The sequence below is a fragment of the Sciurus carolinensis genome, chromosome 6 (assembly GCF_902686445.1).
Source record: "Sciurus carolinensis chromosome 6, mSciCar1.2, whole genome shotgun sequence".
NCBI lineage: Eukaryota > Metazoa > Chordata > Mammalia > Rodentia > Sciuridae > Sciurus > Sciurus carolinensis.
Genome location: NC_062218.1, coordinates 29,463,802 through 29,535,890, shown reverse-complemented (window position 1 = coordinate 29,535,890; position 72,089 = coordinate 29,463,802). Strand labels below are relative to the sequence as shown.

The 72,089-nt window shown below is 39.8% G+C and overlaps 1 protein-coding gene across 2 annotated transcripts; it reads left to right on the top strand.

Annotated features, from left to right (window-relative positions):
* The first annotated feature begins 45,273 nt into the window (after nt 1–45,273).
* C1qtnf3 (C1q and TNF related 3) lies at nt 45,274–66,727 on the top strand. 2 transcript variants are annotated; one of them, XM_047556172.1, is made up of 6 exons: nt 45,274–45,407; nt 50,691–50,802; nt 53,200–53,354; nt 57,024–57,153; nt 61,436–61,535; nt 64,629–66,727. In XM_047556172.1, the coding sequence occupies exons 1-6, from the start codon at nt 45,324–45,326 to the stop codon at nt 64,786–64,788; spliced, it is 741 nt and encodes a 246-aa protein (XP_047412128.1). In that variant the 5' UTR covers nt 45,274–45,323; the 3' UTR covers nt 64,789–66,727. The 2 variants fall into 2 exon arrangements, with proteins under 2 accessions (XP_047412128.1, XP_047412127.1); XM_047556171.1 differs by having other exon boundaries at nt 45,324–45,626.
* Nucleotides 66,728–72,089: the final 5,362 nt, after the last annotated feature.

Below are 72,089 nucleotides of genomic sequence, written 5' to 3'. Positions count from 1 at the left end.
CTAGGGACTGGGGGGTCAGGACTTGAACATATGAATTTGGGTGTGAGAAAATTCAGTCCATCATGGTTAGCTAAACTTCATACTCTGTGTGTGGCACATTCAAATAGAGCATATGGAAACTATATTCCCTGAATCCTTGTACATTCAAAAACTTTTTTCTATAGCCTTATTTTAAGGTCATTATTTTTTCCTCCTTAAACTTGGAAAGCACTGCTCTTTTGACTTTGACTCTTACAAGTTGTTGTGGAGAAAGTCTAAGGTCAACTGAATTTCTTTTTCCAGTTCCAACTGCCAAACATATGAGGGAGATCACCTTGGACCATCCAGACACAGCCGAACAACAGGCAGAATGCAACCTCTTAAGTGACTCCAGGAGAGACCACCCAAAGAACTGCTCAACCAAGCCCAGTCCAAATTGCCAAGCTACAGAGTTCACAGTAAACAAAATCGGTGTTTTCAAAACTATGTTGGAGGTGTGGTTCTTTAACTGCCATTGACACCTGATGCACAGACTTAGCTGTAATTAATTCTCCCTGGATTACAGTGCAATTTCTTAAGATACAGGGTTATTTTGGGTGGGTGAATACTTTAGTCTTTGTTTCTCTATAGTCAAATGATATTCAACTGTTTATAAAGCAGTGTGGAAACTCACTCCCTTCCTGTCTACTAATAGACTGCTTCTTGGAAATATGGTAAATCTGAACAAGTCCTCTGAGTACCACATTCCCAAATTTTCCTCAGAGTCAAATCTGCCTCTCCCAACACTGGAACCCACAATCTCTCGCAGCATGTCTCTGTATCTGCATGTTCTGAAATGCACTTGGCAGCCTTTCTCCAAATATAGCAGTTTGGGTCACAGATTTCTCCTAGTTTCAGCACATTGGAGTTGAACTTTTTGTTTTTGATTTTGTGAGTGGTAGAGGGAGAGAAAAGCAGTTCCCTATTTGCTATGCCATTAAAATATGAGAACTCGTGGCTTATGAACAACAGAAATTTGTCACAGTTCTGGAGGCTGTGAAGTTCACGACTGAGGTAGAAGATCAGTGCTTGGTGAAGCTGCTCTCTGGTCAAGGAAGACAGCTTTTTGCTGTGTCCTTAAATGGCAGAAGGGGTGAACTAGTTCCCCTGTGAGTCTTTTATAAGGGCATTATTCTCTTCATGAGAGCTCTGCCCTCGTAACAAAATCACTTCCTCAAAACCCCATCTCTTAAAACCACCAATGAATTATGGAAGGATTCCAACATTTGGACCTTAGCAGAGTTTTTTGTCACATAAGGGTATTAAAAGAGAGCAACTATTCTTTTTTTTTTTCTTCTTTTTCTTCTTTTTCTCTTCCTCCCTTCCTTTCTCTATTACTTCTTTTATGTCTTTCTGCTGGGGTACAAACCCAGGGCTTTGTATGTGCCAGGCAAGTACTCTACCCCAAGCCCCAATCCTAAGAGTGGCTAGTCTTTTTTGTCAGCATTCTTTCAAAAAAGAAAGTCATTATAACGTCTAAGTGATTGCAAGGACATAAATTCAGAAGAAAGATAATCCATCTTGAGACAGAATTAAGATAGGATCCATTTAAATATCTTTGCATTTGAATATCTATCTTTATGGGAAACACTATTCTTAGAGATTCATGAAAACTATAACAGAATTAGACTTTACACAATTTTTCTTTAAGTAGTTTGTCAAAAAACTTACAAACTATACAGGGACATTAATCATTATGTTTAGGAAGAAAGTAATCTCTCTCTTTCTCTCTCTCTCTCTCTCTCTCTCTCTTCATACACAAAGTAATTATTACCTTAAAGTTGTAATGAATAATTCACCTTAATAATGCCCTCTGGCTCAAACCATTTCTGACTTTAGGTTCTGTAAGTACATCAGATAAATGCCATTGTTTATTTATATGTTGCATCTGATAGCACAGAGAGGCATTTTATTTTATTTTGTATTAGTTCTTTTTAGATATACATGACAGTATATTTTGACATATTATATATACATGGAGTATAACTTCCTATTTTTGTGGTTGTACATAACATGGAGCTACACTGGTAGTGTATTCATGTATGAATATAGGAAAGTTATATCTGATTCATCCTACTTTCTTTCCTATTCCCATCCGACCTTCCTTCCCCTCCTTCCCCTTTGTCCAATCCAATGAACTTCTTTCTTCCTTCCCCTGACCTTAGTGTGTGTTAGCATCCACATATCAGAGAGAACATTTGGCCTTTGGTTTGTTGAGATCAGCTTATTTCACTTAGCAAGATAGTCTCCAGTTCCATTCATTTACTGTTAAATGTCATAATTTTATTCTTCTTGGTGGCTGAGTAATATTCCATTCTGTATATATGCCACAATTTCTTGATCCATTCATCTATTGAAGGGCAACTTGGTTGATTCCATAACTTAGCTATTGTGAATTGAGCTCCTCTAAACATTGATGTTACTGTGTCACTCTAAACATTGATGTGACTGTGTCACCATAGTATGCTGATTTTTAAAATCCTCTTGGTATATGCTGAGGAATGGGATAACTGGGTCAAATGGTGGTTGTATTCCAAGTTTTCTGAGGAATCTCCATACTGCTTTCCAGAGTGATTGCACCAATTTGCAGTCCCACCAGCAATGTGAGTGTGCCTTTTCCTGGGGGCATTTTAAAGGTAATGCAAGGATATTGCTATAGAACTAAGTTCATCAGAACTCCATCATCTTTCTTTTTTCTCTTTTCTCATCGCTGCCTGGCCCATCTGCAGACTGTGGTTGCTGGGGCACATGGGCTCACCTCTCAGAGAAGGGTGCCAGATTCTCAGAAGTTCACCTCTAGATCCAGTCACCAGAAAGCTGTGGGGAGTGCATCACTTCACTCTCTAGGACTCAGTAGCTCCCAGGTAAATGTCTTGACATGGTCAATGAGCAGCTTATGGCAGGGCCTACTGAAGTCCCCTGGAGCCTCATCCTGAGGCGGAAGACGGCCTGTGCCCTGCTTGTCTTGGCCCCTTACCAGGGCCTGGCTTACTCAAGGCCTCCTGTGCACGTCTGGTGCACGGATCCAACTTAGGCAGAGCTCCTAGAGAGAAAGCAGCCATAGGAGTGCAATTGAGGATACCTTTTTTTCTTCTAAAAGAAAAGGGATGAAAAGTCATTTAGAAACCCAAGGAGAAGATCTGGGAGGGGCCAAGAGAATGGTCAGGAGCCCTGGGGAACTCCATTCTGCCTGGCATGTGGTTGGAGCTCCAACCCGCAACACACGCCTCCTGGGGCCAGAGAAGGGCAAACCCTGCTCCTGCGAGGTCAGCCTTATGGCTGCCCCTCTGATCCATGGCCCACCAGGAAGGCACAAGACCGAAAATAAAGTTTAAGTCTAAGAATGGGAAAAGTGAAGTCCCCCAGGGGAAAAAGGATTGGGATCCTTGGAAAACCTCCCAAAAGCACAGTGTGGGGCTTGGCAAGAGCGGACTCATCCCAGCTGCTGTCTTCTTATTGCTGCTTTTGTCTCTGACTCCATTCATTTGCCACTCTTTCCATCTGAAATCAGACTCCAGCTGATTGTGGTAAATCCCATGGGACTGGGGCTTGCACTGAGGACTCCAGGAGGTAGGCTTTGAAGGCCCTGCTTCAATTCTTCTCTGCCTCTTGCTGTGTCGTGACAGGCAAATCACTAAATCTCACTGAATATTAAATTCCCTAATCTGTTAAGACAGCTCATGCTAGTGCCTGAATTACCACCTGTGGGAGGACCTGACCTCCAAACGAGTCAATGGCATTGCTAATCACTGTTAGCAATCACGGGACAACCAGGGCACCCACTGAACCTCTTCCTCTCTCACAGGAGCCTAACTGGGATGAGCAGGGAGGGAGAGAAGCAGCAAAGTAGAGGAGTGACAAGGGCATTCCAAGGGACTTTAAATACTTTCAACTACTATTAAAAAAAAAAAAAAAAAAACTCCACTATCACTTTGGTTACTATAAAAAAAAATCCATAGCAACAAAGAAGACTGGAAGAAAATATGTAAGGTATTAGGTAATGAAGGTTATTTGTAAGAATTATAATGTTTATTTTCTACTTTAAAACAGACATTTTGAAGATAGCCCTCTTCCCAATTCTTCTCCCCTCGTTCCTCCCCGGCGTTCACGGTTCCAGAGCTGCCCGCACGTTCCACACACACAAGGTCATGGGGAGCCGGGCCCGGCAGGCGTGTGCGGCTCCGGGACCCCACAGGCAGGTGGTGAAGGAGAAGGCTCAGCTGAGAGGGAGAAAAGCCGAGAAAGGAAGAACGTCAGGGCACAATGCCCGGCAGGGTGCTGACATGAGGAGCTGTTTGAGGGGCTGCGTTCCTGGCTCCTGCTGGGAGAGCCCCAGGAGCCCCAGAAGGTGTGAAAGGTGAAAGGTGAATGTGTCATTGGCAAGGTCAGAGTAGGGTGACAGGACACCAGCCAAAGAGGCCAGGGCCACAAAGGCCAATTTTAGTGTGCAGGTAAAGTCACTATGGTAGGGAAACTGAGGCAGAATCTCAGTTCTGTGATGAGCAACAGCAGAAACCATTTTACTCAAAATCTCTCCAACATCCAGGGCTCTTCCTGGCACACAGAACCCAGGAGACAGGTCTGTGATACTGTGCCAGGTCCCTTCAGTCCTCAGGGCCAGGTGCTCATGTCCTTTGTTTAAGTCCTTACCCATTTACAGAATGGGTAAGGCCAGCCCTGCAGAAAGGACACCAATGGCAGAGAGTCTTCTGACCTTGACCATTTAGCAAAGTTTAGTTTTGTTTTATTTAAGAGGCTTAAGTTTGGCAGGAGAGTGAGACAGAGCTACTGCAGTACACAGAGAAGTCTGTTCGGAGATGCTTTGGAGCCCTCGGTCCCAAGGCAGTGGACTGGCTCCACAGGAAGTTCTAGGAACTGCTCCGGGGTTCTATCATAAGAGATGATGGGGCAGGAGTATGTGGCAGCTTAATGATAAAATTCCCTTAGACTTTCTAGTCAAGAAAAAAATTCTTGCTCATAATAAATAGAGAAAAAAATAGTCATTTGTTGCTTAACAATGGTGATATATTCTGGTGATTTCATTGTTGTGGGAATATCAAGGAGTTTACTTAAGCAAACAAAGGCGATGTCACTAGGAAATGCAATCTTACAAGACTGCCACCACATATGCAGCCCACTGCTGACTGAAACATCATTATGTGGCATGTGACTGTACCAGAAATGTATGAAGAGGACAACGACATCACCCAAACTCCATCACCTGGAGATAAGCCACAGTTGGCCTTTTGGTGTGTTTCCTTCAGTGTATTTGCTATTAAAAACAAAAAGGCAAGTCAATCCCAAAAAACCAAAGGCTGAATGTTCTCTCTGATAAGCAGATGCTAGCACACAATAAAGGGAACAGAGGGAAGAATAGAAGTTCATTGGAGTAGAAAAGGGGAGTGAAGGGAAGGGAGGGAGGATGGGAATAGGAAAGACAGTAGAATGAATCCAACATAATTTTCCTATGTTCATATATGAACACAGTGTAACTCCACATCATGTACAACCATAAGAATGGGAAGTTATATTCCATGTATGTATGATATGTCAAAATATATTCTACTGTCACATATAACTGTAAAGAACAAATAGAAAATAAAAATAAAGAGACAAAAATCAAAACATGATTGAGAGCATTTAAATTTCTGCTAAACCTATATAAATTACATATATATTATTACATAATATATTTTCTTGAAGAAGCCTTAGTAAACAACATTTTTATTGGTAGCAAAAACATTTCATTTGGTGAAAATATAAAAATTTAAGCATTCATTTACTGTTGGGGTAGTAAATGGGTTTCATTTACTATTTTAAATAATATTATAAATAATAATGAGAAAAACCCAAGTATTCCAATCTCCGTTTATATCTCTGATCATTTCTGTATGCTAAATTCCTAGAAGTGAAATTACTAGGTCTCTTATACATTTTTTTATTTCTGTAATTTGTCTGTATATCTCCGTGACTGTATTTCATCCTCCTGCCAAGCTCAGTTTCATAAAATAAAACAAAATTAAACTTTGCTAAATTCATAGAAGTAACATTGGCATGAATTTTTGCTATAATGGGTGACAGAATCTAAATCCAAAAGATTTTGGTAGGCTGAAATAGCAGCTCGAATGCTATGAATGAAAATTCTCAGGGATACAGTCTGGCATGTCCGGTCACCAGACCACATGCTGAAGTAAAGGTGAAAGAGATATAACCTAACAGGAGTCAAGATGAGTAATGTGGATCAAAAAAAAGTTCACTTTCATAGGCCATAATAATAGACATATGGAGTCCAGAATAGGAGGTTGATTGGCCTCCTCTGCTCTGTGGTGTTGAAACTGCACTCAACACTGCGTCCCATATTTCACAGGGAACCTTGACAAATGATCCACATTTAGAGGAGAGATAAGAATAATGATGATACTAGAAAACTAGTGTTTTCTCACTTAAGTTGGACCCTGTCTATGTGATATGATGGGTCTTTGATTCCAAGATGGGTCTTCAGAGTCCCATTAGGAAGTTGAAGTTTGAAATTTTGAGGCCTGCAGATGAGAGCCACCAATGAGCTGTGTGCATGGCAGGACTGGGGTAAGAAGACCACAGACTCTACTCTGAATTCCTGGCAAGAATTATACATCTTTTATTTTTATCTCAAATTGCAGATGTGCAGCTCTTTGCTTGATGCTGTGAGACAACTCAGGAAAAGTAACCAGAGCTTTCTACAACAAGCAACCTGGAAGGAAGAGCCGTCACTAACATGCTATGAGAACTGCTGAAACCATGGTATTTATTCTGGAGGAGAAAAGACACAGAAGGTACATGAGAGCTGTAGGCAAATATTTGAAGGACTGGTGATGGAAAAGCCAGCTCAGACTTGTTGCACGAGGCTTCAGATGGCAGAACTACAGGGGCCAGGCTCCACTGAATCTCCCTGGCAACGTGAAGGGCCTGGGAAAGATGGAGTTCCTGGTCACCTATTTTGTGCAATAGGACTCATGATGGGACCGTGGTAGAGAGGTCGGACATGAACACACACTGGCTCCAGAGTGTTCCTCTGATCTGGACAATCCACAGCCTTCTCCCCTTTTCCTCTTAGTTAGGCCACCTAGACAAAGACTTGACACACTTTCAGAAGTCCCTTTGGTCTTCAGGAAGACAGCAGCAGGTTATTAAATAATTTTAACCATTATGTCATTCTTCATTAAACTCTGTACAGATGCTTTTTCACTTCAAAGAAATAAACCAAATGTTTTTGTGAATTTTGGAGTCGTTCTGGGAATCTGAGTCCCAAAGAGGCGGGAAACACCCACAACCTCTCACATCAACTCAATAGTGAAGTCCAGAACTTGAGCCTGATTTGTTTCTTTATGCAAATTGTCCTGATGGCTTTCTGTGAGGCATAGTCTAGTTTGGTATGTGCCGTCTTGGTGGCAAATAAATTCAACTATCGAATAAATTCAATTATCTAGCTGAACATGAAAATGTTAGTGAAGAGAAGTCATGTAACATTTAATGGTCTTTTTTCAAAAGTTAACCCTTCAAGTCTTGACAAGGATTGGGAACACAATACCATTGTAACCATGGGCATAGCTGGGAAGAGCTGGTCCTAGGACATCTGTACCCTGGTCCCTGAAGTGCCCTGAGGATGTGAAGGGAACTCAGGGATATGGGGCCCGTGGGCACCAGGGAGACCCTGTCTATGTTCCAGGGTACCCGGCCTCATCAAAGGTGCCTGGACTCCAAATGTGGTACTAAAACCAGACGGTTAAGGGCCATATGGGGCCACAGGAGCTGCAACAAAGAGGACCTCAGTGGCCTCTGTGAACTGATGACCAACGCCAGAGCAGGACCCCCTACCTGGTGATAGAACCCAAACTATTTGTGCCTTTGACCTCTCTCAGGGTTGAGTGGAAGAGACAGCTGCCCAAAGAACGCCGCTGTGACTTAACTTTCCTTGGATCTTGGTCATGCATAATTTGTTCTGTAGACTCTAACTTTTGTTACACTTCGAGTCCAGGGACTAAGACTTATTTATACCACGTTATTTTGGGAAAGAGATTAAGTCTTGAATTTTTTGCTCCAGGATGCAGGACTGTTCTGGCAAGCTGGGCATGATCGCCATCTAATGGTCAAATAATGTAACTAACAGTGTTTGCATGTAAACCCGAGAGGTTCAGTGTTCTGTATTTGGTTCTTCTCTGCAGAAATTCAAAATCTTAGAAAACTACTATGTGATAAAAGGTGGTATGAAAGAGTATGTATACACGCAGTTGTATAAAAATGACTGTGGTTTTGAAGGTGAAGTGATAGAGTTGCACTGTTATTCTAGGGTCATCAGAAGCTCTTAATGTGTCAGTCTGTTTATAGAATAAGAATTTTTTAAAAAACCAAAATCATTGTAATTACTAACACATCCCCCCATCCCATACATATAATTTCCTGGCAAGAACTGCTGTGGAATAAACATTGTGCTCTAAGTTTATATTCAGATTCTGGTGTTCCCTAGCATCCCAGTTTTTACCTGTTGTGTGGAATCCTAGAATAAATAAAGATCTGATTTCCAAGCCTCCTGAGCTTGGACCCCTGTGACTCAGTTCTGCCCTTATTTGCAACTTCTTCTGACCCCTTGAAATGTGGGCATAATGGCTGGTGCTCAAAATGCCGTTTCAAATCAGGAGGTGGAAGATCTTGATGAAGTTGGCAGAGCATCAAGATAGAAGATATTTTTTTTAATCCTTGATAATTGATAAGCTGCTATCCTACCCTAGACTTATTTTCCAAACTTACTTTATATGAGAGAGAAGTAATTTATAGTTTGTTTAGCATAGTATTTGATGCCAACAAATAATTTTTTGCACCAAAATTATCAGTAATAGCTTATTGAAAGTGATAAAGAAGAGAGTAATGAGGAAGAGATAGTACAGACTGAAAACTTGGTGATCGTTAGCGTGAAGTAGCAAAACATTGTCATTTGCTTGCATGCAGAAAGGATGTACTGCAAGCCAAAGCTCTAAGCATGTTCCATTAGGAATTCTCTGCTGGACTGCAGAAGCCTGCCCACTCTCCAGTATCAGTCACAGGAAGCTGGTTTCAGAGACTAGAAGCTAGCTCCTCCATTAAGTTCAGGACAATGCAGAGGCAGAAACCAGGAAGTCAAAGACTGAGTCCTGAGGCTTTAAAACTATGTCTCCAAAAGTCTTGACTGGCTCTGGGGTAATGGTGACTCCTTGAATCTGAATCTCTCCATCAATCCTCCCCCAAACTATAGAGTCAACATGGAACACAAATAAATCACACACGATCCATACCTGTAACATTATAGAGAGACACAGTCTGTCACAAACTTTAAGCTGCAAAATGAGAAACAGATCCCTAATTTTAACAGAGATACTTTGGGGCCTCTGCTGCCACTGTGCAGAGGGTGGGTGAGGAGAAATGTGGGGCGCCCATATGAGTGTACAGAAAAGAGGAGGTGGAGTAAGGATGTGGCCCTAGACAAAAGCAGCCCCACGAGGAGTGTCCACACTCAGTGCTAGGACACTGAGTACAAGCCTGGGACTCAGCAGACAGTCGTAAAGTTGTGGGGAACGGCTGTGAAAGGGAGGTGACCCATGACAGCAGCCTCAGAGAGCTTGGCTTCTAGACAGGAGATAAACACAGAAATATCAGAGAAAGGAGAGAAAGCGGTTAGAGGCTTGAAAGTTGGAAAAGAAGTAAAGTAATACAGCATTTAGCAATGTAGCAGGATATAGTGGTAACATGCAAAACCAGTTCCTTCAAGGGCACATTACCTCTGTAATATTCTTTCTCCAAACATACACCCCAGTCTAACCAGGAGAAAAATAGGAGACAAACTCAAATTTGAGGAATGTTCTACCAAATACCTGATGAGTATCCCTTAGAAGTGTCAATACCATGGGAAATCGTCAAAACCCTCACAGTCCAGAGTAGATAAGGAAACATGACAACTGAATGGGATGTGGGATCTTGAGTGGGATCCGGAGCAGCAAAAGGACACTAGTGGAAAAACTCATGACATGTGAAGAAGGTCTGGATTTTGATAGGAATGTGGAAGAACTGGTTCCTTGGTTTTAACAAGAGTTGGTTCCTTGGTATATAAAGGTAATGTGAGATGTTGACCCAGAGGAAACTGGCGATACATGAGTGGAAACTCTATATTACTTTGAAACTTTTATGTAAATCTAAAATAAACCAGGCACAGGGGCACACACCTGTAATTGTAGCTACTTGGGAGACTGAGGCAGGAGGATTGCAAGTTTGAGGCCAGCCTCAGCAACTTTTCAAGACTCTGTCTCAAAGTAAAAATTTAAAAGGGCTGGGTATGTAGCTCAGTAGTATAGTGCTCCTGGGTTAAATCTCCAGGACAAATTTTTTTTCTGAAATAAAGTTTATTAAAAGGAGCAAATAGCCTTCATGGATACAAATAATAACCAGAGAGGAACTGCCTGAGCAACAGCTACAAAAATATATAAAATATTTAGAATAAGCTTAATTAGAAACATGCAGAATCTATATAAGAAAATGATAAGACTCTGAAAGATGCAAATTTAACCTTAAACTCATGGAAAAATATACCCCATTCTTGAATAGATGGATTCAACTTTATCAAGATGACACCTCTCCTTTAGCAAATTTATAAATTTAGCTCAGTGCCAATGAAAGTATCAGAAAGGGTTTTTTATTGTAGAGTTTAACAAATTGAAACCAAAGCTTATATGAAACAATAAATGTGCAAAGAAAGGTCATAAATTACTGAAAAAGACAATGGGGGGGGGTCTAACAGCTGTTAAAAGTATCTAAAGCAACACTTTCATAGTGTAGTACCAACACATGCACAGACAGAGAGACCAAGGAAAGAGAACAAAAAGATCAGAAATAGACTCAAATACATATGGAAATTTAGTGAATGATAAATGCAACATCTAAAATCACTGGAGCAAAGACAGAACTCTGACACAGGATTAAGTAAGTTTCTTTGCCCTGATCAGCCCTAATCTGTAAAGTCAGAATGGCAGAATTGTTTATTGGGAGGAGAAAGAGATGTGTAGTCTCATCACTTCAATCTAACAAGTTTTGAGTGGATTCTTTAATCTCTTCGATCCTCTGTCCCATCAGCTGGGAATTGGGATAATAATATCCAATCCTCTTCCTGGGATTTGCTGGTACCCAGTGAGGAAACATTTGTGAGAACCTTTCGGGGACCGAGAAGAGTTTTAGAAAAATAAGGGGATCAATAAACAGGATTAACTCACCACAAATCAGAATAGAGCTTAACTGTGTTGGTTTCTATCCTAGAGGTTAGTGACATCACCCCAGCTACTCAGGTTGGAATTTGCCAGGCAAGTGGGAAATGGAGAACATTTTCAAGTGACTGTTACTGAGTCTGGCTTTAACATTGTAAAGAAGGTTTTAATGTTTTCTTACACCCTCCTCCTTAACATTTTTTAAATATGTTTTTGATTAGAGCTCAGGTTCTCTGAGTCACCAAAAGGCTGAAAACCACCTCCAATCAGGAACCTCACATGGTGATGCCGGAGGTCAGTGAGGAAGCAACAAAGCTGGGAAAACAGGCAGTGGCCTTGTGGTTCTAGACAAATCCTCTGCACTGCTAGGCAGGAGTGTGGCTTATGTTCCTGCGTTGGTGTGCTCATTTATTGCAGTGACTCCATGGATGAAGATTGGCTGCTGATCTCCTGCAGTGTGAGGCCTGAGGAATCTTGAGATGGAGAGGAAATTTTTTACAAGCAAGCAAAGAGAATCTGGTAGGTGGGCGTGGTGTTGCACACCTATAATCCCAGTAGTTCAGGAGGCTGAGGCAGGAGGATTGAAAGTTTGAGGTCAGCCTCAACAACTTAGTGGGCCCTGAGCAACTTAGCAAGATCCTATCTCAAAAGAAAAAATAAAAAGGGTTGGGAATGTGGCTAGGTGGTTAAGTGCCTGTGGTTCAATCCCCAGTGCCAATAAAAAAATAAAAAATAAAGGAAAAGGAAAAGAGAAAGAGGGAGACACAGAACCTGGTCAAGCCGGATCTTGCTGTGACCAGATAACCGAGGCTGAGGCATTGTCTTAAGGAGATGGCCTGTGATGTCTTTGGAAGGACAGTGGGGGTGGAAGAGAGGCCAGGCAGTCTTGTTTGTATCCACTAACACCTTAGCACAGGAGCCCAAGGCCTTCGACCTCAGTCTTAAGAAAACAGGGACAGGTAGGTTTCAATAGAAAGAAAGATAGTCGTGTGGGTGAGGTGGAAGATGGGAAAGCTATCCATCCTACCTGGGAGATATAGAGGAAGGAACTCTTTACCTTTAGCGATAGGAGGGGAGGTGAATGGCATGTCCCTGGAGTTTCAGAGCTGCCCGAGAATAACAGCAGACTTGGCATGGCAGGCACTGAGTGATGAGGTGGCTGTCATAGGTGGTCATCACAGACAAACACCCTGAAAATAGCTCAGAACAAATTTCTGGGATTCTTCACAGAACCTTAATAGTACAGCTCTCTTAACTTTGAATGCTCAAATGAAAACATTGTTTTCATTAAAAGAACCAAGAGAGGGCGCTGTTGCCAAACTCAAGCTGCATTCAACTCCTAAACCATTTTCCAATAGGGTAAAAATCTCCCCCTTCTTACCCCAGTCTATGAAAATTCGTCTTTTTGAGCAATCCCAGACTGTTTTTTCTTCAGCTTCCTGACCAGCTGTGGTGAAGACATTTGTTTACAACAGGATCTCTGCTGAGCATATGCTGTATGAATAGGGTAATTCGACTTCCTAGTAGAACCCAAAGAAACATACCAGGATGACCCTTTTGGCAGCGTTATGTCGTTGCATACAGAATGCACGTAGTTCTTGTTTTTAGGAAGCCAAATATGCTTGCACTCTCAAGGAATCTACAAGGAATTTAGAAAGTGAGGCGAGGGGAAGAGTGAAGGCTGTACACCTTAGGGCGACAGAGTATACACGCACACCTCACACCACACACACCATGTGCATGCATGCACACACATACACCTGTGATTGATCAGGATGGGCAGGGACTTTGGTTCACCCCAGATGGCTCCGCCAGGGCCTAGCATCCGTGTCTGCTACCTAGTAGGTACCTATAAATCTCTTTGACTCATAACTGATAATGTTCAATATGAAGATTTATTGAAAAATGAGAAATTTCAATACCTGACTGTTCAGTATATGAAACACTAAATAAACTTTGACTATTTAAATTGATTTTTTTAGAATTTGACCTGCCGAATTGGTCCTTTGATTGAAAATCACGTAGAGGAGTGAAGTCAGTGAACACATTGACCAAACGTGGCCTGTTTCACCTCAACTGTCCTGAACCCTCCCATTCTTCTTTGACGTTCTTTCTTGTGGTACCCTTGGCATCTCCTTTGCTGAGACCATAGACTGTGCTCCCAGGCTGCAGGTGAGATGCATACACAGTGGGCTGTGCTCCCCAGGGTGGTTCAATGTGCCCCTCTCCACCTCCCCCCCAGGAAGGCAGCAGAACGAGGCTACCATGGGTAAGACGTGCCTGTCTGTACCCAGGTTTCCTCATAGGTGAAATGAGATCTGAACACAGGACACTCTCTCTTCTGTCTCCAGTGCTCATTGTCCCTAAAATCCACCCATCTTGGTGTAGGTCAGGAGGTATCAGATAGGTTTCCTAGTATAGGGCAGTGGGATTCAGAGCATGACCCCCTATGTGACCTGTAGCAGTGTCACCTGGGAACCTGTTAGATGCACATTCCCTGCCCCTCTCTTGACTTGAAGAATCAGAAATTGTTGGGAAAGGGTGCGCTTCTTACCCATAGGTAAATATCCCACACAACAGCAGCTTGTTGCCTGTATAGAATACCTTTCCAGGTGCAGGCTCAGGGAGCCTCTTTGTTCTGCAGAAGCTGTGTGCCAGGGGTCCTCAGGCAGGCCTGCTTTAGTATTTAAGACTTCACCGAGGATGGGTTGGTCCTTGCTCTAGGAAGGACCAAGGGAAGTACACATAGATGGATGGGTAAATTACTCTGCATTGGCTGCCAGGAGACACCTGCTGGCCATGGGGAGCCAATGTACACTATTGAAGCTGATCTTGTTGGGTGTCTTCTCTGTGTAGATAAATGCTCTGTTCTACTCAGTGCTCCATTGCATTGTGTTTTCTTTGACTGCCCCAATTTCCAGATCAATGGGCAAAAGTGTTTGGAGTCCCTGGTAGTTAGTGCCAGTGCTCTGATTGATTGGCATTCTGGAAATTAGGCCTACCAGTCTGATATAGAAGGTCCCCCAGGGATTCAGATCATTCAAAATTAAGCTCCAGTTTAGTGCGATTGCTTAGTGGGAAGAGAGGTGTCAGAAGGTCATGGGGAGGCAGGGCACTGGAGGCCAGAGAAGCTGGATCAAGAAGGGGCTCCGGGTTGGGAAACAAAAGTCACATAGGGTGTCCGGAGTGTGGCAAGAGGCCATGGAGAGGGGGAGGGAATGGCAGCATGGTGGCCAAGAACATGGGCTCTTGATCTGACTACTTGAACCAGCTTTTCCACTTATATGTGTGACCCATGGCAAGAGGCTTAAATTCTCTGGTCTCTACTTCTTCATTTCTAAAACTATTACCAGGCTGATGGGTACTATAGTGATCCCAGTTAGCATCCACCCATGTGCCTTTGACTTAGTCTCCTTGGACATGCCTAGCCAATGTCTTTGCTCAACACTCTTCTTGAGTGGTGGAGCTTGCTTTGCCTGTCCAACTGTCCTCCCCTTGTTCTCCTGATACCATGGTGCCCTCAAACAGTGCCTGATGGGACTGGTGTGCAAAACACCTAGCTCTCTGGCCCCTTTTGTGAATAAACCTGAAGCACATGTTCCACACTGCTTCTAGAGTATTCTCACAGAAATAATCTCCTCTTTGGTAACTGGCACCATCTCTCAGTCCCCTCCCTTCCCTGCCTCACTTCCCTTCATTCCAAGGCCTGCTTGCAAAGACCACCTTCCAAATAAACAATTTACCCTTGACGTCTTGCTTCAAGGTCTTCTCCTGGGGAACCCAAGGTAACCCAGGAGTTGATACGAGGATTCATGGAGTTGGTGCTAAGAGCTGAGCTTGGTAAGTAATAAGCATGCAATAAATGATTGTCATTATTTTTAGTAACTGAGCACTGAGTATGGAGTCAGGAGATAAGTCCAGTCTTGCTTTGCAACTTAAAAGTTATGGGAACTTGAGTAAATCAGTTAACCCTGCCAAGCATCAGTTTTAGTCTCTTCAGGGCTGTCCTGAGAATAAAATGGGAGAAGAGCTCTGTAAATGCTTTGCAAACTGTGAAGGCATATATCAAAATGAGAGATTAGAAGTGCCAAAAGTTGAGAATTAGGTCCATCTACCCCCATCACCCACACAGGAAGACTTCCTCAGATTCAGATAGAACCTTCTAGGATCAAGTCCCTAACCAGAGAACTGCTGCTGCTTCAGTTCTCAACTGACCTGGGGAGGGGCGGGAATGCAGAAGGGGGATTTTCAGCCTTATTAGTTTGAGAGGGCAGTATGGAGTCCTGCAAAAGTCAGGTCCTTTTGTTCATCCACTGCTAAGCATTGGGGGCAGATTGTCTTAGGAGTCATGAGGATTTTTTTTTTTTGAGGCCTTTATAAATGGGCATATTAAAATAGGAAGCAATGCAAAATGGAGTTACAAATACAATGGTATAATTTAAATAGTCACCTTTTATGAATCAGATGCTTATAGCAGGAAAAATGCAATAAAACACAATTGTATTGTCAATATCCTAATTCAACTATTCATCAATTGACTGTAGTATGGAATAGATATAGGTGTAGTGGTCCAGGGTAAATTTAAGGTGAAGGCTTCTCTTCTGAATTCAGAGGGTTTTGATCTGGAACATACAACCTTATTTGATATCTATAAAAAAGTAGATTTAAGCACATCTAATTCTGAATTCACTTAAGCAGACAGTGAATGGTGAATAAGCATTTCATCACTTTACCCTGGGATAAGTGTGAGGAGGACAACTTGCATAACATGCTCACAGAACAAGACAAGCAAATGTACTTGTCTGGTTCAAGTACAAAGTTCCTAGTTATAGATTAGTTTGTGATTTCTGACTGGTAAAGTTTAAACTTTGTTTTAGGTTTATACTGGACTTTAGTCTGCTTAAGCAGGAACCCAAGCCACCAGAATCTTCCCACCAAATTACATTTTTTTTTTAACATAGAAGATATTCAATGTGCCTTTTCTCCCTCCAAGCAAGCAAGGCCATTTTGAAAGTGAAGGTCCTTCTGGGGACTCCATGGAATATGGGTGATAGTGGAGAGACAGAATAGGGATTTATTTGGGGACAATGGCAGTCATCTGGATTGAGGCTCTGAAAACTTAAACTTAAGCAGAAATTGTGATAAAGAGGTGGCACAAGAGACCAACAGAGATATTTTGAACAGAGAATCTTATGCTTTTTATTTTTTCATTAATGTGAAATAACAGAAATGCCAGTAAAATTAACATGGGGACATTTAAAAAAAATGAGCAGAAATAATTAGTTCAATTTCTTCAAGTTTCTAAAAACTGGTAACTTCCCTCAGGGTACTTTGTCCATCTGCTCAAGAAAGGGGCAGTTTCTACTAGGGCAAATGACTTGCCATTCATTACCCCTCCAGCAATGCACATGTGTATTTTCCCCCTGATGAATATTTTTGCTTAAAACAGACAGGCAAGAGCCAGTGGGAGCTATTGTGTTCCAGGCAGCTGATGTTGCTGACAAATGGTATTTCCTTTCTCATGCCCTTTCAGACTAAGTTATGGGTGGTGAAAAGACTGAGATGTAGCATCTGTAAATGTCCATCCTTCTTGTGGTGAACTAGAAGCAGGGAATTTGTCAGGAAAGGAGGATGGAGTGGACTTCTTCCTCTTAGAGATCATGTGGCGAAGGACTCAGGCCCAGCCACCCAGGAGCTTCAGTGAGGACCCAGGCCCACCTGCCTGTGTGTTTCAGGATTCAGTGACCGTGACCCAGTGCCCACACCACAGCTCCCCATCTACCAAGGCGTCTGGAAGCCTGTGCAGCCATCTTGGATTATCCACGAAGATGAAGTTGCCATCTTTAGGTGGGTAGCTCCCATCCTGAGACACCTGCTGGAGACTAGAAGCTCATTGTCAGGAACCTCTCATTCATCAGGCTACTGAAGACTGGAGGGTTTGAATAGTGTATGACAGTTATGATGTAGTTTTTTTTTAATTTTAACTTTTTAATTTTTTTAGTTTTTATTCTTTTATCTTTCTCTATTTTCCTCTTACTTATCTGTTTCCTCAGAGTCTCTTTCTCCCTTTTCTCATGCTAACAACAAACTTTTTTGATCCCACTTTCACTCTTCCAATGATCTAGTACCTCTGTACATTCTCTTCCTCTTCCATTAACAATTACATTCTACACCCCTCCCCATCCTCTTTGTCCACCATTAGAAATAGCCAACCTATTGGATATACTGTAGATAATAATCAAACTCATCCTCTCTGTGTATTACAACAATACTGTTAACGTCTTCATAGGGGTTATTTGATTCAAGGCTGCATAGTGTTTGTATTGGGTGCTGCTAATATTGATCTTCCCCTTAAAGGTGAAGCACAGGAAACCTGCAGGGACACTATAAACCTAGAGGTGGGAAACTGTAATACCTCAGATCCATACTGCTAGAGGGGAAGATACATGAACAACATGAAAAACCAAGGGAAGAAAGTGTCCCAAACAAAACAAGATGCTATATTAATAGAATTCAATGACAGCACAGTAAAAAAAATGTCAGAAAAGGAGTTCAGAATGTACATAATTAAGATGATCTGCAAAGTAAAGGATGAGATAAGAGAGCAAATGCAGGCAAAGATAGATTACTCCAATAAAGAGATAAAAGAGCAAATGCAGGAAACAAAAGACTATTTTAATAAAGAGATAGTGATTCTGAAAAAAAACAAAAACAGAAACCTTGAAATGAAGGAAACAATAAACCAATTTAAAAACTCGATAGTAAGCATCACCAAGAGATAAGATCACTTGGAAGACAGAATCTCAGACAATAAAGAAAAACTATTTAATCTTAAAAATAAAGTTGACCACACAGAAAATATCTAAGAAATCATGAACAGAACCTTCAAGAATTATGGGATAACATGAAGAGACCAAATTTAAGAATTATTAGGATTTAGGTAGGTGAAGGCACAGAGATACAAACCAAAGGAATGAACAATCTATTCAATGAAATAATATAAGAAAATTTCCCAAACCTGAAGAATGAAATGGAAAATCAAATATAAGAGGCTTATAGGATACCAAATGCACAAAATTGTAACAAATCCACACCAAGGCACGTTATAATGAAAATATCTAACATACAAAATAAAGAGGTTTTTAAAGGTTGCAAGAGAAAAGTATCAGATTACATATAGGGAGAAATCAATACAAATATCAGCAGATTTCTCAGCCCACAACTAAAAAGCTAGGAGGTCCAGGAACAACATATTTCAAACTCTGAAAGAACATGGATGTCATCCAAGAATCTTATACCCAGCAAAACTAACCTTCAGATTTGATGACAAGATAAAATCCTTCCATAATAAACAAAAGTTGAAAGAATTTACAAGTAGACAGCCTGTACTATACAACATTCTCAGCAAAATATTCCATGAGGAGGAAGTGAAAAACAACAGTGTAAGTCAGCAAAGGGAGGAACTAACCTAAAGGAAAAGTCAATCAAAGGAGAAACCAAGTCAAGTTAAAAACCAAAAATAAGCCAAATGACCAGCAATACAAATCATATCTCAATAATAACTCTGAATATTAATAGCCTAAACTCATTAATCAAAAGCATAGATTGCCAGATTGGATTAAAAAGAAAGACCCAACAATATGCTGCCTCCAAGAGACTCATCTCATAGAACAAAACATTTATAGACTAAAGGTGAAACAATGAGAAAAAATATACCATGCACAAGGACTCAGTGAAAAACTGGGGGTCTCCATCCTCATATTAGATAAAGTGGACTTCAAGCCTAAGTTAGTCAGAAGGGACAAAGAATGACATTTCATACTGCTTGAGGGAACCAGAAAATAGCAAGACATAATGATTGTAAATATTTATACCCCCAAAAATGGTGCATCCATGTACATCAAACAAATTCTTCTCAATTCCAGGAACCAAGTAGACACAACACAATAATACTGGGTGACTTTAACACACCTCTCTCACCACTGAATAGATCCTCCAAACAAAAACTGAACATGGAAAATGTTGAATTAAATGATACAATCAATGATTTAGACTTAATGGACATATGTAGAGTATTTCATCCATCAATGAGCATGTACACTTTCTTCTCAGCAGCTCATGGATCCTACTCTAAAATAGACCATATGCTATGCCAGAAAGCAGCCATTAGTAAATACAAAAAAAAAAAAAATAGAGATACTACCTTGTATTCTATCAGATCATAATGGAATGAAATCAGAAATCAATGATAAAATACAAAACGGAAACTACTCCAACACCTGGAAACTAAATAATATGCTACTGAATGATGATGCATGAATGGCAGAAGACATCAGGGAAGAGATAAAAAAAAGTTCTTAGAGGTAAATAAGAACAAAGATACAACATATCAAAATCTCTACGACATTCTGAAAGCAGTACTAAGAGGAAAATTTATTGCATGGAATGCATTCAATAAAAGAATAAAAAGACAACAACTAAATGACCTAACATTACATCTCAAAGTCCTAGAAAAAGAAGAACAGATCAACACCAAAGTAGTAGAAGACAGGAAATAATTAAAATCAGAACTGAAATTAGTGAAATTGAAACAAAAGAAACAATTCCAAAAATTAACAAAACAAAAAATTGGTTCTTTGAAAAAGTAAACAAAATTGATAAGCCCTTAGCCTCACTGACAAAGAGGAGAGTGAAAACTCGAATTACTAAAATTTGTGATGAAAAAGGAAAAATCACGACAGACACCATTGAAATGCAAAACATAATTAGAAGCTATTTTGAAAATCTATACCCCAACAAAATGGGAAATCTTGAAGAAATCAACCCATTTCTAGAGACATATGATCCTCCCAAACTGAATCAGGAGGACATACACAATTTAAGCAGATAAATTTCAAGCAAGAAATAGAAGCTATTGAAAGCCTACCAACCAAGAAAAGCCCAGGACCAGATGGATTCTCAGCCAAGTTTTACAAGACCTTCAAAGAAGAACTAATACTAACACTCCACAAAGTATTCCATGAAATAGAAAAGGAGGGAACCCCCCGCCCTGCAAACTCATTTTATGAAGCCAGTATCATCCTAATACAAAAACCAGGCAAAGACACATCAAGAAAAAAAACTTCAGACCAATATCCCTGATGAACATAAATACAAAAATCCTTAACAAAATTCTGGCAAACCACATACAAAAACATTAATAAGATAGTGCACCGTGATCAAGTGAGGTTCATCCCAGGAATGCAAGCTTGGTTCAACATTCAGAAATCAATAAATGTACTTCATCACATAGACTTGAAGTTAAGAATCATATGATTATTTCAATAGATGCAAAAAAGCATTTGATAAAATACAGCACCCCTTCATGCTTAAAACACTAGAAAAAAATAGGAATAGTAGGAACATACCTCAGCATTGTGAAGGCTATCTATGCTGAGCCCATGGCAAACATCATTCTAAATGGAGAAACACTGATAGTATTCCCTTTAAAAACTAGAACAAGATAGAGATATCCTCTTTCACCACTTCTATTCAACATCATTCTTGAAATATTAGCCAGAGCAATTAGACTGACCAAAGAAATTAAAGGGATATGAATAGAAAAAGAAGAACTCAAGCTATCTCTATCTGCCAATGAAACTCATCAATCAAAAGACATAGACTGGCAGATTGGATTAAAAAGAAAGGCCCCAAAATATGCTGCCTTCAAGAGATTCATCTCATAGATAAGGACATGATTCTGTATTTAGAGAATCCACAAAACTCCTCCAGAAAACTTCTAGAACTAATAAATGAATTCAGCAAAGTAGCAGGATATAAAAGCAATATGCATAAATCTAATGCATTTCTATTTGTAAGCAATGAATACTCTGAAAGAGAAATTAGGAAAACTACTCCATTCACAATAGCCTCAAACAAAAATACTTGGGAATCAATTTAATAAAAGAGGTGAAAGACCTCTACAATGAAAACTATAGAACACTAAAGAAAGAAATTGAAGACAATCTTAGAAGATGGAAAGATTTTCCATGTTCTTGGATAGGCAGAATTAATATTGTCAAAATGGACATACTACCAAAAGCGCTATACAGATTCAACAAAATTCCCATTCAAATCTCAATGATGTTCCTCATAGAAATAAAGAAAGAAATCATGAAATTCATTTGGAAGAATAAGAGACCCAGAAAACCAAAGCAATCCTTGGCAGGAAGAGTGATGCAGGAGATATCACAATACCAGACTTTAGACCCTACTATAAGGAAATAGTACCAAAAACAGCATGGAATTGGCACCAAAATAGACAGTTATATCAATGGTATAGAATAGAAGACACAAAGAAAAAAACCCACATAAATATAGTTATCTCATACTAGCAAAGGTACCAAAAACATACAATGGATAAAAGATAGCCTCTTCAACAAATAGTTCTGGGAAAACTGGAAATCCATACGCAGTAAAATGAAATTAAACCCCTATCTCTCACCCTGCACAAAACTCAACTCAAAATGGATCAAGGACCTATGAATTAGACCAGAGACCCTACATCAAATAGAAGAAAAAGTAGGCCCAAATCTTCATCATGTTGACTTAGGACAGAACTTCCTTAACAAGACTCCTAGAGTACAAGAAACAAAAGCAAGAATCAATAAATGGGATGGACTCAAACGAAAAAGCTTTTTCTCAGCAAAGGATACAATCAAGAATGTGAAGAGAGAGCCTTCAGAGTGGGAGAAAATCTTTTCCTCACACATTTCAGATAGAGCACCAATCTCCAAAATTAATGAAGAACTTAAAAAACTACACCAATAATACAAGAACCCAATCAATAAACGGGCTAAGGAACTGGACAAACATTTCATAGAAGAAGATATATAAGTGATCAACAAATATATGAAAAAGTGTTCAACATCTCTAGTAATTAGAGAAATGAAAATGAAAACCACCCTAAGACTTCATCTCACTCCAGTTAGAATGCCTATTATCAAGAATATAAGCAATAATAGGTGTTGTCAAGGATGTGGGGGAAAAGACACATTCATACATAATTGGTAGAGTTGTAAATTGGTGCAGCCACTCAGGAAAGCAGTATGGATATTCCTTATAAAACTTGAAATGGACCCACCATTCAACCCAGTTATCCCACTCCTCGGTTTACACCCAAAGGACTTAAAATCAGCAAAGTACAGTAACACAGTCACATCAATGTTTATAACAGCTCAATTCACAATAGCTCGATTGTGGAACCAACCTAGATGCCCTTCAATAGATGAACAGATAAAGAAACTGTGGTATATATACAATGGAATATTATTCAGTCATAAAGAAGAATAAAAGTATGGCATTTGCAGCTAAATGGATGGAATTGGAGAATATCGTGCTCAGTGAAATAAGCCAGCCCCCCAAAACCAAAGACTGCATGTTTTCTCTGATTATGATACATAACAGTGTGGGGTCAGGGGAGGTGGTAAGGGAGGAATGGAGAAATATTGGATTGTGTAGAGGCAACTGACGGGAGAGGAGGGGTTGGGTGGAAGGTAAGGTGATGGAATGAGACAGACATCATTACCCTAAGTGCATATATGATTACACAAACGGTGTGACTCTATATTGTGTACAACCAGAGAAATGAAAAGTCATACCCCATTTGTGTACAATGAATAAAAAAAAAAAAAAAGATCACTTGGCAGCAAGAGTGGAGCTCAGTTAGGGTTCCTTTAAAGCTGACCAAGGTCCCTCCTCTGACATAAAACTTGACTCACCACCAGCAGAAGGTCTCGGCAGTTTCGTTCTCATTTCAGAGCAATTACTTAACTTCAAGAAACTCAGTATCACCAACCAAAAAAACAACAACCTAATAACATGGCGCCCTTATTGACACTGTGTGTGTGTGTGTGTGTGTGTGTGTGTGTGTGTGCGCGCGCGCGCGCATGTCTAAGGAGGACTACCAGGTGATTTCCCTACCTTCATCCTAAGAGAATAGTCACGCTTCATCTTTGGGGTCAGCAATCCCCAGAAGTCCCATTACAGCCTTTGTGTCTTAGAACATGGGGGATTTCTGGGCATGGGGAAGAGCTCGGAGCCAGACTTCTGTTGTGGGGGACAGTCCAGTAAGAGAAGAGGAGAGAGGCAGGTGCTGGAGTCGGGGAGAAGCAAGTGGTTGGGTCCAGGAGACAGAAGTCAGCCTCCCAGTGACTTCATGGTAGTGTCCGGTGACAAGTGATGGGCTGTGCGGAGGAGTCTAGTGCGGAGGCAGAGGAAAGGCTGGAGCAGCGGACTTGCAGACTGAGGTAAAACACCCCTGTTTCTTTGGCTGGAGGAGGGGAATGAAATCACCTGATTTTCTTTTTGATTACCAATTGGAGCAAAAACAGGGAGAAGCCTCAGAGGAAGTAATATATCCAGAGTTCTGGTTTTCCAAAGTGAGTTCTTTGGATTCTTATCAGACCCTGGGAAGGGCACAGGATCTCTCAAATATGACTGGGTTGTCTTCCCTACCACCTTTAAACCCATAAAGTAATGTCATGTTGAATTTCACCTTAGTATTGTGGGACTAAATTCATACCCCAAATATTAATAGCAATATACAACTCCAGGTTTTATGGGGTCTGAAGCGTGTGAGACTTGGGAAACCCTCTTTAAGGAAAAGAATGCCAGAGTATGAACACACCATTAGGCGTGGAGTTGACTATTTCTTCCAAGTGAGAGCAGAAATCATAATAAGTCAGACATGTTTTTAGCACCGATGAGATTGGCATCCTGTGGCTGCCGTAACAAGTGTCCACAGATTTGGTGGCTTAAAACAACAATGTATTCTCTCACGGTTCTGGAGACCATAAGTCTGAACTTGAGTAGGAGGCAGGGCCACCCTCCTCAGGCTCTAGGAGAGACTCCTTCTTTGCTTTGTCATCTTTTGGTGGCAGCCTGTGAATCTTGGCTTCCTCAGTCTTCATGGCCAGGTTGTCCCTCCTCTTCTGTCTGTCTCCTCTCTGTGTCACTTATAAGGACACCTGCCATTGGACTTAGGGTCCATGTATAACCCAGGATGAGCTCATCTCAAAAATTCTTCACCTAAATGAAGCTACAAAACCCTTTTTCCCAATAAGATGATGTTGGCCAGGCTCTAGGGATTAGGACCAGGACAGAACTTTTATAGGCCACTATTCAACCCTCTACACTGGCAAATGCCACAAACATCACAAATGTCATGCACATAACAAAAAATTTTTATTGAATAGTTGTAGGATACACCTCTGAATACTTTTTCCTGGATACATCGTGTGATTGCCTCTCCATATGACAATAATTTTATAATTTCATTTTTTTAATAGAAAAAGCAGGAAGAAATTCAAACTTACTCTGCCATGATTGATTTAAATGTATTATGACTGACAGTTGGGATGCAGAACACATCATTCTACAAATTTGCTGCTTGCACTACTATAGGTCTATGTCCAATAAACACAGGTGTTCTGATAAATTTTATATCATGAAATTCATATAAAAAAGAAGGGGAGAAATGGGGGAACTTTTTAGTTTCCTAAGGTTGCTGTAACAAAAAACCATAAACAGGGTGTCTTAAGACAGCAATGTTGTAGTCTCCCACCTTATTGCTATGGGGGCTAGCAGCCCATAATCAAGGCATCAGCAGAACCACACTCCCTCTGAGACTCTGCGTAGTCACTTCGCAGCTTCTCTTGCTACTCTTAGTCCTTAGCTGGCAGCTTTATCTTTCCAATCTTGGCTTTTGTTGTTGCTTGGTATTCGCCATGTGTCTGTGTCTGACTTTCTTCTTGCTAGGTTACCACATGTCATTGGATTAGAACCATCCTTTTCCAGCATGCCTTCATCTTAATTTACATATTGATTGTATCTTCAATTACCTTATTTCCAAAATGGTCACATTCACAAAGCGGGGATTAAGACTTCGATCTATTAAAGTTTATGAGAGGCCCTTGTTTTGGACTGAGTTCTTGCCAGTAGGTCCCAGCAAACCAAATGAAAGAGTCACTTTCATTAATGCCAAATAGTAATCAAACTGAAACATTAACAAAACAGGAAAATCCCCAAACAGTCCAGTTTCCCAAAAGACAGGAAATTGACATCAACCAATCAAAAAGGGTCTATCAACCTAAGCCAGCATGATAATGTCATTCCCTTTGCTTAAACCCATGTGAGAACACTGACCCGATGTTATCCAATCCGGTTTTTTCTTTATGCTGTTTCCTTTTGCTTTGATTTAAGCTACCTGAGAAAAATGTTCAATGAAGCTACATCTTTTTTGGTAGACTAGATGCTGTCCAGTTCATGAATAGCTAATAAAAGCCGATTTGATCTTTAAAACTCAATTTCTTGCACTTTTGTTTTTGACATACCTATTCTTTGGGAGACATAATTTAGTTGCATTTATAATTGTATATGATGTATTATTCAGTATATAGTAGGAAGATCCCTCAGTTTTGACTATGCATGTATGGGAACTGGTCCTCCACTTTGTTTTACCCATCTGATGATGGAGGTCATTTTCCACAAACCCATTTCTAGCTTTGGGCATTTTCAATCTGGTTTATTATAGGTGTCATAATTTTCTGGTGTGATGGGGATGTATAATAAAATTTAGAAACTTCAAATGAAAGTCCCAGAGAAGGATCAAGGAAGAAGGCCATAATGCAGAAAGGAATGTCTTAGTTGAACTTGAGTTCTCTCTCCATGGAGAACACAGAATGGACCCTTAATTCCTGAAGATTCCAGGAAGGAACACAGTTTTAAAAATCTTCTTAACTTGCTACCTATTTTGAGGTTGTACAATGCTTTCAATCTGGAAATTGTTCCAAATCCTCTCTCTCTCTCCTACCTTCTTATGTTTAGGGGCTTTGGCACAAACAACTGTTCAATATACTTACCCTTAAATCACCCTTTCTGCCAAGATGAGACCTGACCCAGACATCCCTGTCTCTGAGCCTGAGCTTTTTTGGCTGCTGGGATCCCAGCTGCAGAATGACTTCATTTACATTGCTATTCAGAAGCAAATGGCGCAGCTCAATGGAAAGTCTTTCATTTTTAACAAGTAAACCAGTATGTGGCATTTTTCTTTTCCTTACCCTGCAGGATAAAATGAACCTTGCAGATGTTCCTATAATGCTAGGAGAATAGGATTCACAGATGAGCTGCTGAGAGTGGCTTGGCTCCACTACCAGGCTCGCCAGTTGCCATGTGGCTTGTGGTCAAGTCAGAGGGAGCAGCTGTAATTTACATTTGCAAACTGACTTCATGGCTGTGATCAGAGTGCCAGAAAGCTCATTTGTACAGACCTTCCTCAGGCTGCAATGACTGTCTCCCCTGATAAGAAGGTCTGGAATGGAGGGGGTGAGCTAACAGCACCTCCTTGGCCTGATATAGTTGTGGGAGATCTGCTTTCACTGATTCCCATGGTCGTGATTGGGCCGTGATAGTCCATGGACAGCGATCTGTAGAAGTCACTGAGCTAGGTTCTGGGAGACCGCAAAGCTGGATCCCTTCCCATGACTCAACAGCGGGGCGGGGGGGGGGGGGGGGGCAGAAAAATAAAAGAACTATTATATAAATTTAGGCCCATGATGACTTTTTTAAAACAGCCATTACTTTAACATGTAGGGACAGACAGACGGTGGGTTTATGCTGATGCTGACAGGATTCTCCCTTTCAGAAATCCAGCCTGCCCTTTACCCTTTCTGGCCCCATGCTGATTTTCACCTTTATTTAGCTACCATGGGACCGAGCCACGTACCAGCACAGACAAGCAGGCATCCCAAAAATACCGATGCCCAGACTGTGCATTAGAAACCTTTTGAATATTTTTCATAGCTAGAAGCATTTTATTGTCATTAGTGCTGGAATTCTTAATTAGGGAAAGAAAATTCATGACAATATAAAGAATTCTGTAAGGGAATGAATAGAAAGTGTCAGTTTACCTGCTTGATTAGCTTAAAAATGTTATGCATGCACATCTGCATATACAAATATAATTGCAATTATATAATTGTTGCTGATAACATCTGTCTCCACGCTAAAGTGCGAACCCCTTGAATATAAGGATAATGTCAGTTGGAGTCTGGAAAATAAGAACCGAATAAAACAATGAACACTTTCCAACCACCAAATGCACGTTGCCATCTCCTTATCATCCTTGGCTATGGATGGCTTTTACAAAAAATCCTGATCTCCCAATCTGGATGACATAATGCTTTGGAAATATCTTGGATCCTGTTATTTAGCTTAAAGGTAACCAACAAATGTAGCTGTTGTGCTCTAGGGTTGTTGGTTACTTTTAAGTTAAATAAATCCATCATCAGGTTTCCATGGAGAGTAGTCATTCTACAGGTGGCTCCCAGCCTCTGACCGAGGCAGGTACACTCCCATCAGCCTTGATAAACTTCCCTAGAATTACACTGCAGTCTCAGTCTGCCAACCAACCTTTTTCTCTTGCTTTTTCTGAAAGCAGGGAAATCCTCTGTCTGTTTCCTAGAGTAAAGCTTGTGAAAGAGTGAATTAAAGAGAAGAACCTGTAACAGAAAACAGAAATGGCCGCCAGGCATGTCCAGGTAGCCAAGGACACCTTCGGTTCCTCAGGGACACGGAAGAACAATCAACTATATTCTATGCTCCCTGATAGATATAGCTTAGCTATAACCTTCAGGCATATGTTTTCTCCCAGAGTTTAGTTGTTACCTTAGGAAAAAGAATCAAAAAGGTAATTTTCTGAAATGAATATATTCCACATTTGAAATGATTGAATTGTTACTAAATAAACCAGATATGTCTTGTATTTGCACTGTCACTCCTAGCTAAGGGGAGATTGCAGCTCCAGATCCAAATTTAGTTTAATTTGGAACAAATTAAGAAACCAAAGTTTTGCATAGTAATTCTGTGACCTTGAAAAAAATTTTTCATTGTAGACACACATACCTATTGTATACCTTTTTAATTCACGTAACACTTAAAATAAAGGTGCTTCTCATTTTCAAGGATTGGATACTATTTTACTGAATGGCTACAGCATCATTCACTCCCCTAATCCTTTTTCTTTCCTGGCTGTAAACTTGTAGCACCTCTGAGTTCTTTAATTCCATCTCATTCCTTAGCCTGTTACCTTCTCCATCTCTGGATCAGCAAAGGTGCGCTGAGTCCTTCTCACATATACAATTTCTCTGACTTCCCTTTGCTACATCCCTTCTGCATATAGCCGACTTAAAAGTCCTTTCTATCCTTAGGTTTCCAGTCAGTCCTCCCCATTCATGCTGTATTAGTCAGTTTTTCATTGCTATGACAAGATACCTGAGAAAATCAACTTAGAGGAGAAGAGATTTACTTTGGCCTGTGGTTTCAGAGGTTTCAGGTTATGGTCAGCTATATCCATTGTTGTGGGTGTGTAGTAAGGCAGAACATCATGGCAGGGAGTGTGTGCGAAGCAAAGCTATTCACTTCAAGGTGGGCAGAAAGCCAGGGGTGGAGAGTGGGGCATGGGAGGTGGTAATGAATGAGACAGAGAGTGTTCAAGGAAGGGTCCAGGGACAACATGAACCTTTCTTTCTAGGACATGCCCCCCAATGACCTGTGTCCTTCAACTAGATTCCACCTCCTACAGATAGTCCATTCAATTATGAACTCATTAATGGATTAATCCATTGATGGATGAGATCAAAGCCCTCATGATCTATTCACTTCCATAGAGCCCTGCCTTTGAACTGCTGCACTGGGGACCATGCTTTCAACATAGGAGCCTTTGGGGGACATTTTATACACAATCCATAACACTTCATTAATGAATATTCTGAATATATTTCTCTATTTGTTATTTTTAATGCATACAGAGAAAAGGGTTTCAGAGTCACTTATAACTTAATAACTTAGCATGTTATGGTAAGTATATGGATTGGGGAAGTGCGACTCCCTCATAAGGAGTGGTATGTTGTAAACACTGTGTGGTGTTGAGTGACTGGGTTGGTGCCTTATGGACAAGGGACAGACATGCATTTTCTCTGGTCAAAGACTGTGCTGGTATAGTAGAAGTTACAGGCAGATGGATAGGATCTATCTGGTGAGGGAGACAAGTGGATGCAGAATTTTCTTGGAACGTGGTGAGTGTGGCAATTGCAATAGATCTCAGCCCTGGAAGAGGTTGTGTCTTTGTCAGCTCTGGTGTTCTCAGTGCCCAGAGAACACATGGTGTATTGGAGATTCTCAGTCAGTATTTGTTTACCAAGCTGGTTTAATAAATGAATGCTGTATAAGGGAAATTTCCAGTAGTTTAGCCTTACTGGAATGTGATATGAGTGGAAGCAATGATCATGGAGACTAAAATACAAATAGAGATGCAATTCATGATGTGTTCTTTGAAGGGGAAACCTTGGAGGCATTTAAGCAGGTGTCAAGATTCATCCTATGTGTCCACATGGCTAGAATATTGTCCCCGCCCATGTTTGGTCAAACACCAGTCTGATGTTGCTGTGATACTATTTTTTCAGATAAGATTAACATTTAAATGAGCATGATAATGAAGCAGATTACCCTTCACAATGTGGGTAGGCCTCATCTAATCAGTCGAGGAACTTAAGATAAAAAGGCTGGAGTATCCCAAAGAATTAGAAATTTTGCATCTGGACTTGAACTATAGGAGCAACTTTTTCCTGGGTCTCCCGAGTACCAGCCTGCCCTGCATATTTTATACTTGTCAGTCATCGCAAGTATATAAATTCATGTAAATCTCATTACATGGATTGGTTCTATCTCTCTGAAGAACCCTGACAAACACATTATCAAGTTTAGAATTTTAGAATGAACAGATCCCTCTGGCATTGTGGATTGTGGAGAATGATTTTGATCTGTGTGACAGACAGGGATCCGGGAACAGATTTAAGAAGCCATGGTCACAGGAATAGTAAAAGAACAGCCAAGAACACATTTCTTTTAGAAGCAATATTTACCATGTGTCTATCAGCAAACATATGTTTCTCTTCTCTTGGGATAAAGGTTAGTTGGAAACAAATTTGGTGGAGAAGAGAGATGAAGGAAACTCTGAAGTAATGGAAGGGTCCACAACAGCCAGAATAAATGTGTATCAGCCCTACAAGGTTAGATAGTTGTACCATTTAAATTAGAAAGTATTTACGTGAGAGGCCTCTGGGGAAAGCTGGTATAAATAGTTACTTTCTATTCACTGATCATGTCTTTAGAAGAGTGTAATTTAACAACATGAGTAACACTTGGGTTAGGTCAGTGGACACATGTCCTTGAAAGGGATATTGGGACCACAGCCTCTTCCTCTTTTTTTCCTTCCATGATGGCCTTGTTTCCTGGCTACAATGAGATGAGTAGTTTCCTCTGCCACATGCTCCCCACATGGTATTAGGCTTTGATTCAAGTCCAAAATAATGGGATCAAGTAGTCCTGAATTGAAGCTCCTAAAACCATGAACCAAAATAAATACGCCCTCCTTTTAAGTTGTTTATCTCAGGTATTTTGTCATAGTGAGGGAAAGCTGACTAACAGAAAATTTGGTACTGAGATTATGCCTCACAGTGTGGTTCAGAAGACTTTTGGAATGGGTTTGTGGGAAGAGTTTGGAAAAGTTTGGAGAAGCAGACTAGAATGTTGTAAGTAGAGGTTATGGGTGATTCTGGTAGAGTTCAGAAGACCAGAATGCTGATTAGAATGAGAAAAGGAAAGACTAAGCTCTTGAAATCTCAGATGGAAATGAGGAATTTATTGGGAATTGGACCAGAAGACATTCTGGCAAAGAACTTGTCTACATTTTGTCCCTGTCCTGAGACTTTCTGTGAGTCTGAGTTTAAGGTGATAGACTAACTAATTTGGTGGAAGAAACTTCAGGGCAGCATAGCTTTAAGGAAGTGGCATAGGTATTGCTGGCTGACTTTAATGAGATTTACAATAAGAACTGGAAGCAAGAAGTTGAGTGGAAAGATTTTTTAAAATTTAGTATGACCAGAAAAGAAGTGAGTATAAAGTTTTGGTCAAGGAGGATGCAGTTGCTGAAGAGATTAATACCATTAAAAAGAGACCAAGGACTCTGCTCCAGGACAATAAGAAAGACACCTTAAAGATATTTCATGAACTGACTATACCCCACCCAAGGCAGGCTCAAAAGTATAAAAGTGTAAAATTGTGTCGAAGAATTTCCTTTGAGAAGAAAGCCATGGGGTGACCTGCTTCCTAGGATGCACAGTGACTGGTTTCTCTGGGATTCCTTTCCCCATGTTCAGCTATCTAGGTTCTCAGAAACGGTTACAGCCATAGTCAAAGGGACCCTGGCTACTGCTCAAGTCAGTTGTAGACTTTGGTGTCATCCATGTGATGCTAGTTTTGTAGGCATGCAGGATACAAGAGTTGTGGGGTCATGGAGGCATCCACCAACATTGTAAAAGAATATTGAAACTCCTGGCAACTTGGATATTAGACTCCTTAGTCTCCAAAACTATGAGAAATAAATACTTTTTGGTTAGGACATCTAGTCTTTGATAGCTTGTTATAGCAGCCCCAATAGACTAAGACATGAGATAATACAGTTAAAATTAAGTTATTAGAGTTGGACCCACACCAACCTCATGGCATCCTTATCTGTCTTTATATAAAATAGCTGTGTGGTAGCCAGGCACATTGGTGCACCCCTGTAACCCCAGCAACTCAGAAGGCTGAAATAGGAGGATCACAAGTTGGAGGCCAGCATCAGCAATTTAGTGAGACCCTCAGCAACTTAGTGAGACACTGTCTCAAAATCAAAAATAAAAAAGGGATGGGGATATATCTATAGCTCAGTAGTAAAGTACCCTTGAGTTAGACCCCAGTACCAAAAAGAAAGAAATAAAGTTAAAGAAAGATTACTGCCATCTCCAGCTTCCCCTTGGCTCCCTTGCATACCATTTAAATGTTCACCCTAACTATTCATGTGGCCGAAATCCTTTGTTTCTCCTCTTGATCATGAGTTGCTGGAGAGGAGGGATTATGATTTGGTCAACTTATCTTTTCAATGCATAACACTTTTATTCCAATGTGAAGTCTTGGGGGACATGTCATTGGGCATCTTTGTGCTACCTTGCTGATGACATGACCACTTGTGCATTTATTTAGTCATTCAAAGTACATCCAGTGAAAGCTAATGTTTTGCTGAGCATAGTGCTAGATTCTAGAGAAACCAAATCCATAGTATGAATTTATGGATTCAGAGTAATTCATTGTGTAAGTTTATGGATTCAGAGAGAGAGAGAGAAAGAAGAGAGTGCACAATGCAATATGATACTACCATTTGGGATAGAACTCACTACTGTGACTTAACAGAGAAAAGAGAGTGAATTGTTTCCATCTTCCAACCAAAAGAGAAAGGAAGAGGGCTTTTGAGTATTCCTTAAAGACTCTCCTTTTAGATTTACTGGTAGAAATAAAAACAGGGCAAATAACTGTGTCTCATGCAGACCTAGTATTAGGGCATTAGTGATTTCAACAGAGGGCTTTGGAAGTCTACTTTCTGCAACTTAACACATTGTCTAAACCTTAGAACTGGACCAACACCTAGGGAAAGGGGAAGAACTCAGGGCTTGCTGGCTGAGTGGCACTTCCATGACCTCCTTTCTGAGGTGTACAGAGAGAGCCAGTCAAACCTTTCTTGACAGCCCATGATTTGTCTTACTCAGGCTCACATCTGGGCTGAAGACTGACATGTTCTGATGAGTTTACTGGCAGTACCTTTGAGTGCCTACAAGTGTACTGAGCAACTTTCCAATGAGCCAAGGTAACAGGATGTGGTTAGATATTGACCTGGACAGGAAGTCAGGCAGGAGAGTGTTAAGCAGATCTGCTCCTTGCTCTTTGCTCCTTATGCCTCCTCCTACCCCACCTCTCTCTCTCTCTCCCACTTCTTTGCTCTGCTTCCCCACATTCTACACCCAAATCAGAAACTTTCAGTCAATGGCGACAGAACCAAATTTGAGAAGAACACATGGTCTTTAGAGATGGCCCAGGCCTGGAGCTCTGGGAGCTGAGGAACCAAGGAGGGAAGGCAGACCTCTGTATAGAAAAGCAACCAAAGTACTTCATTCCAAGGCTTCTCTACTGGAAGTATCCATTAACACTGGCATGTTTACAATGGGAAGAAAAGTGTTTACCTTCCTCTGCTTGAAGAGCTGTGGGCTCTAGGAAATTGAAGTACCTCCTGGCTTTCTTCACAGAGATGCTTCATTCCCCCTGAATAAAGTTGGCCAGCTGGGACGTATGCTCCTGGCTTCCCATATTCCTGTCTTTCTCACTGCTACAAACCAGTTTCCTAGACTCTGAGAAACTGACCCTGCCAAACAAAGTCATCTAAATGAAAATAAGTTTTTACTCAAATAGTTAGGAAACATACTAAATATTCCAGAATCATTGAAAGACATATCTTTATGGAAGATTGATTATAGGCAGGAGGATCACAGGTAATGAACTGGAAAAAGTAAACCAGTTGGTCAATCCTTGTGGCTGGCAGGATGAGGAATGTTCCTAAGCAGTATCTGTCCCCATGCAGACTACTTCCTGAAGAACAAGGTTAGCCACATCCAAAACTCGTTTGACTCAGTTTCGCACACTCATCCTTAGTGACCCTGAGTCCCACAGTCCACTACTTTTGACAGTCTTCTACATGATTTTTTGTTTAAGTTTCTTAGGTCAAAAAACCCAGTGATTCTGGTGCTCCAACCTTCCCCCAATACCAGTTCTTCTAGTCACTTGAAACAGCCTTCAAAGTGCTTTTCAAAGTGTGGTTTGGGGTCACAGGTTCCTCTCCTGTCAATCAAGTGCATAACAGATAGTTTGACAGTTTCAGAGGAAAATACACAGGTGGAATAAAGTTTGAAAAATTTGAAATTTAAGAGTAAATATTATTCCAGAAATTGCAGAATATCAAAATGTCATTTTTTTAAAAAGGATACTGAAGGTCTGCACTAATCCAGTGGTCTCTGCTCATATTCAATGAAGGGTATGGTTTGAATCTGCTAATAGCATTAGTAGATTATTATCTAGGCTTGTTAAGTTTGCATTTTTCCAAGCTAATCTTTTTTGTCTCCAATTTGTAAAATAGATCAACTATCTGTACTGGTTCATTAGAATTTAAAAGTCATGATAAAAATTGATAAGGAAAATAAGTATAAAATAATGTAGAAATAAAAAAGGTTAGGCAGGGATCTAATGCAAGTATTTGGATAAAAACATATGTTCTGAGACAGACATAACCAAGAATGATAAACACATACAAGCAAGTATAAGAGAAAGTGTGAAGATGATGTATCATAATGAAAATCTGAAATTGTATTTTATTGCTTCTGTACTACTTCTGCCCTTTACTAATGTTTTGTCTGTTGTGAAACCATAAAACAAGGACTTGGAACTCATTAAGACCTCACATAATTTTCAATCAAGACAGAGGAACTCTTCTGAAAGTAATTAATATTTTCCACAATCAGTATAAAATTATGCATTTCAGGGTAAAGTTGATGGATGCTGCTCCTAAGTTGGAGAGGGAGCTCCCTAAAATTCTAGTGAAAATGAACCAGTTGGGTGATACATCCCAGAGTAGTCTGTTATCATGAAAGTTGTCAGAGCCAAAACGGAGTCTCTTGTGTCAAGTCCTAACCACAGAGAGATAAGTAGTAGTAGGTAGAGCTGAGGGGTTATGAAGAAGGGGATCTCATGTTTATGCAATATTTATCACAAAAAACTTGGCCAAAGTCACAGACTTGCACAAAGTGCACCTCAATTTTATACAGAAAATGCTTCTTCAAAGACTCCTGCCCCATGGTCTGCCTATTTAATCTTGGACTGATGCCTCCCTTGTTATAGATCCTCATAGTCAAGGATTATTGTTTTAATATATCTTATGTAATCCTCCTCACTTTGCCTTTGAGTATTTCCGCTTGCCTCAACCTCTTTAAATACACACAGTTTACATGGATTCCCATTGTAATACTATCCCAAACACAGGTATTAATCTTTCTCAGTTTATTATTTAGATTGACATTACCTACAACTTTAGTTACATACACAGAGGGACCAGATTTTACAGAGTGAATGTCAAGGGACAATGCACCCTATTTCCACAAGCCTGAACAGCTGTCTCCCAGCTGCTGTGAGCTTCAGAGCTGATGACAGATGTATGCAGATTTCCCACTGCCTTTTGGAAAATATGAGATTTTGATGGGCATAACTGCCAGAGAATTATGTCTGTCTCTGGAGCTTTGATTTATTGGTAAAATCCCACAGACTTAGAGAACAGATGTGGGCCACCCAGCACCATTGGAGGGTGGATAATGAATCAATGTCAGTGATGAATATGCATCCTCACGCTTCCTGATGTTCATTGAAAATCATTTTACATCCAGGGGATGTGAATCTGATCATGTTGAGAATCTATACCTCCTTCCCATGTCTGAGCCCAAAGACAGAACACATGCCCTGATATATGGTCAATTTTGACTCACTACCTCGTATGTTTGTCCTCAGCTGTGAATTGGGTGTTTCACACAGGGGTCAACTTTGGTTTTGAATTCCCCATCTGTGCTAACTGTCTGTTGTCGTTGTGTTGGTTGTCCAATCTCTAAATCCTTTCCTTGTGGTGAGAATCCCCACTGCATGTAGTACAAAAGTAATACTCAATGCCTACTGTCCACCGCAGCACTCAACAATGCAGATTCCTCCTCTGCCTACCCTGCAGTGGCTATGGCATGGACAAATGGTTTGGAATCAGCCAATCAGATGCTCCACCTAGGGTTCACATTTGGAACAAGTGACAAAGAACAAATAGTAAGAATTAATCATGATGGCTTCAGGAGTGTCCAGGAGTTTGCAGGGTCTGACTCTATGACGGTGACATTATAGCTGAGTGATCCTATTTTAAAAAATAACTTCCTGTGTGGGACCCTCTATACTATTTTTTCTTGTATGCTTCCCAAATCTGGACCTCTAGATGCCAGTCAATTCCGAGAGCACCTCTGAACTTTCCAGGGCAAGCCTTTTCTGCCTAAGACATTCAGTGATGACTTCTGTTGTATACATCCAAATCCCTAATTGATACACATTTTTTTTGGTCCAAATATGTTGGACAGCAGTGACAGTGACAATCAAAAAGGAGAAGTAAGGAAGTTAAGACAGGTGACAAAAATATGAAGACAGACAAACGAAAAAAAGGCAAATGGGAAGGTTATGAAGTAGATGAACAATTTGGATTCCCAATCTCTAAATCCTTTCCTTGAGGTGAGATTCAACCAGTCATGGATGAAAAATATTTGGAAAATATTTGTGTGTGTACTAAACATGTACAGACTTTTTTCTTGTCATTATTCCCTAAATAATACAGCACAGCAACTATTTATATAATATTTACATTACATTAATAATACAAAGTGATTAGGTACTTGTAATATTGTGTTATGATACTATAATACTATAATTAGTATAATTGCTTAATCACTAGCAGGAAGTATAATATAATTTATGTTGACTGATATTTTGTTTCTAATAATTTCCTTTAGCTTTACCCCACTTTTTGGTATGTGAGTTATATACAAACACTATGCCACTTTATATAAAGGACTTGAGTGTCTGGAAACTTTGGTATAGGAGAGCGGGGGTCCTGGAACCAATGTCTTGCATAATATTTTGTTGTACTAGAGACAAAACATACATAATGAAGCATGAAGATCACTGATCTAGCAGTCAGAAAACATGTGTTCTAGTTCTGCTGCTGTCACTAACTAGCCATATTATCTTGGGCTTGTAAATCTTTTCAGGACCTTTGTTTTCTCAAACATTAACGGGATTAGGGAATTGAATTAAATGGACTTCAATTGGCTGTCCTTTTCTTAAAATTCTGGGTTACCCTTGTTGCTAATAAAATGTGTGACCTCTCCACTAACACACATTCCAATTAGATGCATAAAACCTGCCTGATTTTGCATCGAAGTCCTCCAAAATGGAGCCAGTCAAGGATGCAGCCTTGGAGAACAAGCATTTGACTGGATTGGTGGGAAAGCATACAGATTAATGAGGCAAATGTCCCTGAAAGATGAGAGCACCATGTCATACCAGCAGAGAGGAGCCAATAGGACAAGCCTGGGTGGACACGGGTTTTAGAATCCAAGAGTGCCTTTCCTTTACTGCCCAATTTAAAGCTGAGAAAAAGAAATGTATTTGAGAAACCAACCCCAGATCTGCTCCTTTTGTGGTTGGGGTGGAGTGTCTGGAATCAGCATTACTCATGTGGAAACATTTTACTCCTTAATACTTCCAAAATCCTGGAACGGGCTATGGCAAAGCATGAAAGCAGGGAGACAGAGCTGTCCCATTATTGCCCAAATCAAATAATTAATTTTGAAGGCAGACTCAAAGTTTCAGATGGGTTATTCATAAATTTAAAGCGCTTTAGTCCTTTGGGACGTTGTCTCTATTTCTGAACACAAATCTATGATATTTTAGAATACATCTTTGAGAAATAAAAGAAGTTAAGGAAATACCTTTAAAATTGCACGAGGTTCCCAAACTATTGACCACCCACTGGTACTTAACATTGAATTCTATGCAGGTAAAATTTCTCCCAGATAATTTAAAAAACAGAAAGAGATTTTTTTTAAAAATTATTTGAAAACTCAATAAAATCAATTTCCTTTTCTGGTTTAGTAACTCAAAATGCTATTTTAAATTACTTAATCACTAGCAGGGAATATAATACAATTCGTGTTGACTGATCTTTTTTTCTAATAATTTCCTTTAGTTCCACTCCATTTTGTTTTATTCCTAAGCTGTAATGACAGTCAGTATTTAATGTGATATTTAAAAGTGGTAATTCTAGACCCTAGAATTACAGCCACTTTTAATCTTCACAACAATCATGTAAGACAGATATCATGAGGCTCATTTTATTAATGAGGAGGCTGAGGCATAGAAAGGTTAAGGGTAACAGCTAGAAATTTGAGGAACTGGAACTAAAACTCAGGCAGATATGAAGCTAAAGTCAGATCCATCCATCCAGTCATTAGCAAATATGTATTAGTGTCTATCATATGTCTGGCACTATGTTGGGCATTAAAAATGCATTAAAATAGTATATAATTTTAAAATACATTAAAATATATTAAAATACATTAAAATATATTAAAATACAAAAAAATACATTAAAATAGTGAGAAAAATGATCTCTTAGGAGATAAACAATCTAGTGAAGGGGAAAACATTAGTAAAAGTGTACAGTAGAAAAACAAGTCCTACAAAGGAGAGATTTTGCTGCTCTGTAAACATTTGGGAGAAGAAGCATCCAGTTAAGGATGTCTATTAACCTGGTTGGACAAGATATAGATGATCTATAGTAACAAATGAGTTCTGAAAGCACAGTGACTTAACACAGTGAAGTTTGTTACTAAGAATAGCTGTCTTATGACGGTCAGCAGAGGGTTCCCCTCCAGCCAGTCACTCAGGAACCAGAGGCTCTGCCATCACGGGAGCATGTGGCCTCCAAAGTCAGTGTTGGAGGAGAAGAAAGCTGAATAATCTCACTGGATACTTTTGGAGGCCAAGTTCAGAACTGGTTTACCTCACTTATACCTACTGGCCAGAATCCAGTAACCTGGTCCCAATTTACCTGCAAGGGAGGCTTCTTTGTGTCTAGGAAGAGAATAATAAAATGGAAACACAGGACTGTGAGAAGTCATGGAAGGCTTCCATGAAGACAGAAGGACTGGATGTGTGGAGGAGGTGTGGTACCTCCTCAGGAAGTGCTTGGAGCACCCAAATGGGGGAAGGATTTCCAGCACTCTAAATCCCTGACCTCCTTTTCATTTGCTTTATTTGAGCTCAGGCAGTGTTTAACCAATGGGTCCATTCTTAATCTAGTAATTTGGTCTGTATTTTCCATTTACTTGTTCCACAAATGACAGGCTTTTATGGAGTGTTTGCTGAACAAGCTCTATATAATGATAACTGTGATATTATTATTTCCCTCAAGGACCTTTCATCTACTGGAAAATATAAGACAGATATGCATAGGGAATTAAGCAATAGCACAATGAAGATGGTGTTGAACCACCTCAAAGGCATAAACAATAGGAAATACATTATTTCACATAGAAGGCAATTGAGTGGTTAGAAGATTGGGAAGATCGGTAGCTCCTGGGGCACTAACAAAGAGTTTCCTGTACTTGCCTAATGAGGGCCATCCCTAAACCAAGGAGGTAGCACCCAGAGTAGCCCACCAACCTCCTCTCATATTCTTTTTCTGCCCCATATTGGTGGTAAGCATGGACTGCTTTTTCTTCAAATGGCAATACATAATGTCTAGAGGCAATGGCCACTTTCTGAACACAATGTTTTTTTTTACTTTTAAGTCTTCTCCAAATAAAACTTATCTGGAAAAGATCTGAAAAAGTCTTCGGCATTTAGATATAAATGAAAAAATGCAACTAAACTACCTCATCTGAGGGACTCTTTTAATTTTATTTGTATTTTAATAAATCTCTAATTGGTTTAAATCAAAGGATCAAACCTTGATATTAAATTCAGAATTCACTGAGCTGAGTATGGGGAGTATTTTTCAGCTGGAAGGGGTAGGGAGAGTTGGGCCACACTCCAGCCACTCCTGAAAATCAGGCAAAGAGATGCCTTCTTTAGCTGCTCTTTAAGTTGGCACTGATATAAAGAGACGTTCAATCAAATACAGTTCCTGACTGTCTGTTGCCAGACCATAACTGATCTCCCTTGGCTCTGGCCATGCTGGAGCACTGTGGGAGGAGGTCACAGGGAACCCGCACATCTCATAATGACCTCCTTTGTAGAGCTAAACAAATATTTGCCTCTGGCTTGCAAAGCCACATCATGCAACCAGGTTTTTACACATATATTCATATGCATTTACACCCTGCTGCTCACAGTAATGGCTGTGCCAAGGTCCTGGCTGAATACTGGGGAAGAGGCAAGCAAGAAACAGTGGCAGTCCTAGTGCATCTCAGGAGCCTGATGTCCCCAAGTTCCACTGTGAGCTTTCACAGCCAGAGACAGCTGCGCAGAACTGGGACACTATCCTGTCCCAGAGCTGGAAGATTCTAGATGTTGTTGACATGCAAATAATAGGCAAGAATCATATCCAACCCTTATGTGTGTTTTTGAAAATCAGATACACCAGGGGCATCCTGGAGCGTGTGTGAAATGATAACCCCAAGTGAGATTTAACAGTAAGTCAAAGTTTAAAATGAATTTAATGGGACAGTACTGAGGGGATGTTAAAGGGACCTGTGTTGTGAGACTGGGGACTCTGCTGGGACCCAGGTTTGCCACCCACCATCCATGCACTTGAGCAGTTGCCTCAGACTGCCATCATCTCATGTGTAAGATGAGGTCTGGAGTTTAAACAAAAACGTAAATTTTAAAAAAAATTTAAAAATTGTTTGTTCTAATTAGTTGTACATAACAGTAGAACACATTTATAGTGTGTGATCTCTCATTTTTCTAATTATACATATTGCAGGAACACAATGGTCGTGCAGTCATACATGAACATGAGGAAATAATGTCTGTTTCACTCTACTATCCTTCCTACCCCCAAACCCCTTCCCCTCCCTTCACTGCCCTCTACCTAATCTAAAGTAACTCTATTCTTCCCTAGCACCCCCTTGCCTTATTGAGAATTAGCTTCCTCATATCAGAGAAAACATTTGGCCTTTGTGTTTTGGATTTGGTTTATTTCACTTAGCATGATATTCTCTAACTCCATCCATTTACCAGCAAATGCCAGAATTTTATTCTTCTTTAAAGCTGAATAATAGTCCAGTGTGTGTGTGTGTGTGTGTGTGTGTGTGTGTGTATCACATTTTCTATATCTCTTCATCTGTTGAAGGGTGTGTAGGTTGGTTCCACAGTTTAGCTATTGTGAATTGAGCTGCTATAAACATTGATGTGACTGTGTCACCGTAGTATGTTGATTTTAAGCCCTTTGGGTATAAACCAAGAAGTGGAATAATTGGGTCAAATGATGGTTTCATTCCAAGTTTTCTGAGGAATCTCCATACTGCTTTCCATAATAGTTGCACCAATTTGCAGTCCCACCAGCAATGTATGAGTGTACGATTTTCCCTACATCATCACCAACACTTATTGTTGCTTGTATTCTTGATAATTGCCATTCTGATTAGAGTGAGATGAAATCTTAGTTTTGATTTGCATTTCTCCAATTGCTAGAGATGTTTAACATTTTTTCATATATTTGTTGATCGATTGTATATCTTTTGTGAAGTGTCTGTTCAGTTCAAAAATGTAAATTTTTAATTGATACATAATAATTGTACATATTTATGGGATGCAGCATAAAATTTCAACATCTGCACACAGTGCATAATGATGATATGAGTGTAATTGACATATCCATCATCTAAAGCATTTATGATTTCTTTGTGTTGGGAATGTTAAAAATCCTCTCTACTAGCTCTTTTGAAATATGCAATTAAATATCATCAGCCATCACAGTTATCTTACTGTGCTGCAGAACATTAGAATTGTTCTCATCTGAAGATCTTTTAGATATTTTTTTTGATATTGACAGACCTTTATTTTTTGATTCATTTATTTATATGTGGTGCTGAGAAGCAAACCCAGTGCCTCACACATCCTGGCAAGTGCTTTACCACTGAGCCACACTCCCAGCCCTTGAAGATTTCTTTTCTACGTTTTCATAAATACTCTCTGCTTTTCTTCCCACCCTCCCCAAGACTCCTGTAGCAAAGTGCCACAAATGAGACAGTCTAAATAAAGGAATTTATTGTCTCCTAGTTCTGTAGATAGAAGTGTGAGATCCAGGTGTTAGCAGAGTTGGTTTCTCCTGAGGGAATGATCTACTCTACGCTTCTTGCTTGGCTCCTGGTGGTTTGCTGGCCATCTGGCGTTGCGTGGTTTGTAAATGTCTCGCTCTGATCCCTGCCTTCACCTGCACTTGGTGTGCATGGCTGTCTCTGTGTCCAGTATCGGCTTTCCATAAGAACATAGGTGCACTGGATTAAGGTCCACCCTAACAATCTCATCTTAACTTTATCATCTATGAAGATCCTACTTCTAAACAAGGTCATACAGGTACTTGGGGTTAGGACTTTGACATCTTTTTGTGGGGAACACAATCCAATCCATAACACCATGACTCCAGATTCTTGTGGGTATGTTTCTGGCGGCTATCAAGCTGGTCTCCTCTCTGCCATCAGCCTGTTATTGACCTTCCTTGTTCTTGTCTATAGGAAGGCAGAAAGCACAGACTGGGAGGACAGATGAGAGCCAATCCTGATGACTCTTTCCAACTGTGTGACACCAGACAAGTTTCTTTACCTCTCTGAGCTTTTGTTTCTTTATGTATAACATGGGGATGATAGGTTTGTGGAAAGAAGTCAGTGAGCTAAACAAAACAAGTACTTGGTTGACACGTGAAGTGTCCACAGATTATGACATTATTATTTATTCCTTTTGAGTCAAGGAGAGGATGGGTCAGTGATTCCTAGTCCTGTATGCATGTCAGAATCATTTGGGGAAACTTCTTAAAAACTCCTGGTGCCCCAGCCCCATAGACATTCTGACTGAATTGGTCTGGAATTGGACCCAGGCACTGATATTTTTAGAAGCTTCTGGTTTATTTTAATTTCCAACCGGGATTGAGAATGACTAGAATGGATGGCAGGATAGACACACTGATGGAAAGTCTCATTGTGGTTGGGAGTCAGAAGAGAGTGATTTGCAGCTACGCGTAGCCAGACAGTCCACGCTGTGGGAGATGCTGGTTGGTAGAAGTCAGAGGCAGCTCTTAGAACACTTGTGAATTAGGTAACCTAGTTTTCAGAGGAATTTTGTGCTTGCTGACATTTTTTTCTGGCCTCCTCAAGGAGGAGCACCCCACTGAGACACCGCCAGGGCCTTCCTTCTGGCCCACTGCAAAGCTCCCTCCGCCTGGTGCATGTGCTCCCCTGCCTTCGGTGCCACACCATGTGCATGAATAAAATCTCTGGAGAGTCCGTGCTGGATAACAGCTTCGCAGGGATGCCTGCCCTGAGCAGGGCTCATCACAGAACTCAAAGAACCTCCAAGGAGGAAATTAGGCCTCTGCCTTCCCCTAGACTAATAGAACTAGGTTGGAACTTCCTGCTTTGCTTAAGCGTGACTCTGTACTTGTGGCCTGGGCAGTTTTGTTTCCCAGAATAACTCTGAGTCCACTGCCAGCACCAGACCCTTCCTATGTGGAAGTGTGGACTCTCCAGTGTGGGGGTCTCTCTACCACGTCCCACGTGGATGTGAAAAGGGTTAACTGCCAGAGGAGGATGTTGGCGGTCTTTCTATCTATTACCCAAAAAACTTACCTACTCAATAAACACACAAGAGTTAATACTCTTTTTAAATGAGCGGGGACATGACAGGTCTGGCCATACCAGCTCTGGCCTCTTAGAACAACTCGCCCAACTCTCTTTTATTTATAACATATGGGTAAAGGGGCAAAGACCAGGAGCTTCTCTGTGATGGACAGGATAGGGTGGAGTTAGGGGCGTCATTCTCTTAAGGAGACAGGGAACCACTCCTACGCAGTGCCACATGCTTCCTGGCGGTTCCTAGAAACCAGGCCTCTGTGTCCCATGGCTCAACCTAGTCTGATTCTGCTAAGTAAGAATGACTTCCCACACTCCAGGTAGCTGTTTGGGAAGTGGTGGAGAGTCTGCGTAGCCTTTGTGTTTTGGCTGGGTCAGGGCAGCTCTCCTTCCCAGGCCCTTTGCTGAATGGGGAGGGCAGCTGTGAGCAGCCCTCCCTCCAGGTCTCTTTCTCCAGCTGCTCTCCCTCTTTGTCAGAAACCCTGGCTTCTCCAAGCCTTGGCTTTCTTCCAGTGCCACCCTTGTCCACTTAACATCTCAGGCTCAGACACTTGCCACTCAGGCTCTTTAAAGTCCCAGGGTCTCTGCACTGTTCATGGAAGAGGGCCAGCAGCTTTTTGTTCAGTGAATTAATAAATAATGGTAAAATGAAATGATTTGTAAACAGAAGCAATTTTTAATAACAAAATCTGTATAAATTCTCTTAATTTGCTATTTTGAAGAGATTAAGAATGTCCATTTGCTCTTTGGCTGAATTAATAAAATTATAGCAACTAAAATAAAGGAAATGATAATTCTCTCAATTCTGATGTATTTGGAAAAGGTCTTTTGATTTGATGCTTTCTGTTTCTTTGATGTTTAATGAAGAACACGTCAGGAGGAAGAGAAACTGGAGACACTTTTCTCAACACAGACTGGGTGTTGTATTTCCACCTGGCAAAAAGAACTTAACTTTGGCTTTTGGAAACTCAAGGGAAAAGGAAATACAACCTGGAATGAGGAAACACCTCTGTTAACAGAGAGGTTCTATACCTGAATTCAGCTCAGAGTTCCGTAGTCAGCCAACTGCCTCCTCTCTGCTACTGGAATCCCGAAGGAGAAATGACTTGCTTTAAGTGGATCAAAGTGCTATCTGTACATTTAGGGAGCAAGCGTTCTCTCGATTGACCTGAATGGATTCCTGCTGCCGTTTCAGACAGAATTGATGCAGTTAAGCCAGAATTTCCTGGCAAGAACGAGGGTAGGTTTTTTCCAAAAGTCATTTTAGACCACGAACGCACAGCCTTTCCATGTCAGATCATGAAAGCAATCCACTGGACACATGCTCTCTGTTTCCAGCCGGTTGTGTATGTTTCCTTCACACTTTAACAAAAACGTGCCAAGGTGTGACATTTATGAACTCCACCAACTGGGAGCTGTGTGCACAAATCCTTCCTGCCTGCGGTGTGGGAAGTGATGAACGGGGGGCTGTTCTGCCTGGGGAGGAGGGCTGCTGTCACTCTGGCGTGCCTGCAGCCTTATTTATTACACACCAAAGTATAAAAACACCCTGCTGGCTGCAGCTCTCATCTGCAGCCCTGGCATTTGCCAGAGGAGACCACAGCGCCTGGAGCCCCGGCCGTCTTCCCAAGGAGGCTCTGTCACTCTCTTGAGAATCATGCTCCGGAGACAGCTCGCCTGTTGGCACCTGTTGGCTTTGCTTTTCCTCCCTTTTTGCCTGTGTCAAGATGAATACATGGAGGTGAGCGGAAGAGCTAATAAAGTGGTGGCGAGGATAGTGCAGAGCCACCAGCAGACTGGCCGTAGCGGTTCCAGGAGGGAGAGAGTGAGAGAGCGGAGCCATCCTAAAACTGGGACTGTGGATAATAACACTTCTACAGACCTAAAACCCCTGAGACCAGATGAGCTACCACACCCCGAGGTAGATGACCTAGCCCAGATCACCCGGTTCTGGGGCCAGGTACTCCAAATTCTCTTTTAAGGATTTCTGTGAAAGTTTAATGACTGCTACTGTTGTTATGGCTAAAATTCTTAGGATCTGTGCTTGAGAGCAGTTTGCTAAGCTACCTCTGGGTCTCTCTCTGGGTTGCTCTGGGATACAAGGGGGACTGCTAGTCTCTGGTAATCTGATGTGCTGGGAGAGAGTGGCTGTAGCATTGCTCCATCAGAAAGGGGACCCTGGGCAGCTGCTTCCTGCTTTACTGGGAATTGATTTCTTTCTTGCTGTTGATGCAGAAAGTACTGATCCATGCAGATAGACACATCGCTGTAGGTAATTACTGCTAATCCCAAGAGAGTTGGACTCAATCCTTCCCAGCAGGGAGAAGTCACTTTTTGAGTTTGCCAAAAACAAAGCTTTTTTTTTTTTTTTTTAAAGATTAATGTGTAAACTTATTGTGACATTTCAGGCCAGTCTTATTTTATTATTGCATTCTAGGTTGCTAAGTCTCTTTGGCTTTTATTTTTTTTAAATCAGAGTTAAAACCAAAAAAAAAAAAAAAAAAAAAATTGGATACAAAGTTACAAAGTGTGCAGCATAATTTGTTGCCCTATGATCACAGGGGACTTGATTTATTTCTCAAGGCATAAGTTCAAAATCTAAAAAAATATCTTTTTAAGTCTTTTAGGTAGCATGAGAGTGAGTTAAGGTTTCAGTATAGTGACTTGCTAATTGGTGAAGCTCAATTTAATTTAAAACACTAAGAACAGGAAGAAATAGATTGTGAATTACCTCCTAAACCTGTAGTATGTGGAAATCAGATAGATGGTGGCAAGAAGAGTTACTTTGAACTGTATGAACTTTGAACCAATAGGTTTTACTATAAGAACTGTTGGTTGTTTTTTTGGTTTGTTTTTGTTTTTGTTTTTTGCACTAAATAGGCACTGAAATTTTTCATGTAGTTGAAATCTAAACCCCTCCAATTACATACTGAGAAGTTTTGTACTGACTATCTAGGTATATGATTGGATCAGGATCACACACAGAATCACCTGCAGATCTTGGACTCACCTGCAGTTTCTCAAATTGTTCTGTGGGGTGGTATTCAGAAGAAATTGCTTCTTTAAGGAGTCACAGAAGAAATTATTGTATCTTAAAATGCCACTTGTAGAGACTGCCCTTTCTTCTGATAGTCTTCGGCAGAGGGATGATTAACGCTAATTTCCTTAGTGGTGTAGGCATTTGAACTTTTATCTAAGACCTGACGTGGGCTTTCTGTCCACATGGATGGTGCCTTCCTGGATGAGACAGTGTCAGACCCAGAGACAGCAGAAGGCAATGACAGGTCGTCATCAGTTGTTAGTTCCTGGCATCCGACACTCAGCAGGTCAATGAGATCCAAATTATATTTCTGTTCCCCCTCCTTCTAGTCCTGGGTTTCTGAAGTTCTTTCAAGTCAACCCCCAACATCTCTAAAGAGACTGAGAGCCTCTGATATTCTGGAAGTTTTCAGTATAGATCTTCTTTCAATGGATGTGAACACACAAACTGCATCGAGGATTATACTATGTTCTTACTTCCTTCCCTCCTTTCTCTATCTTCTTTTATTCTAAGCTTTCTTTTTCTGCATTCATTCCTCCCCCAAGCATCAGGAATATAAATACACTATGTCCAAGTCATCCCAAAGGGCTCTAGTGAGGATAAATTTTTGTTAATTAAATTAATTAATTCATTAAGCTTCATTAAACACAGTGTGATAAACAAGGTCAAAAGGCAGCTGGGAGGCGGGGTAAATGTTGGAGTAGTGTTGGTCCCTGAACTGGATCTGAAAAGATGAGAAAAAGAGGACAGTGATCCACAGCAGGGATTAAAATAGTTTTTGTGTGTGCCAAGGGGTGTAGAGATTTGAGGAGCATGTGAGGAGTTGGGTGTGGCTGGAGCTCTGGAGTGGTAGGGGGAGAAATCAAATTATTTAAGTGTCAGGCTGCTGGGAAGGATTCTTTCAGCTAGTGAAAGGAGCTTAGACTTTGTCTTTTCATAGCAGGGCAGTGAGGTCATCCGACTTGTGTTGTAGAAAGAACTGGCTGCAGAGGTCATGGTGGATTCCAGTGGGCAGAGATCTGGATAGATTCTGTCTTCGTTCCTGGCATATCTTCTCCATAGTCTCTTTGCCATGATCAGTTATCAATCTCCCATTCTCCTTCTGGACACCCATTTCTCTTTTTCCCCTTTCCCATCTCTTTCTTACTCTTCCCTCTTCCTTGGTTTGAAGGAGAACTAGGGACTTTATTTCCCAGAAGTCATTCTGAAGAGTTGCCTCTAGGCTCCCCCCAGTGAAATGGGTGGAACTGTTCTTCGAGACACCTCTTTCATGCAGCTAATTTGGACGCCTTCACATTCTACCTGATTTTGGAAAGGGGTGATAAACTTAAGAATGAAAAGAGATAGCAACTTCCTATACATAATATCTCCTTTATTGTGTGATTTGACACATCCTATTTAACTTGTTCTAAGAACCCATTAAGAGCCTCACCAGCTTTGTTCCATGTGACTGAACTGTGGAAGACAAGGCCAGAGGCAGACATGTGATGAAACCTCACAGGAGGCTTCTCAGGAGGTACCTGGCTAGCAGAAGGCTCTCAATAAATCTCTGGCGGTTCTGCGCTCTAGCAGTGCCCCAGGTAACTTGCCCACACACCAGGAGTCCTAATTAGCTCTGGTGGTGAGCAACGCTTCTCCAGGTGCACACACACTAGACATTAGAATAAAAAAAAAAAAAAAAAATTCTACCCAGGCGTAGTGGCCCATGCCTGTAATCCCAGTGGCTTGGGAGGCTAAGGCAAGAGGATCACCAGTTCAAAGCCAGCCTCAGCAAAAGAGAGGCACTAAGAAACTCAGTGAGACCCTGTCTCTAAATAAAGTGCAAAATAGGGCTGGGGATGTGGCTCAGTGCTCAAGTGCTTCTAAGTTCAATCCCCATTATCAAATAAAAACAAAAACAAAAAAACCTTTCTATATTCTTGTTTGAGCTATTTGGGAGAAACGTGAATATTTTGTCTGTATCTTACAGTTGGAAAGAAAATTCATGACCAACTTTTCCAATCCTAAATAGACAAGAAAAACCACATCTGGGAGCAGTGCTTTCTCTAAGGTCACACAGAACTGAGAAGGGAAATACGGGTCCAGTTCAGTGGTTGTTCTGACATGCTTAAGCATCTCAGTATTTCCATTCTACTCTTACACAAACGGTTCTACTTCAGAATTTTCCCTTTTCCCCTCCTTTCCTCTCCATCCCTGAAATCCATCATTGGCAAAGTCTTGGATTTCCTGGGGTTTATAAGCTGTATTTTACATTAGGAAAACCATACAGAAAATGTGGACCGCTTGCTTACTTCTCAGATTGCATCTTGGTTTAGAAGGTGGGGAGGAACCGTGATGTTCTTACTTTCCAAGTGTCCAAAAATCCTTCATCTTGGACCCATTTTTGTAGGTTTTCTTCCCTCCACCATTTTGACCAAAGGTCTTCCTAGACTCTATGCCAGTCCAGGATAGACTGAAGATGAGCCTAGGAGTTACTCTAAATCAGAGCTCTTGATCTCTCAATTCTTGGATTCTGTGCTGAGGTATGAGAATTCTTGGACCACAGATGCTGTTCTGTTTTTTTCTGAATCACTTTGTGGAAAACTTTAGAAAAAAGGGAGGACAAAGACCAAATTCATTTTTTGTTAAAAAAAAAAAAAAAAAGCAATGTCTAAATGTGCAGCAAGGTGAAACCTCCACCCCCTCCACCCAGTCTTCTGCTTAGATTTCTAGCGATGGAGCCGTGCTGTGTTTTAAATTCTTTCTTCCCCTGACTTCTCTCTCTCCCGTTTCTACTGTCTCCTTTTCCCTCTTTCTCTCCCTCCCTTCCTTTTAAAAATGAATCTCTTAGCAACAATATGTTGTTTTCCAAAGACTGTTGAATTATAATTGGTGTCTAGGAAAGTTTCCACAAGTATTTTATGTGACATAATTAAAAAGCAAGTTGCCAATTGAAATGAGAGTCCAAATTTTAGAAGCAACCCCAGCTCTTCTTCCAGTCAATTCCCACTAGATCCCTAGCTCCTCACAGTGAGCATACATTTTAGAAATTTCTTTTTTTATAAGTAAGCATTTCCCTCAGTGTCCTATTTGAGCATATTTAGTACCCATTTAGTGCTCTTTAAATATGGGTTCAAACAGTGGGATGATCGCTTTAAATACTAAAGTGTGATATCATGCTGAAGATTTATAAAGAAGAAGTTAAAGTTGTTTCAAGATGTAGATAAATAATAAGAGTACATAAGTTAATAACAATGCATTACATTCTTGCAACTTACCAAGAGAGTAGATTTTTAAATGTTCTTATCATAGGAAAAGTATCTGAGGTAATGCATATGTATTAGCTTGACTTAGCCCTTCTACAAGGAAGTGTGCATATTTCAGAAAAAAGTATTGTATATGCAAACTACAGACAATTTCTATTTGTCAATTCAAATAAATGAATAAAGAAGTGCATTGGGCTCAAGATTGCTTTGTTTCCTTCATTGCCAAAGGAATTTCAAGTGTGTTCTGGCTACTTGAAAAAATAGTTACAATTCAGTTTCTAAGAAGTCTTAACCCAGCTTTCATGCCAGTATCAGGAACACAGTGTTTACTAACTATGTTTTGTAGTTTTGTAATTGGAAGGTCATCTGCTCAGATTAGCTACATCTGAGGCTGTAGGGTATTGGAAAGAGAAAAGGCTTCCAAGTGTCCAAGTCTGCTTCAGAAGGGATTTCTTGGGAGCAGCAGGAAGACACTGCTCGTGGATACTAGTCACCTCATCCCACCCAGGCACCATTCCAAAGCACTTCTTCTGTTGACTTCCTGTTGCTTTCCTTTGCTTAAGCTACCCCTTGAGCCCTATGCCAACAAATGTCCACCCACCCCATACTGTCTTCTCTAATGCAGTTGTGGGCTGATTGAGGTGAAACTTACCTAAGGATAGAGGTCAGAGGATATTGTAAAATTCCTAACTGCTCACAAATGCCTTTCCCTGAAACTTCTCTTTCTATCTTTTTTAAGCCCCCACAAACCGGAGGACTGCCCCCAGACTGCAGCAAGTGTTGTCATGGAGACTATGGCTTCCGTGGCTACCAAGGCCCCCCCGGGCCTCCCGGCCCTCCTGGCATTCCAGGTAAGGATGAGCTAGATGTGCTGCTAGTTTAATGGCAGACTGTGCCAACAAAAAAGCCAAGGACTAATCTAAATACTTTGAGATCATTTGTATATGATCTAAAGGATGTGCATGGAAAACCCAGAAGAAAGAGTTAGGTTGGGGAGCTGGGTTTATGAGGTCTACTTAGGTAGAACAGTACAAACTCTGTACTATTTATTTCTCTACACCACTCACAAAAATCCAAAAAGCTCCAGGCATCCTGCGATGCCAGACTCATAGGCTGGGAGGTTCTTTACCAGCATTAAGTATAGAGCTACTAGCTCTTAAGTGGGACCTACTCTTAGTGCCACTGTGTTAGTCAGTCTTATGTTACTGTAACAAACAACTAAGACAATGAACTTATAAAGAGAAAAGGTTTATTTTGCCTCACAGTTTTGGAAGTTTTAGTCCCTGTTTCCTTTGGGTATATGGTGAGGCAATGCATCAGGGTGGGGAGAGCATGAGGAAGCAAAGCTGCTCACATCATGGCAGCCAGAAAGTGACAGAGGTGATGAAGAAGAGACCAGGGTCCCACAGACCTCTTCAGGGTCATGCCCTCAGTAACCTACAATCTCCTATTAGACCCCACCTCTTAAAGTTTCCACTGCCTCCCAGTAGTGCTACCTGGGAAACGAGTCTTCAAGACCTGGGCCTGTGGGGGAACTTCTCTAAACCATAGAAGCTAGCATTTCTGCCACAGCATGCTGTATGCAGTATGCTCCACCCAACTTTCAGGAGATTTAGGAACTAGAGGCGGTGGAGAAGAAGGCTCATAGGGCTGAGGTATAGTCATCTCCAGGACGTCATTCACTGAGCTGCACATCTTTCGAGGTCCACTGAGTATCCCCTTTTCCTGTCTAGTATCAGCTATCAATTGATTTTTGTCCCTCACTTGGGTTTCTGGAAATATTTTTTGGACTCCAGAACCACATTATTATCTGGGGAAGACTCTAGTGCTGTGTCAGGTCCCTCTAGACCTGTGGCTCAGCCTTCAGTGCACTCTGGTCCCTCAGGCTCAGAGGCATTCTGGGAGACGGCTAGTACACTGGGTTGGGGGAGGAAAGGGTGTGCCAGATCCTCTCTATCAGGGCCTCCCAAACCTCCCGTGGGTTTTGTTGACGTCTTCTTCCTCTCTAGTCAGTTCCTGGAGATAAAACCTCCTCTCAGGGTTCTGTCAAAGTCCACTTGGTTTTCTCTACTTTACTCCCATTGATGTTAATATTTTTTAAGTATGGCTTAATATTTAAATATTTTGGATAGAGTCTCATGTAAACTCAACTTTATAATGGAAAAAAATCTTATATTACACTTAAAACCATGGTTACTGTTATGCAACCCATATCATTGCCCTCCAGGGACAGCAGGCAGCAGGGGCAGTGATTTGGGGTAGGGAATATGTGGACACTTTTGCAATCTTCTCAGATCTAAACTCTTCTGGCCTTGGATAAATGTTTCCCACCAGGAAATGGCTTTGCCATTGAACACTTTAGCCTGTAAATAGTCAAAGTTCATCCATCTGGAAGGACTACAAGCCTGATACAATGATTCCTGATAAAAGGCATCACACAAATAAATAGTAAAAGGGCCTGCAATTCAGCATACATAAAAATAAAGAGGAGCTGTAAAAACTGTCTCTTAGTGGCAAAGTGAGGAATTGAAATTGTTATCCAATTTTTGATTTCAAAATTATTTTGATTTTTATTTTATAAATGAGTTTACCTTTCCCTCAGTTATAAAAGTGATACATGTTCTAGGTACAAAACTTCAGAAAGATCAAAAAATATGTAGAATGGTACCAAGTCACTTGTGTTTCATCCATTCAGAAAAAAATTGTAAATATTTTTGCATAATTTATCCTAGTCTTTTTCTTCTATAGGTATAATTTCCACATACATATTGTTCCAAACAAAACTAGTATTATGCCATTCCTATTTATTTATGAACTTTTTATCTAAAAATGCCTCGGATATCATTATATCATTAAATATTTTCCTTCAGAATTCTTTTTTTTTAATGACTAATATCATGTACTAAAATATGCCATTTTAAAATGTAGTCCTTGTAATGTTGGTGGATATTCTGGTGGTCTCTAATCTTTGCTATTTTAAATGATAATGTGATGATCAACCTTCTACACAATTTTTCATTCAAGACTTAAGAAAAACAGGCTTTGGAGCCTTATGGTATCTATGGTTGTTTCAAAGCCAAGTAAAAGAGGACCCATTTGATGGTGCCCCTGACTACATTTGGACTTCTCCAAATGGTCACTTTTACAATAGAGTTTGGATGTTTTGAAAGAAGGATCTGTTTGTCTAAAAATAGATGGTCAGTATGAGTAAGAGGGTTTTCTCATGTGATTATGTCTGGTTGTTTTAGGAAACCATGGAAACAATGGAAATAATGGAGCCACTGGCCATGAAGGTGCCAAAGGTGAGAAAGGAGACAAAGGTGACCTGGGACCTCGAGGGGAGCGAGGGCAGCATGGCCCCAAAGGAGAGAAGGGCTATCCTGGGATTCCACCAGAACTGCAGGTAAACTGCCCTCTGCATGTCTTCAGGTGACCTCTAGGCCTGTCTGAGTTCTAGGACCCGGGGGCCAAGGGTTGGAGTGCTTCTTCAAGCCTTCCCCAATCTTGAGTGAATCTAGTCTCAATTCTCACGCAGGGTGTTTGCTTAAGGATTATCTTTGTCCAGAGGATTTGGGAATGATTCTAGGGAGGAGAAAAATCTAGCAAGAGTGAAATTCAACTTCCTCATAGAATCAAATACAAAGCAACCCTGAATATAAACTCATCTCCTATTTTCCAGATGGGAAGATAGGTTAATAAAAAGGGTTTGGACCAATTCAAACATATGAGCTTTTAAACATAAAAATAGAGTGGCTACATGTACACTTGTAATATTTTATTTATTGATTTTGCTACAATTACATATTTAAATCATATGCATGAATATTAGCATATATTATTTTCTATCAACTCAGACTTTATAGCTCAGTTTTTATTTAAACCTTTCCGATCAGAATCTTCTTTTCACTGGGGACATTTTATTTTTGAGTCATTCTCTCATAGTTTTCCAGACCCAATCATGTTCTTTTCAGCACAAAGTTTCTTGAATCCATTTATGAGCTTGTAATTGTATGTTTTATCCCAAGCTCAAGTGCCAATTGATATATTCTTTGTTTCTCTTTTAAATAATCTTTAAAATTTTTGTTGTCAGCGACATCTAAAGCTTTTAAGTGTGAGGTTAGGTCATCAAGAAAAATAACTAAATTGTGTTAACTTTTTTTTTTGCTAATATTTTAAAATTGATTCTTCTAGATGACATCTATCAACTAGTTTTTTGTTTGTTTTGTTTTGTTTTTTGTTAAATTCGTTTATGGTTAATATGTCTTCCCAAAGAGTAATCTGTGGTTAAAGTATTTGGGAACAAATCTTGTAACACAAGAGACTTAAAGAACTAGAATAAAAAGCAATTCTTGTCTGAAATATCAATTGAGGAAAAGTTTGACTGTACTTAGCATATGTGGTGGGCGTTTGACCTTGGATAAGTTGCATCCTTTATCTGGGTCTTAGTTTTTCAAGTGTAAATAAGAGGTCCTGCATGTTATTGTTACTACTTTTTGTGGGTTTTTTTTTTTTTTTTGGTAACTTTTTAATGAATGTTGTTTAATAATTGCAGCAACATGGGATCCATATGCCAATATAAATTTATTAAATAAATAAATAAAAAGGAGAGAGCTGCCACCTAGCTAGGTTGAGTTAGCTACTAAGCCGCTATAGACATCTCAAAGCTAGAAACTCTAACATATAATGTATGAATGGTTATATCATGGCTAAGGGGCTTCAATCCATTAAGTCCCAAGTTTCAATTCTGTGAATATTTCAATAAAATTGACACAGTTAATTAAAATAGGTTGGAAGTACTAATCTAGAGCTTCTATATATGTTATTATATTAACATTAATATAATTATATTGATTATTATATTATGTTATAATTATATTATATTGTAATATAGTTGTATCATTACCAAATAATTATATTATATAGCTATATCATACATTATATACCAAATTTAAGTTTTAATAGGTGTCTGGGGCAAAGGAACAAGATGGGTTAATGGAGAAAACCTGGGAAATCATTAAATTCTCTCCATCAACTATTTCACCCTAACACCACAGTACAATCTTTTGGAAGAACTACTTTGATATGTTTTACAGAAGAGGGAGGACTGGTTTTAGGCAGATTGCATAGGAGGAGAATTCTTATTCTTCAAGGACAGAGAATTCTAGCAGGTTAAATAATTTATTAATTTCATCCGTCCTAACCCAAACATTTGGACAAGGAATTAACATTGACTTTCAAATCTCATCTCCAATGGGTATTTCAAGCAAAGGAATTTCTTGGTAGGTGGCATTGACCTAAGGTTCTTTTAACTACTAGCATTTTGTAGTTTGAACTTTAATCCTGTCCCTTAACATGGGCAGTGGCATCAACAGTAGTAGCAGTAGGAAGAAGAAGAGGAGTAATCGTGCCTCGTTCTCCACTTAAGTGAGACAGAAATTTAAGACTCATTTACTTAATGACCTGCCAAGTTACTCAGTTACAACTAATAAAGCTGAAATTCCATCTCATACTTTTGGATGCAAGTAGGTGGTTCTATTCCTAAACTTGCAATGCCTCTTGGTGGAACCATAGGCAGGTAAACAAATTAATTCTTTTCACTGATTTATTACAGACTGAACTGAAGCATCTAAAGTTCCATAATATATTACACATAAGTTAGTTGTAACCAGTCCGAGAAATGGTCGCTGAAATTAAATGACTTCTGTGGTTCTCCTAAATCTTAATTTTCTCCTTCAATCTGACTTTTTAAAATGCGAAACCATGCCCAGAAATTTTTGATTTTCCATTATTTAAACAGATTTTTAGTTGTATTAAATGATTTTTCTATATTTTGAGTAACTGCAAACTTTCTTCTTGCCATTTAAAGTTGGCTTATGTAATACCTTTCCATTATTTAAAAAAATAAGAAAACAGCTGTGCAAAAAATAAAACATGTCCAGAGATGATGACTACTGACATATCATTTCATACTTTTCATATCTCACTTAGGCACAGTACCTTTAAATATGATAAGAACACACAGTATTAGTTTATTTCATGAATGGTGATATTTCCTGATATCTTTTTTATGTAAATAAATGCAATTATGAATCTTTAAAATTAATATCTTTTACTCTACTTGTCTTCCTTCTATTTATTTATTATCATTATTTTTTATAATTATTATAATTTAAAAAAAATTTTACAGACTGCATTTTGATTCCTTATACACAAATGGGGTACATCTTTTCATTTCTATGGTTATGCATGATATAGATTCATGCATGTATGATTATGTCAAAATGAACCTCAATATTATGTATAACTATAATGTATTAATAAACACATTTTAAAAATCTTTAAAAATTAATGTTTTTCTGAATATTAAGTGAATACATGCTCATGTAAAAAATTATAATTGTATTTAAGAAAGAAAAAATTTCTGAGACTTCTGCACAGTGAGTCCTGCCAATAAAACTTTTGTAAATATCCTTGCAGATATCTTCCTCAATTTGCCCATAGAGCGACACTATCTATAGGCAAGCTTAACATAGTCTGGTATCAAGTCATGACAATCTTGTGTTGCTTACTTTTAAATTAAATAATGTAATAAAAGCATTGTCTCATTATTACATTTAGATCAATATTAAGGAATCTCAAAAGTGTATTCAAAGAATTTATTTCATAAGAAGTCGATAATATCTTTTGAAGAAAATTAGTGTAGGGCTAGCAAATTGAAAAGTTGTCTGAATGCAGGGTTTCTCAGACCTTTTAATATGCTAATATGCATTTAATAGTTACAATATGAGAATTTCATTCAAATTTTCCTAGTGTTTAATATTTCAAAAACTATTTTAAAGACTAATGTTTTTTGAAACATAGGTTCAGAAATGTTGATGTATATTTTTTTCTAATGCCTAAATAGCATGAAATGTTAGAAAACACCATTGTTTATTTATTTCTCAACGGGTTAATGTTTAAGTTATTGCCAATCTTGCCCTTACAAATGATTTTGCAATAAACTTATCTTAAATAAAAGCTTGATTTCTTTAAGATAAATTGCCTAAGTATTGACCTCCAACTTCTTCTTTAGATTGCATTCATGGCTTCTCTGGCCACCCACTTCAGCAATCAGAACAGTGGAATTATCTTCAGCAGTGTTGAGACCAACATTGGAAACTTCTTTGATGTCATGACTGGTAGATTTGGGGCCCCAGTATCAGGTGAGATATAAAAATAAATGAATAATTGAATTAGTTTAGAAATTGAGAGAGGAAGGAAGATGGATGGAGAGAGGAAGAGGGATGAGAGCAAGAGAGGGAAGGAGGGATGGAAAATGGAAGGACAGAGCAAGAAGGAGGGGAGGAAGGTTGGAGGGGAAAGGAAGGAAGGAGAAAAGGAAGAAAGCGGGAAGAAGGACAAGGAGGAAGGAATGAAGGATGAAGAGGGTGGGAATAAAGAGAGGAAGACCCTAAGGTAGTAAAAAATTCTAATTCAAGTTAAAACAAGCAGTCTGTATGTATGTCTTTTTACTTTCCAAGTAAATGAATTCAATCTCGAGATATTTTTTTTTTTTTTTTACAAGTGGTGACCATGGTAATCAAGGTTATTAACCCTGATTTGAACAGAACCAAATAATCCCTGCAAGGGCATAATTACCTGGATTATAAAAGTCCTCAGAACATAATTCTCATAGTTTAAGCATTTTATAACTGTGTCCTCCCTTTCCACCACCCCAACTAGTGCCTGATCCAATTTTTTAACTAATAATTTGAGTAGGTAATACCTATTTTAAGAGTTCAAACAATTTATGTGAACACATACAAATATATTTTCTCTCCTTTTTACATAAAGGCTAACATATTCTGTACTCTGACTAGTCTCTGCTTTTTTAACAACTAGCAATACATTTTAGAAAGCTTTTCATATCATTAATTTTTAAAGTTTTTAAATTTGTTCTAGTTAACTGTGCATGACAGTAGAATGCATTCATATATTTTGATAGATCATACATAAATGGAGTATAATCTATCATTTTTCTGATTATACATATTGTAGGATCACATCGGTCATGAAGTCATATATGTACATGAGGTAATAATGTCTTTTTCACTCTATCATTCCTACCCCCATATCCCCTCCCCTACCTTCATTCCCTTCTAATATAAAGTAACCCTATTCTTCCCTATCCCTCCCCGCTTATTGTGAATTAGCATCCGCATATCAAAGAACATATTCAACCTTTGGTGTTTTGGATTTGGCTTATCGCTTTGATCAAATTACTCTCTGTTTTGGATTTGGCTTATCAATTTGATCAAATGACTGTAGGATTGTATTAATACATTCCTATTGTCAAATAAAAAGCACCTTCCAATGTCTGGACAATTGATAGCTAAAAAAATTCTGTTTTAAAAAATCTTTTTTAAAATTTTGAAATACTTTAGATTTACAGAAATTAGAAAAATATTACAAAGTTTTCTTACTCTCTTTAATCAGCTTCCCCCAAGCATTAACATTTCACATAACCAAAGCTCAATGATCAAAATGAAGAAACAGAGCCAGGTATAACACTATAACTAAATTACAGAACAGACTTCAGGAGACTTTCCTGATGCCCCCGGTTTTAGTTCCTCCCCTTCTCTGGTCATTTTTACCATGAGTTTTTGCATCCTGTTTTAGAGTTCTTCTTTCATAGTGACATTCATTCATATATTTTAAACTTGTGGTGAATTATTTGGCTACATTTTTCATCTATTATATGACAACAACATTTCCTTTTGGTATTATTCATCTATTGGGGTTGTTCTTGCTGTTGTTTAGTAGTTCTTAAAATTAGCTGACAACTGACTTGAGTTGGATTTTCCTAGATCAGTCATAAGCAGTTTTTTGAGGAAAGGGAGGTACCGCAGCAGCCCTCCAGGCTGGGGATCTCAATGGCTCCCTCTCCTGCTTCCCAGGGACTGACTAATTCTTTTAAGAATGGCCGCTCTGTGTCTTTTTCTTGTGTGGTCACATTTCCTCTGCCTCCCTAGACTTCCCCAGGAGGGTTTCTGAAACCAGCCTGTACTTGCCAGTTCCCTTTTCTTTAGGAATCTTATTTTTGCTGGCAGATTGTGAGATATTCTTTCTCTAGCAAACTTCCCTCAAGACACAATCTTGTACCTCATCTTAGTCCTGCTCACAGGAGCTTCTTTTCAGTATCTGCACTTCAGAGTGGCTCCTCTCCATCAAGGAGTGTATTTTTCCTGGCACGGTTTGAGAGCTGCTGTTACCTGGCCTGGAGTCCCTGCCCAGCCCCCACACTGTCTGCATGTCACTGTCTGCAGGTCACTGTCTGCCCTCAATTCCTTTTGGCAGCACTTAAAGCTGCTTTGAAATTTACTGATTTTTTTTTTTTTTTTCAGTATCCTAGTTTTGCAGAAAATGGCTATGTTTTTGTTTTTTTTTTTGGTGGTCATTTCTTTTCTTTCTATAGTATCCAGAAAGAAAAGCAAGAAAATCCTGATGGATACAGTAGACATGTTAAGTTTATCACAAATGCTTTAAATGTATACCTAGTTTGTTATTCTAGGCAATTTAACTCAGGCATGAACTAACATGAAAGGATAGAAACAATCTTCTCTCATACTTCAATCAACCATTTGTGATTTTCTGCTCTGAAGGTTTATGCTATAATTTTCCTGTAATGAATTTGTTAAATATTGTCTATACCAGATTATATCAGTGCCTAGATAATACCAACAATGGTTTAATTAAATTAAGTGGCTTTATAATCAAGCCCAAGGATTTAGTATCTTAGAATTCTCTGCTAGACATCATTTTGGCAATAACATCCACATTTTGACTCCCACACTTTATTGTTTAAACCTTACCAAAGACATTGCAAAATTATCTTTTTATTGTTTTCAACTTTGGAAGTGATGAAATAAAGAAGACTGATATTTGCAATCACAGAAGAAAGAAAAAAAAAAAAAAACAAGACAATGAAAACCGTAGTGCAAATATATTGCCTATGGTTCTAGAATCTTTCCTTGTAGAAAAAGTCACAGGTAGATATAAAATATATTAACTTCTGTATTTCCAATTCTAGAGATTTCATTTAGTCACCATCTGGTTTTTTGGTCTTCTCTTTCTAAAGTGTTTCTGCAATCTATTTTTTATAGTACTCATCATTTTTTAAGGAAGACCAATATACTTTTCTGTCATTGTGATTCCAACTTTATCTTTTGGGGGCATTAAAAATTACCGTGTGTGTGTGTGTGTATGTGTGTGTGTGTGCACGCGCGTGCATGCACATCTAATATGAAGTCTTGTAAAATGTAAAAAAAAAAAAATGAACACTTATAAACTACTTGAAGCTCTTTAATTTTTACCTATCTTTACTTTTCAGCTCTGAGTCGATCTCTAGGCATACTAATGGACAAGGCTGATCTTTCTCCCATTTCTGGCACTAACCAAAGCATGACCATATTTCACTATTTAGTTCAATTTGACTCAGAGTCAGATGGATCAACATGGCACATTTTCGTACATCTTCTTTCTTATTTGCACTATTGTAAAAGAAATAGAACAGTTCAGTGCTATTTTGCTTTTACTCTTTTAGGTGTTTCTGGGTTTTTCCTCTTATAAAACCATAGTTTAAAGTGCAACATGGAAATCATAAGAGCTTCATGACTTATATTCATTCATCTTTCCAAAATGTACTCCCAAATCCAAGACAGTTTTGGAGTGGGAATAATTTCCTTTTAGCCTGTCTACGATTAGATTTTTCTTATTGAGCATATCTTCTGTGCTGGCATTTAGAGTTTTTTAGTTCATATTAAATTGCTTTTCATTAGGAATTCTAGAATCTTGTAAGAAAACTCATCTTTTAAAATATGCTAGTCTTTTTCAAATGAAGATACAGACTTTTGGTAACAAGGTTGTTGACTAAGTAGAAGTTGGATTTTTCTATTTATTATTCACAATTTCAGTGATTTACTATGAATAACATGAATAATTAATAAAATGATTTCTGTAGAACTATTAAACATTCATATAGTGCTTCAGTTCTCTTTGGCTAACATTTGGCAAGTACAGTTGTCCTTTGCAATTTCATGCCTGATTCATTTTCTTAGGCCAAGGAGTACCATGTACTCATGCACAGGGCTCTCTGTACCTTACCAATATGAGTCCTGTGTAGATACTGATCATTTCTTATCTAGAATTGGCATGGACTTCACCTTAGGCATTTTGTGAGGTAACAAGACAGTGAGATACAATTAAAGTAAGGTAGATTCCTTCCCTTAAAGACTTTGTAATCTTATTAGGGATACACAGTATAAGATTACACTTTTTTGAGAAAGTTTCGAAAATGTCTAAAGCACTTTGAAGGTGAGCAAATAATTCATGCACATAAAGGCCAAAAAGAAGCTACATACTACATATCCTTTGATGTATCTCCAAACATGTATCCCCCATATTAACATGTTAACATAACCATGGATGACTACCTGCCTCTTTCAGGTGTGTATTTCTTCACCTTCAGCATGATGAAGCATGAGGATGTGGAGGAAGTGTATGTGTACCTTATGCACAATGGCAATACCGTCTTCAGCATGTACAGGTGGGTGGTCTTTTCTATTACAGGTCTCATCCAGGCTGCTATAGTTTGCACAAAGGAAGTCCAAAAGCAGACAAGTATGTAGGAATCAGTAGAGCTTAATGTGGCCCCTGTCCTCAATAAGAGCTCCTGTGCACCAATATAGGGTCAGATTACCATTACTATTTGAGAAGAAATGAATCTGATGAACTTGAGCATCAGCAGCTTGATGAGAAATCTTGATATCATTACTAACAACCCTTTCTATAACTAATCATTTGTTTTTTCCCCTTAACATTTTTAGGTTTTCCTACTCTGTCTTTCATTTCTTCTGGTCATACTCTCTTTCCCCCTCTTTTGGAGACAGTCCTGTTGATGACCTTCTCCACCACCACCCACACTGGCAGGTGGAGAGAGTTGGGAGTAGGTCCCTCTATTTGGACCATGCTGCTATTCTGATACTTAGTCCAGCAACCTGGTCCTTGATATGCCTGGGAAAAAATATTTTAAAAAGAAATATTATACTTTGTTCTGATGTTGGTTTAGGATGTGGCCGAAAGGCAGAGAGTCAACTCCTTGCCTTTAGCTAAATAGGCTATGAGTTATCTATGAAAAACTTTGTGGCTGCTATTTATTTCTGATACTTATGATGATTTCTGCTTCCTTCTGGAGTCTGGTCTGAATGGGAAGATGCATTTGGAATGCCAGAAGAGGAAAATATGAGTTAGAGTAGGTGAAATTGCTGCAAGAATATGATTCAAGCCAGAGTAGCCTCAAACATGCTAGAATTCTGTTTTCCTTGACCAGTCCAAGACAAGGGTTTCAGGTTGGGGGAGGAAGGTGGTAGAAAAGGCAGAAGAGGCTACTGCTTAGAGGTTGGGAGAGGTTTTTTCCGCTTGATTTTTGAAGGACTCTGTCCCGACCCGCGGGACATCAACGCAGGACGGCAAACCTAAGAGAGAAGGAATGAAGGGACAAGAGACACAGGGAGTGACAGCAAGACAGGAATTCTGATCAAGCTGCAAATTTTTATTGTTCTCAAGGGTATTTATGCTGAGGGAATGAGGGGTATGATGAGACACAGGCTGGTTGGCTGTGTTTTTCTTTTGGGCTCCTGATAAGGTGCAAGTTCACGCCGGTGGGCCATAGGCAGAACTATCAGCCGGAAGTGGGGAGGGAGCGCGCTCCGGGAATCCGTCAGCCTTCAGCTGCAGGGTGCCTGAGTCAGCTGCAGGGTGTTTACACAGGGGAGGCAACCGCAAAATGCTCCCTGGGCTGCTGCTTATCGTAAAGGTCAGAACGTCCTCAGAATGAGAACTTCTTCTTGGTCCCTGACAGGACTCAGACAGACAAAAGCAGTTCTTCTATCTATATAGCCGACTTATAAAGTCTCACTGGTCATGGTCATTGTCGAGTCAGAAAGAGGAAAGAATAAAAAGCCTGTGGAAATTTTTATGCATCAGGCATTCTGTTTAGAGAACTTAATCACATTGTTCATAACCCAACCAATGCAAAGGCAGCAAGGAAATGTAGTAGTGGTTTTATTGGAAAGGGGAAAGCAGATTTTGCTTAACATCTAGCTTCCTGTGCCCTATGGCTTCCAAATGTCTGTTGAGCTTTTCTTTCTACATGTGGAGTACACATCTCCCCATCTGGCCCCCATAGAGAGAGCCTCAGCCACAGTTCATGCATCAAGTTTATCGTCCAGGATCTAGCAATGAGCAGTCCTTCTTGTCAAATCAGACCATCAGCTGCTTCTCTCTTTGGCCCCTGCTTCTTTCCTCTGGGAGGGTTTTCTTTGTTCATTTTCCGTGGGCACATTTTAAAGATGAGTTAGTCCTCTCAGGGCTCTTTCACAGTCTAAGTCCTGCTGGTGCAAATCTGAGAGCTAAGTCAAACATCGCCAGCCTGTTTTAGCCCTGGTTGGGTCTTTGGTACTACATTTCTTCAGAAACCTAGTATTTGGTATTACATTTCTTCAGGCTTTTGTTCTGTTTGCTACCAGTCAGTTACATGTGTTAAAAATCTCACCCAACACACTTTTCTTGACTGATAATGTTTCAGCCTGTTACTCCTTTGATTATTCTTGCCTTTCTCTCAATTTAATGGTAGTTACCGAGAGGTCTTTTAAACTAACAGATTAGGTTAGAGAAGCAACATTTTCCATCCATCAGGTTATCACAGCACTGTCTATTTGATTGAATGAAAATTCTTAATGGGAAAACACCAACTTTGTCTCTGCTGTTCCAGGTGTAAAAGCACTTGACTTTTTCCATTGTCCATACTCTGTTTCCTTCTGTTTCAAACATGTCACTTCTTGTCTGAACTGGTCTTTTGTAGAAGTTTCTAACATCTTCTAAAGGCAGCAACGAGTGTTTTGGCTTTTTTCAATCACTACGCTTACTTAGTGTGCAGGCATTAGGTGTATCTTCCATGCTGTCTCGTATTTTCCCAAATGTCATGCCACAGCCTGGCACGAGTCTCCAGCTTCCCAGTACATAATATTTGTTTCCTCCCTGCTTCCTGCCTGACCATGAGCTAATGCAACATATTTTCATTTGGACTATAGCAGCACCTCCCTTAGCACCAAATTCTAGACTAGTTAGAGGAAGCTAAACTGCTTTAACAACAAGTCAATGTAATGACTCAAACATAATAGAACTTTCTTTCCTTCTTTCATCAAACAGTCCAGGATGGATATTCCAGGGTGAGTGTTCCAGCCTGGAGCAAGAGCAAAAGAGTTCTACTACACAAAGTAATCTTTAAGAACCCAGACTTTAGGCTGGGCAGATAGCTCAGTCGGTAGAGTGCTTGCTTGCAAGCATGAAGCCCTGGGTTCAATCCCCAATACTGCAAAAGAACCTGGACTTCTACATATGGCTTCATCCTAGGCATTGCCATCAATGCCCCAGATGGGTAGAAGGAGTAGTCAGGAGTGTTTGCAAGAGTTTTATTGGCCCTTAGTAGAAGTGGCACATGTCATTTGTGCTCACATACCATCTAGAGAATTTATCATGTGACTATACCTAAATGCATAAGAGAAAGGGAGGCTATTTTGGTGAAGAACCGTCTGTGCCCTACAAAGACTGAGTAGTTTGTGCCTCTTTTTCTTTCCAGCTATGAAACAAAGGGGAAATCAGATACATCCAGCAACCATGCTGTGCTGAAGCTGGCCAAAGGAGATGAGGTCTGGCTGAGAATGGGCAATGGCGCCCTCCACGGGGACCACCAGCGTTTCTCCACCTTCGCAGGCTTCCTGCTGTTTGAAACTAAGTAAACAGATGAATAGAACAGCTCCACTTGAGAAATGTATAACTGAGCTGCAATCGTCATGATATGAAGAACATCAAAGTTGAGGGTTCCACATGCTGTTTTTCACAAAAGGTATTGGTTACGCAGCTAATCATGCTACAGGTACACGACAATACTGGATGACTCGGGACGCAGAAGAATACACCAGAGAGTCTCCCCAGATGCCCTTGATGAATATACCCAGCACTTTATCACTCTTCCCTAGGAAACTAAGAGAGAATCTGTCACGATGCAGGTTGGAAATAACTGTTCTCATCAGAGGAATCACTTGCAAAGCGTTTTGGTGCTCCGTTTTTAACAGTAGCTTTCAAGTACCCCTGAAATTTCCTGTTCATTATTCTTTGTGAAAGAATAGGGTGCAGTAATCATAATATAGCTGGTGCAAAAATAAGAACACTTGCCAGGACCTAGGTACTAGAAACATTCGTGGGTCCAGCGGGTCAATATTCATGAATATAGTTTGGTTTTCATTATATCCAGATAGTTTTTAGATAGTAAATATACAAGTAGATTGTAAATATATGTTGTCCACAAATAATTGGTTCCTTCTGTTTTATAAAGTCACTTTTGTAATTAAATCTTGATTTGTAATGGCTTACAGTCAAATAGAATTTTCTCTTTATATGAAATTGGGCTTATCAAATTTGTTCTATCGGAGTGACTCTTGCCATTTCACTTCTTGGACTGAAATAGATCTTTGCTGACCTTGGATTATAGAATGAACTGAGATGAGCTTAAGTCAATAGGACAGGTGTTAGTATATGCCTTCTTCTTAATTTGGAAATTACCCAATATATTTATACTCTACACATACTATGCTAAGTTGGAAGAGCTGTAAACTTTCTTATACACAGACTAATACACACCAAATATAAGGTTATTCATTTAAGAGTAATACAATAGAATATCCTAACCTTTTATTCAATAAAAACGATATGGTTTTCTTGATTATCATATTGAATCAATGTTCACGGAGCAGTTTTAATGTACTAGGAATTACAGGAGGTGCCACTTCACTTGAGTTTTGCCTAACTTTCCCTACTCCGAAGTCTATTCTCAAAGGATTAAATTTGCCACCAAAACAACCTTCATACGAATATGCTGTAAGTTCTGAAGATGGTGTCCGTAGATAGTGCTCCAAATTTGTTTATTTCAGACAAAATTTCATTGGAATATGTGTTTACCCTGATGCTGGATCATATTTAAAGTGCCTAGTAAAATGCTTTTCTGAAAAACAGCATATCATGAATTACCCTTCATGTGGTGTGACCTTAATATATTTTCTATTACAATTTGACTTTATACAAAGGCTTTTAAACTATGGGTTTCCTGTATTGATTACCCTACAACTAGGGGCAGAGGGCTGGTTGAGGCTGCCCTACTAGTGAACTCAGGACTCTCCATACTCAGCTAGCCTTTGACCCTCTCCTTCTAATCCATAAATATGTTTAAACTCTTCCCAAATCCACATGTAATGCTCTTTTAAAGCTATACTATTATCTGTAATGTATGTAATATTTTTGTGGCTTTATAAATATGTTTCTGTCCCCAGGGCTTTGGGGACATGAGGTTAAGTTTTTCTATGATCGACTGTCATAAAATTTCATAGAGATGCATTGCCAATAGATACCTGAAGGTTGCATGTTGACCAAAGAGATTTCAGATCTGAACAGTATGTACTACCTATTAATGCCTTAGAGGAAGATTTTGACCTGATTTCAAATGTAGAAAAATAGACAAATATAAAAGGCATATGTGAAAATAAACAAAACTTTGTTGTATGTATTGTTTTTTTAACATTCTTAATGAAGTGTAATAATCGTTCAATTGTAAGTCATGTGATTAACACAAAGCAGAGAGACACACAAGAAAATATCTTAAGCTTTGATTCAATAAAACATGGTATGCCTTCCTTGGATAGTATATTTGACTAATGTTCATGGAATAGTTTTGAGATACTGGGTTTTGTAAGAGGTGTCACTTGGTTTTTGCCTAACCTTCTCCACCCCCAGATCTATTCTCAAAGGATTAAATTTGCCATATCATGCAGACCTTGTGAATAGTCATACAAATCACTGATGAGGGCACAGAGCAGGGTCACCTGTCTCCAAAAAACTGCACTTTTCGTTTATTTCATTGTTGTAAATTTAACTCTGCACCACACTGATGTTTAGATAAAATGTGAATATCTCCAAGGGTTCTGGATCTTTATCACACACCTGGTCTTTCTATATATATATACCTGAATTCTAATATTCATCTTAGTAGGAACACTGGTTTGGTTGTAGGCAGGTGTAAAACATTTTGGGCTTGCAAATGCTTCCCAGATATGAAGGAAAGTGATTCACAGTGGTGATGGGAGAAGGCCAAGAGAATTGTTAATGCTTTTACCCATGACCGCAATTATTCAGTAGTCTCCCCTTACCTGTGATTTTGCTTTCTGCATTTTCAGTTAGGTGTGGTAAACAGAGGTCCAAAAATATTCAATGGAAGATTCCAGAAATAAACAATTCACGAGTTTTAAATTGAGTAGTATGAGAAGCAGGATGAAGCCTCATGCTGTCCTGCCTTTCCCCCCCATGACAAGAACCATTGATTTGTCCAGTGTGTCCACTCCTCCCAGCCCCTCAGCATCTAGTAGCTGTCTCAGTTGACAGATCAGTTTTCACCATAGAGCAATGCCTGTATTCCGGGACCCCTTTTTTCTTTACTTAATAGTGACCACAAAGTACAAGAGTAAGGAGCTGGCAATTCAGATATGCCAAAGAGAAGCCATAAGGTACTTCCTTTAAGTTAAAAGGTAAGAGTTTTCAACTTAAGAAAAAAAAAAAAAAACAATATTACATGCAGAGGTTGCTGAGACCTACAGTGACCATGAACCTGTGGAATTGTGAGGAAGGAAAAAGAAATCTAGGCTAGTTTTCTGTGGCACTTCAAACTACAAAAGTTATAGCTCCAGTGCGTTAAGCGTTTAGTTAAGAGTGAAAAGGCATTAATTTTGTGTAGGAAAAACACAGTATATTTAGGGCACCTTGCTATGGTTTGAACTAACATATTACCCTAAAGTGCTATTTGATCATTTGAAATATTGAAGGAATTTTATTGAGCATATCATGAAAAAATTCTGAAGTCAAAAATAAAATTGAAATAAATCCAAACCAGATAGAACATGCAAATGTAAATTCCAAAGGGTGTGAATTGATAAACACCTACTTAGTACAAGATATTGTATTATTCCAGGAGCTACTAAGGTTTTTTGGGGGGATACTGGGATTGAACTCAAGGGCACGCAACCACTGAGCCACATCCCCAGCACTATTTTGTATTTTATTTAGAGACAGGGTCTCACTGAGGTGCTTTGTGTCTCACCATTGCTGAGGCTGACTTTGAACTCAAGATCCTCCTGCCTCAGCCTCCCAACCACGGGGATTACAGGTGTGCACCACCATGCCCAGTGCTACTAAGGTATTCAAATTTGTATATCCTGAGTTTCCAACCTAATAGGAGATAATAGATTAAAGGCAGGTAAAAGCATGAATAATATAAAAAGTACAATGTTTTAACAGTCATGGAAGGCAAAGGGCCAGGTTCTCTCAGAAAAAAAAAATCCACATGCAACTGAGAACATGAAAGAATGAAAGAAACTTGTGGAAAGATAATTCTTGCTTCCAGGACAATTTCTTGTTTTGTTATGTTTGGAATGATATCTTTAAAAAGTATCTTCTTATTTTCTGATAATTAAAAAAAAAATCTTTACTATAGAAAAAATATAAAATACATAAAAGTATTTGGTATAGAGATCCCATCAATCATTAAATAACATTAAAATTTTGAAGTACGTATTTCAGTATATTTTTCCTTGTGTTTTTTGTTTTTATTTTTAAACTGGTAATAAAACAAACAACATTAGGTTTTTTATATTTTTTTCATATCTCGGTGTGGTTTGACCTAGCATGTGAAGAATACTCTGAAGAACTAGTTAGGAACTAGGTGTGGTGGTGCATGCCTGTAATCCCAAGGGCACAGGAGGCTAGGGCAGAAGGATCACAAACAGGAGGACAACCTCAGCAACTTCAGCCCTACCCTAAGCAACTTAGCGAGACCCTGTCTCACAATAAAAAGTGAAAACAAAAATGACTGGAAATGTAACTCAGCAGTCAAACACCCCTGGGTTAAATCCCTCGTATCAAAACAAACAACAAAAAAGAACTATTCAGTATTTGAAAACATAATTTTAATGACTGCATAATTTATTTAACCTTTTTGTTTGGAAAGATTTTTGTTCCATCTCCAGGGCTTTTTTTTTTTTTTTTTAATTATCATTACAAATAATGTGTCATAAACATTCTTTGTTTAAAAAAACTACATGTACATAAAATTATTTCTTTTGGTTGAGTTTTTAGGATGATTCGGTCAAAAGGTCTAGACAGTTTTAAGGTTGTTAATAATGTCAAATTTTAAAAAAAGCAAATTTGGGCTTAAGTAAGGAAAGGATAATCCCAAAGAATTATTACAATAGGGAGAATTTTCCAACCCTGAGATTCCTATCCCAGAGGTCAGGCAGAAAAGGACTTTCTCATATAGAGAGTCGTAAACAAGACTGCAGAGAACCAAGGGCAGGAGAATGGGGTGAGGGGTGACAGCACTATGGGGCAGTTGACCAAGAGATGATTCTTCCCCAAGGTCAGTCAAGTCTCCTGAGGGTCATTAGGCAGAGGTGGCTTCATGTTCCAGTGCTCAAGGCAGGGCAAAGCTTAGGGGCTTGGGGAAGGAGAAACATTTTATAGTTTGGTCAAGTCATGTTAGTTTGTCTTTTGTCCAGATTGAACAGTTTAACAAACTCTTCCTTGAAGCCAAGAATAGTTATCACTCTGCCCCTCATTTGACTTTGACAACTGTTTGGTGTTACAGTAACTGTGTGAATAGAGAAAAAGACTCACCCTTACAGGTATAGGGGAGCCACTTTAGGCAAGTTACCAACGTCTGAGTCTTAGTTTCCTCATTAGTAAAACTGGATCATCCATTAACATATACCTCAAAGCGTTGTTAAAAGGTATAAATTAGTTACTATGTGTATTAATTATCTATAAGTACTTAAAATCTATACAATTAGCTTAAAATAGCAGTTATTGCACAATGTCTGTAGTCAGGAGTCTAGGCATCATTTTGCTGGGTGTTAGTTAGATGTTAGGGGGCAGTTTTGGTTCGTCGATAACTCCCAGAAAAAACGCTCTGCAGATACAGGTCCCACACGAGGAACTTTATTTTATGCGGACAGAACATGTCTGCTCAGGGGAAAGGGGAAAGGGAAAGAAGAAAGATGGCGCAGGGTTCCTTGTCAGATATTGGAATTTCACGGGCTGGGAGGAACCAATCCCGGAGGAGAATTATTACAGACTGACTGATGGACCAATGACATATTGGAACGTAATGTGGGAGGCAGGAAGGTTACAGCGATGTAAGCCGGAAATTCCTGTAACGGGAGAGGCGGGCTTAACGGCAGATTGACAGGTGGGTTGGGAGGCTGGGTTCCTGTAACGGGAGAGAAAGGTTGCTTTATACCTAACACTGGGTCCTTTGCTTCAGAGTATCTCACAGGGCAGCAATAAAGATATTGGCCAGGGCTGGGGATATAACTCAGTTGGTAGAGTGCTTGCCTCACAAGCACAAGACCCTGGGTTCAATCCTCAGCACCGAAAAAAAAAAAAAAAAAAAGATATTGGCCAGGACTTGAACATCTGAAAGTTCTTTTGGGAAAAGATCTGTCTAAGCTCCCTCAGGTTGTTGGCAGAATTCAGAATTCATTTCCTGGAGGGTGGTTGTGAGATAGGTGGGCTCTCTAGGGAAAAGGAAAAAAGGATCCTTACCTTAGTAGATGGAGACCTGGATCTAGGAGCATGACCAGTCATGCTTGTGCCTTTAGTTAGATGTGCAAAACCTCCAGGGTATGTGTAACAGATCAACTAGAACTAAAATGCAATCAAGCCAGGCGCTGAGGCTTGTGGCTGTAATCTCAGCGATTTGGGAGGATGAAGCAGGAGGACTGCAAATTTGAGGCCAACCTCAGCATCTTAGTTTTTTCGGGAAATAAACTGGTTGAGAAGCAGCAAGCAGCCCTCAGGAGGAGGAGAACTCCAAACTTTATTTTATGCCTTCTGGTCCAGAGGAAAACAAAACTCCATAATCTAGCCCTGATCCACAGTTTCTCACAACATTTATAGTTTATTTGGCATCATCTTAGACCCATCCTGTAACTGAAAGCTCGGTCCTTGTCCCCAATGCCAATTAAGGCCAATTTAATAATGAGGACACAGTTTTGAGGAAAAGGAAAAACAAGTTTCATTGCTTTGTTAGCAAAGGAGAAACACAGGGGACCTCTGTGTCAGAGACTGATTCTGCCTATCAGGAGCTACAGGGGGATTTTAAAGGAGCTATTCAAAGGCTGGATTACAAGTGTGCCCTGACAAGGGGCACAGACCCCCACAGGATGTGTTAGGATTCACTTGTTAATTTGGGAGATATTCGCTTCCTAGATCCTCTGGCAAACATTTCCTTCCGGTGGAGCACAGATAACTCAAGGTAATCTTGTTCCCCACCCCCAAGTTAGGGACAGGGAGAGGGAGAAGAGGAAAAGGAAAACACGTCCCTTTTAAAATAAACCTCCGAGGTATATTCAAAAGGTGAAGTGGACACTGTTACAATTCCATCATTGGGATTTTTCCTCTTTAAAAAAATAATCACTAATCTGTGAGGCTGAAGGCCTCCGGCAGGATTTTTAACATAAAGCATGCTTACAAAAACAGACAAGTTAGGGCTCTTTTCACATGCATTTCAAGAGGGAGTAGTCAGACTCCCAGGGCAGTTCTTTACTATCCAAAAGGTAGGGACCCTTGGTTAGCTAGACCCAGTGGAGAAAGGCTGAGAGAGGGGAGGGAACTGACCCCTTCCCCAGGCATTGGTTTCTTACCATAACATTTTTGTAATTTAATTTCACAACTGGGTCTGGTTTTGCCATCACATAGTGAGACCCTCAGCAACTTAACAAGACCTTGTCTCAGAATTTAAAAAATGACATGAAGGACTGGCAATGTAGCTCAGTGGTGCCCCCCCCATTCGATTCTCAGTATCAATTAACAAAGATAGCAACAAAATAATCAACTCAAATGTCACCAGATTCAAAGACTTCCACAATGTACCGTTAGGTCGGGATTTGAGTGGCTATATGAGAGCAAAGCGACTGAGGCAGCGGGCAGCACGCCAGACAGC

Excerpts from the sequence above, each read along its gene's own strand:
- C1qtnf3 (XM_047556171.1), top strand. The coding sequence starts at position 45,324 with ATGCTCCGGAGACAGCTCGCCTGTTGGCACCTGTTGGCTTTGCTTTTC. Across the intron at positions 50,803-53,199 it reads CGGCCCTCCTGGCATTCCAG|GAAACCATGGAAACAATGGA; the intron begins GTAAGGATGAGC and ends TGGTTGTTTTAG. Across the intron at positions 61,536-64,628 it reads ACCGTCTTCAGCATGTACAG|CTATGAAACAAAGGGGAAAT; the intron begins GTGGGTGGTCTT and ends TTTTCTTTCCAG.